This window comes from Xyrauchen texanus, chromosome 47 (assembly GCF_025860055.1).
Source record: "Xyrauchen texanus isolate HMW12.3.18 chromosome 47, RBS_HiC_50CHRs, whole genome shotgun sequence".
NCBI classification, from domain to species: domain Eukaryota; kingdom Metazoa; phylum Chordata; class Actinopteri; order Cypriniformes; family Catostomidae; genus Xyrauchen; species Xyrauchen texanus.
Genome location: NC_068322.1, coordinates 4,822,782 through 4,894,870, shown reverse-complemented (window position 1 = coordinate 4,894,870; position 72,089 = coordinate 4,822,782). Strand labels below are relative to the sequence as shown.

Below are 72,089 nucleotides of genomic sequence, written 5' to 3'. Positions count from 1 at the left end.
CTTCTAAATTCACTCCCCGAACTCCATCCTCCTCCCTCCCATTTCCAGCCCTGATTAAAAAAAAATCTATTCCCTGCACTTAAGAAAAACTATATGTTTAAGGGGGCTTTTTACAACAAATACAATTTACACTCATTGGGCAATTTTTTTTAATAACGTTTGATTTAGTCACCTTGAACAAAGCTGATTTTGTTTTAAAATAAATGTGATAATTTTAGAGATTTTCATTAGCTACATCAATTTGCAACATTTTATATATGATTAAATATTCGATCAAATTACCTAAAAATCAACCTTTAGATGTTGAATGCAATGTTTTCATGTATCCGGAAAGTTTTACAGTGTATAGGGACCAACAGGTGTATAGAAAAGTGCTGTGGTAGTTTTTGTTGCTGTTTAGTGTTTTGAGAAAAAGAAATACAAATCTAAAATACGTTTTACCCCTGGGGGCCTTTTGCCCCGTTGTACCCTCTAATTAACACTTGCCTAGCACAAAAAGTGAGTAATGAAACAGAAATACTGGCCAGCTGGCAACTTTTTTTGTAAGAACTGTCGATTGATTGCAGTTGACATCCGTAAGGGAGGTGAGCAAATCAAACAACCTTCACCTCAATAGAAAAATAAAAAATTCTTTCAAATTTGATCTGGGAGAAGAAAAACATTTCTTTTTTTTATTATCGTAACTTCAGAACTTCATGTAATGACAAAAAAAATTAACAAAAGGACTCAATGATTTTGTGACAAGTGGTGTTTCATTGCCATTGTTATGATGCTTATGTAAAAATACACTTTTATGGCCTGTAAGAAATATTTATGACTGCCTGGTACTTTTTTGCTAATTGACCAGACATTGGCAGGAGTAGCAAAGAGTTCAGTTTAAACCTTTATTTTTCAGGCCACAGTATATTAAATGTTTATTCATCTGCATGTGTGAATGCACAAATACAAATTTCACACTGATACAAAGCAAAAGAACAATTTATGCGTTAAATGTGCACATTTAAGGTCCATTACATGAATGTTGGCATAGATGATTTGCCAAAAAGTAGCCAGATTTTCCAGAATTCACCCAACATACATATAACTTGTTTCTCATTTGCATTTGAATGCAGCATTGATGTGCAGAGTGACTGTTGTCTATGTTCCTTCATTAAATATGTTAGAAAAAAGCATCCAGATTTTCCTTCCTCTTTCCGCATAGGAATCCTCACTGACCTGTTTCTACATTTCTGACAAAGACAACCCAATGACCAAAACCCAATACCAAAACTCAAAATAAACCATTCCTAAAGCAAATACACATATTCTCTATTATCCAATTTCAGAACCCCTTGAATTTGTAGACCTACTGAGGAACATGTTTGTTAGGTTCCCCATTTTGTAAGTTGCTTTGGATAAGAGTGTCTGCTATTGACTAAATGTAAATGAACTGTATAACGTAGTTAGCAGTATAACAATTTGCAACATATAAATAGCATCAAGTTCACCATCATTGAGAAAATCAAGCCAGTGCCATCATGGACATGGATTTTAATCTTAAAAGGGCTTCAATGGTGTTGCTTTGTTAAAATAAATAAAGTAAAACATAACTAGCATGTACAGTATGTGCGTAAGTTATAAATATATTATTATTATTATTATTATTACATATACATACATTTTGTAAGCATTAAACAATATATAGGTATATATTCCAAGCAGTTTATCACTTGTTAACGATTATATAAAGCGGAGACATGATTATTTAATGCTGTCAAAGTGATTTAAAGAATGCTGGAGGCATGTGAATGTTTTATATTTCCTGCTGGGACGTTTAACATGCTTGGAATCACTTGTGAATTATTGTGGTTAATTACATTTTTTGTATCTCAGTGTGAAAAGTAGTGACCTTTTGTGAATCTTTCGATGAAGTGGCATGGTGGAATTAATATTTCCTTGTGTCAAGTGTGCCTCTTTCTAATTTGGCCCTTTTTGTTTAGAGTAGATGTGGATGAAGCAGGAAGGAGACAAGGTATCTTTTTCTCAAGCAATGAAGGAGGAAGTAGGAGAGATTGTGTAAGATTATAAATTACTTCACAGCCTCACTTCAAGCTCAGACCAATCAGCTAAGAGGACGGGTGAGCAAAGAGAGAGGTTTGAAGACTGTGGATGAGTAGAAGAGGACAGTAAACCCAAAAGAAAGAGGCAGACAGAGTTAATAGCAAGAAGCACAAGATGTATAGCAGTAAGATTTGGTTTAGATTTCTTTTTGTGCTGGGAAGCTTAGTGGGTCGTGACTGTATCCCAGTTTCAGGCTCATTGGAAGCAGTAAAGGATGGGGACATCATGTTGGGAGGACTCTTTCCAATTCACCAATTCAGCGTGATTGTCAATACTTCAAGCAGTCCTGTTCAGCACGTATGCGAAAAGTGAGTCCATGCTTCAAAAAACATAATGCACACATTTGTGATGTCAAAAAAATTCAAACTGACTTGCAAAAAGGATTTTTTTTTTATAGTTTATTTGCTCAGAATTGGCCTCTATAGAAAAATATCAGCTGCCCTATCGCTATCTGAAAGAATGATAAAAGTATCCTAAATATTTAATAAAAGAACATTGAACAACTGTTGAAGATGGATGGACGTGGACTTTATTAAAGGAATATTCCAGGTTCATTTCAAATTAAGCTCAATCGACTGCATTTGTACCTCAATATAATCTTGATTTTATGCTTTTTTTTTTTAAAAGGAGGGACGAGTTTAAATAAAAATTATGTGGTAAACATCATTATGCCACAAATGCAGTCAATTGATCTTAACTTGTCTTGAACCCAGAATGTTTCTTTAATGATGGGTATTTGAATTCTGCAAAAATCCACAGAGCTTTATGCATATTTCTACTCATCCATATTTATTGCTGGCCTGTTTATTTGTTAAATCTAGACATTTGCCTCAGCACGATATCTTAAATGAGGCTTTCTTATCAAAACTCTGGTGATAAAAAGTAGTTTAAAAGTAGTTTTGGTGGCCCCTTCCAGCATATTATTGCTGACCCCACTCCTGTGCCCTCTGAAAGGTTCACTTTATCCAGAATGATACAAGTGCTAAAAATGATTGAAACAGTGGAATCCATCAACAACTCCTCCATGCTGAATAATCTCACGATTGGCTACAAGATCCTGGACACCTGTTCTGATGCGACCATTGCACTGCAGCACACTTCCTTCTTTATTGACAGACATTCTGGCAGCAGGTCCTCCATGTTTCATGGTGTTATAGGGGAGTACCATTCAGAGATTACCATGGCAGTGGGAAGGCTTCTCACCATAGAGTATATGCCGCAGGTACTCTATCTGTATTGTTTAATTCATCATTGTGTGTAATATTTTGAGTTTGTTTATAAAGAAACAGTTTGACTGTTCTGATTATGATCTTTCATGATCACAGATCAGTTATGGTTCAACAACTGGGATTTTGAAAGACAAAAAACGTTTCCCAACATTCAGGAGAACTGTGCCTGAAGACGACCACCAGGCTAACGCAATTGCGCAAATTCTGCACTTCCACAACTGGACCTGGTTTGGCATTATAAGCACAGATGGAGATTATGGCCGCTATAGTGCAGACCTCCTTGAGAATTACACCAAAGACCAAAATATCTATGCAGCATACCGCACTGTACTTCCTGATATTCTCAATAACGAAAGATTAGAGTCAAAACTCAATGAAGTTATCAAACAAATTGAGAGCACCCCAGAAGTTCAAGTCATTGTGTCTTTTGCCAAACCTGAACACATGTCCTTATTGTTCGAGAAACTCACTCCAAATGCATCTGGCCGTTTCTGGATCGCTGGGGATAGTTGGGCCACATCATTTGAAGTGCTAAATAACCGAACCCTGAAGGAGGTTGGGGCCATCCTCGGGATCACCTTTTTGTCAGGGAAAATCTCTAACTTTGAAAGCTTCCTAAAAAATCTAGATCTAAATCCTGCTTCACATCCAAACAACACCATCCTGCAGCACTTCCTCAGACAAGAGATAAACCAAAGTAAATCCCCTGAAGAAATAAGGGAAACCCTGCTGAAAAATGTATGCCCTCATTCCGTGTTTAGTGTGGGTTTGGCTGTGCAGGCCGTTGCCAGTGCTGTTAAAGGCATATGTTCTAACAAAATCTGCCATGGTGGATTAAATATTCAACCCTCAGAGGTAAGTAATTTTCTCAGTAAGTTGGTGTCAAATCAAACAAAAATTATTTGAAATTGTAAATATGTTGTCATCTTTTCAATCAGCTAGTTGAGGCCTTGAATAAATCCATGTTTACTATGGATAATGAGACATATAGATTCTGTGAATCTGGAGACATGAAGACTGGCTATGATGTCATACTTTGGGAAGAGACAAATCGAAATCCCCAAAAATTAATCAACAATGTGACACTAAATTATGTGGCCCGCTTCATCATTGAAAACGCAAATGCCACGTTCCTGACTCAACGTTATATAAGTCAGGTGGACCACATCACAGTAAGTGCCTGCTACTTTAATATTTGGTATTAACTTTTAAATTATTTTGTGAGGTAATAAATTATGAAATCTGATTCAATAAGACTTGATTGTTACAGAAATAGTTTTGAAAATGTTGTTTATTTTGTAGAGATTTCATGTAAATTTTAATGGTATTTATATAAAAATGTGTTTTGCAGAGCCGTGTGACTTCGCAGTGCTCTCCAAGTTGTCTCCCTGGGTTTAGACGGGTCTTTTTTGGTGGCAAACCCACCAGTTGCTTTAAGTGTGAGCCATGTCCACCAAACACCTTTTCAAATAAAACAGGTAAATCTTAATCCCAAGTATATGTTCACCCTACTGAAATGTAATTACATAAGAACATGAAATTTAGTACATTTTCAATTATCCCCTTTTCTCCCAATTTGGAATGCCCAATTCCCACTAATTAGTAGATCCTCATGTTGGCGTGGTTACTTACCTCAATCTGGGTGGCGGAGTACAAGTCTCCGTTGCCCCCTCTTCTGAGACAGTCAGTCCGTGCATCTTATCACGTGACTTGTTGTGCATGACACCACGGAGACTCTGCATGTGGAGGCTCGTGCTACTCTCCGCGAACCGCACAACTTACCACGCACCCCACTGAGGGCGAGAACCACTAATTGTGAACACGAGGATGTTACCCCATGTGACTCTGCCCGCCCTAGAAACCGGGCCAATTTGGTTGATTAGGAGACCTGGCTGGAGCCACTCAGCACACCCTGGATTCGAACTTGCGATTCCAGGGGTGGTAGTCAGCGTCAATACTCGCTGAGCTACACAGGCCCCCCTCAAACCTTTTTATTTATACAAAAAATGTAATATATATATTGTAAAACAATAATTAATTAATTTTCCACATTTATGTTCTATGACAAATGATGTGATAAAAATATGTTTATTGGATGTCACTTATCATTCATCCCCAGATTCAAATGAATGTGAAAAATGTTCAGAGAAACACTGGTCTCCTGAAAATGCCACCCTCTGCACTTTGCAAAAAGACGTATTCCTGTCCTGGAATGATTATTACTGTATCACCCTGCTAGTGTTTGCTTCTCTTGGTCTCCTGTTGACTCTGATTGCGATGCTTGTGTTCCTGGTGAACTGGACCACCCCAGTGGTCATTGCTGCAGGGGGGCCCATCTCCATCCTTATCTTACTGTCCCTGCTCGGGACATTTACCAGCTCAATACTGTTTGGTGGGAGACCAAAATGCATACAGTGCCAGATTGGACAGGTGCTTTTCGGCCTTAGCTTCACCCTTTGTGTGTCCTGCATCCTGGTCAAATACTTCAAGATACTGCTGGCATTCAAGCCTAATTCTGCCGTGAAACGTGTTCTGAAGAAAATGTTCTTGCCCTACTGGATCATTGGCATTTGCGTGGTGTCCCAGGGAATAATCTGTGGCCTGTGGTTGTGGAAAAGTCCGCCCCGAATCTTTGAGAATGTAGAGACACGGCCTGAACGGCTCATACAGTGCGTTGAGGGGAGCTTCCTGTTCTTTGGACTCATGCTGTCCCTGATTGGCCTTCTGGCATTGGTGTGCTTTGGGTTCGCCTTTCTAGGACGGAACCTGCCAGAATGCTACAACGAGGAAAAGTGCATCAGCTTCAGCATGCTCATCTACATCATCAGTTGGATAGTCTTTGTACCCATTTACGTGAGCAGCACTGCCTCTGTGGTCAAGTACAAAACCGCCTTGCAGATGGTGGTGATGATCATCTCTGCATATGGGATTCTCCTCTGCCACTTCATGCCCAAATGTTACATCATCTTGTTTAAGAGGAAGCACAACACCAAAGAGGCGTTCAACAGAGGCGTTCGGGAGTTCAACAAACGCTTGTTCAGAAGAGGTTTCATAGTGAATCAGAATATGTCAGGACACGAGAACACAGACAGCTCATTTACCATTGACTCTGTGATTGAAAACATATTAAATGGAACTCTTGCAAATCCCTACTCAACAGGCACTATTTCCTCGTTTCACCTCTCCATAGAAAATCTGCCGCAGGCGGTCCATGTGTCTGGAGATTCTGTATATGGATCCTCATTGACTTTTGACTCCTCAGCAAAGATGAATGTTGGAAATTTGAAAAACAACCAGACCTTGAGCGGTTCCCCAAAACCCTTCAAATGCATTAGGAACCGGCCAGCGTTGAAGAGAACCTCAAGTGTCCCATGAGATGTCCCATATTTTTGCCTTTAACCAAATATAATGTATAGTTAATGAAAACACATTATCAACAATTCTGTCTTTGCCACTGATACAGGGGTTGACGATTAGACCGGTGTTGTTTCAGGCAGGTGGCCTGAACTGCTTTCATTATCACCACTGTTCTAAATTCTTTTGTCATTGAAATCCTATTTAATCAAGCTAGAACTATCAGTTGAATAGATATATTGTAGCAGCAATGTAAACATTTTCACATGATTTTTGTGATTGCCCTGCTTTCTTAGATTGTTTTTAATATTCTTGTTATCAATATTGAGGGCATGTACTGTAACTCTTATTTAAATGTGGCATGTTTCATCACTTGTGCTCTGTCAAAATTCAGGAAAAACAATAAAGCTTTCAATGAACAAATCAGTTGTGGTGTAAATCAATGACCAACACTAATAGAGCGAGAACCGGCTTGACAATATAAATAATAGTATAATGAAGAAATAAACGAAAACACACAAACATAAACACACAGAGCAGCTGCCTGTAATTCTTTCTCTCTCAAACCGTCGTCACCGGCCGCCTTTATCCCTTGCGTGCCCCCATCAGCCTGATTGGTTACCGGGCATGTGTTGTTCCAGCCTGGCCCCACCCTCCTCTGCTCTACAATAAAATAATAACGAATTAAATATAAAATATATTAAAATAAATGAACACACACACACACACACACACACACACACACACACAAACACACAAACAGACATTATAGTACAACAGCACATTTGGGATCAGATATATAACAATCAAATAACACTGAAAGTTCAACAGTTATCATTTAAATAAACAATAAATATACATTATATACAGTACACCACAAATGTGAAATAATGTTTGTGTTTATTTTGGGGTACAATGTTTTAAGGGCTGCATTAGTAAAAGATCATTTTAATACCATAAAGATCACCAATATCTCAATCAAATACACTTTGAATTTAAAGGAATCTTCAGGGTTAAATACAAGTTAAGCTCAATCAACAGCATTTGTGGCATAATGTTGATAACAGCAAAATAATAATAATAATAATAAAAGGCAAAAATCATAGTTACAGTAAGGCACTTACAATAGAATGGGGCCTGTTTATAAATGTTAAAACACACAGTTTCATATGTAAAACCACAAAACCTAAACATTATATGTGACTTTAGTGTGATATAATCACTTACTAACCTTATCAGTGTAAAGTTATATACGTACAATATTACAACTTTATTGCCATGACAATGCACTGTAAGTGAAATCATACTACAATCATGTAGAACTCAGACTTTATCACGCTAAAATGATGTTAACATGTATAATATTTACGTCTTGCCATTACACATACTTTTGAAAAAGTGTGTATTTTAGTATGGCCTCATTCACATCCATTGTAAGTCCCTTACTGTGCATTTTTGCTTCTTAAAAAATAAACGAGGGATGAGTCAAAATAATTTTTTAATCAGCATTATGTTGAGCTTAACTTGTATTGAAACAGGAACATTTGTTTAATCAAAAAACAAGTAGGCCTATTTAACATTTCATTTCAGCTCTCTCTGCATTCTGTGGGTGAAGTATGGCAAACTGGGCTGTTAATATTCATAACATATTCGTAAAGATGTATTAATTGTATCTTGTTAAAAATTGCACAATTCAATTTGATGGAATTTTATTATGAAACTGAAATGCATCAGTCTTAGAAATAGGCTTAAATAGTATTTTTTATCACAAGGTGATTATCTTCAGGAATTAATTCAAATATCTTCAAATTACAGGAAAGTAGCTTCCTTGTTATGCACAAAGGGCTTCACAGACACTCGCCCCATACGGGCATTCATTTTCTTGATTAACCTTCTGGAAGAAGGAAACCTGTGCACTGACCTTAAAACTCCTGCTGCTTTGTCTGGAACTCCTCCTGCCACATGACAACAGTTACAAGATTATATAATCCATGTCTGTTTAGTTTTTGTTTACTCTTCCTCCTGTGGGTTTGACTTGTGTGCATTCCTAAAAAATTGTAATAATGTTATGTAGATAAGGAAGAAATTCCTTTATACTCATGATACTTTGATCAACTTAGTTTGAAGATGTCTCAGCAGTAGTGAATGATGCCTTCAAGGAAACTGAATGTTCCTGATTGAGCACTGAGTCTGTACGTTCTGCCTGGTTGCGCTTTCTTATTCCGTCAGAAAATTAATTAAATGATTATATATGACTTAATTATGCATGATTTGGCATTTCTAACAAATAAAATGTATTTTTGCACCACAATTTTGATATAGAAAAGATACTAAATTTAAACCACAACTGTCATACTTGCCTAAATCAATATTTTGGAAGTAAATCAAATGGTAACTTAACTACTAATTATGAATATGCTTTTTTAATGTTTTGTTGTGACTTTTGTTTAAAGTATTCCATTACAAAATTCAGGCCAAACAACAAGCCTTCATAAACTAACATGTTATGGAGCAATTTTTTTGGCACTTTTATATTTTGCTTTACAAGGGCCAAAACAGGGAAGTAGCTCCTCAAAAGACACCCTTTATAGTCAAATCAATCACAAGCGCAGTAAATACATTTTCCATGCTCATCCCACCACATGTGCAGTTTCAGCTTGAGCAGTGGCACCATGATAAAATGCAATAAGACATAAAACGGATGTAATGAATCTTAAAGGGACATCATTGCAATTTGACTATTGTTTAAATATACAAAAGTTAGTCTAGACTAACCTCCGGTCTCATTTCTAGTTTCAAGGATAAAACCTGCAGCAAAGAAGGATATAAGATTCATGCCAAACGGCATGTTTCGTGTGTTTACATTAGCCTAACCAAGCAAAACATCTAATTGAAGGTGTGTGTATATTTATGTGTAAGTGTGTGAAGACTTTGACTGTTCATTTGCCACTCATGCCAGTATCATGACTACGTTGATTAGAGGCAGTATTCCCCAGCTGTCAGGCTGACTGATAACAATCAAAGCCTCCATTCCCCCAATCAACACTGTTCCCTCCCCGAGCGCCGCTGCCGCAATCAGACACTGATTAGGGAACCTGTCGTCCTTCTTCAGCTTGCAGCAGGGGTTAATTTGTGCGTCAGATGGTGTCGCAGAGGGCCATGGAGAGGGGAATGAGAACGTGAGCTGGATGATATTGCACGGATATAGTCACCCTGTCAATCACCTGGGATTCACTGTAAAGGCTCAAAGACTCTCTTCATCTCTCTCTCCAACCTCCCTCACCATAATCTATTTATGCCAAATGTGAGGATGCACCAATTAAATCAGCCACTGTTTGGAAATTCTGACTGTGAATTTCCAACAACTGAACACCATCTAATTGCACGGTTGGATAAATAATAAGCCGATACCTTGAATTGCACCCTGTATAGGCCTGTCTGGCACTGACTTGCACTGCTTTTCCTGTTTATACATTTTTACTTTCATTTACATATTTTTATTTAAATGCATTGCATTTTCTTTCTTTCTAACACTGAAGTCTTAACTTAAAGTGATTCTTTAATTTCAAAAGTACTTCATTGGCATGATTGTGCTTACGTTCAATACATACATACATTTCTGCTTTTTTCAAAGCATCAATACAAATTTCTATCTCTGGAGCTTATTCAAACAACCTCTCATTGAAAATGAATACAATGATTATAATCAGGACTGTAACAAGGTATTCTGGGCCCCCTGACTCTATATTGCTCTGGGACAGATTCCTATAAAAAATACTGTTTAGAATTTGTTGTGGGGCCCATCTGGACCTAGAATCATTACCACTTTTACCCCACTATAGCTACGGCCCTGAGTATAATGATAAATAAACAAGTCTTGGCTGCACTGGAAATCAACACAATTGTAAGGTACAACAGGGTTAAAGGCTCCTCCCAGGGTAAAAGGGACTTTTGATTTTACTTCCTCTCAAAAATCTAAATAGCAACACGAACCACCACAGTACTTTCTATACACCTGTTTGTCACTGTGCACTGCAAATCATTTCCATGAAGTAAAATGTGTAAAAGTTCCATGTGTGAAATGTTTAAAGGTGGATTTTGAGGTGTTGCAGGGACTAAAGACCCCCATAAAAATAATTATAACATAAAGAATGATACAAGTTCAATACAAGTTAAGCTCAATCGAAAACATTTGTAGCATTATGTTGACTACCACAAAAATGTATTTTGACTCGCCTCTTAAAAAAACAAAAAACAAAAGCAAATATCTGCAGTGAGCCACTAACAATGGAATGAATTGGGGGCCAATCCATTAACGTTAAAATACTCTCTGTTTCAAAAGTACAGCCACAAGACATAAACAATAAGTGTGTTAACATAAATTTAGTGTAATAGAATTGCTTACTTTTTCTGTGTAAAGTTATATCCAATTTTACATCTTCATTGCCATGGCGACACATTAAACAATAAAAACCCTAAAACGACAGTAAAAGTCAATTTAAACAACTTCACAACTAAAATAATACACAAGCTTTAACAAGCATGTAAATTACAACAGTTTTAAACTGTAAAATGTACAGATTGTTCTATAAAGTTGTTTACCTTATCTATCTACATCTATATATATATATATATATATATATATATATATATATATATATATATATATATACACTATAGTTTGCTAATATGAAATCTGTGGACTGGTTAAAAAATGTGTTTTAATGACATCAACCAAAGTGTATGTAAATTTCTGACTTCAACTATATATATATATATATATATATATATATATATATATATATATACTTATACTATATATATATATATATATATATATATATATATATATATATATATATATATATATATATATATATACATACATATATATATATATATATATATATATATATATATATATATACTTATACTGTAAATATATCTTGATACACTTTGTGACAAAAACAAGAGCAAATGTTCCTTAATGGGTATATATAGCCTCATTTTACCATTTGAATATTGCATATGTGCTTCATATGAGAGTGCGAAGTTATTTAAATGTTTCAGAATAATGAACATTATAGGCCTTTTATGTCATGCAGTTGTATACACTGGGACATAACAATAATATGAGGACAGTATTAGGCTATTTTAGCAAAAATCTCACCTGTAGTAAGTCAGTCTGCACACTGGGAACTTACTACACCCATTGGAATGTGAAAATAAGGCAAATATCCAACGAATATCGAACCTAAACTAACTTTACCCCGCAGTTAACCGTAAGCCTATGTCTTCACAATGTAGGCATATGCGTCAATAGTCTTAGGAATGTATGGTTATTTACGTCATCTAATTTATATCCATGCCTTTTCAAACCGGAGCAACGTCAAATACAGCAGGTTTATGTGTAGGGCTGTATGATATAGAATATATCTGGAAGAATAAATGTTAAAGAATATAATATTAACTGAGACTAATTTTTCTGAACAACTAAACAACAGAGAACTTTATTCTGTCTCACAGTTTAAAGGAAGACGATGGTGCAAGACTGACCAATCCGAAAAAAGGCGCGTTTGTGCGAATCAAATATTTTTGACATATATTAGTAAAATCAAATTATCAAAACGTACAGGGTCCTTGAGGGTGACTTGAGCATTTAATTGTTATAATAATTGTATAATAATTATATAATAATAATAATAATTATTATTATTATTTTATATTTTGTACACGAATAATGAAATAACATGTCGTTTTTTGTTTTTCCGATTTTTAATTCCAAATTGAATATGAAACTAATGAATTATAAACGGATTATTTTCATCTTTTGTTTTATTTCCATTGCATCCGAAGTGTGATTAAGATCTATTGACAAGCAGCGGAGTGTGTAATGAGATTCTGGGCGGAGATCAGAGTCTGCGCATGTGCGGATGTGAAACTTTGCCAAGTTTACTTTCCTCAGCAGAGTCCGTCTCAATTGATGGTTCGACCGGTTTTAGAGAATCCAGAAACGGAATAAAGTCCACCGAGGTATGTTTTTGTTTCGTAACATTTTCAAAATCGATAAGAAGTCCAGAGCGCAACCGGGTCTTTCGGGTCATGCTGAAAGATTAATCAAACTAACTTTGTCCGGCCGTTAGAAGAGTCAGATGCATTATTGCGTCACCTGTCACACGCTAGTCGATTAATGTAGCATTTCATTGGCAGCTTTGTTTTCATGTGTTCGTGATAAAGTCTTGTGTCCGACCAGTGAACAAAGAGATGTAAACGGCTTTTTAGATTGTTTAGGGCCCCGTTACGACCAGAAGCTGATAGTCAGTGAAGAAAGTAAGAATTTTAAATCATGCTCAAATGTTGCCTTGATTATAGCAAATCATAACAGAACAGCCAGTTAAACACGAGCTGAATGCGTACTGCGTATGGTTATTGCAAAAACCAAAAACAAAAAAAACATTACTTATAATGAAACGTATTTTTTAAAGAGAAGTAAAGAAAAAATGTGAAGTAGAAAACAAAACGTTTCATGTGATGCAAAATGTTGCCTAAACTATGGCATAACAGGGCAGGCAGTTTGGTAGTGGTCCAGTGCTAAATGGTTAGGGCATCTGCATTATTTAGTTTTGTAAGAACACACTGAAAGTGAGAGAGAAACCTCTGTTGAAATCACTCATGTCTGCAAGATTTCAGTTGCAGATTTCACATTTTTTAAACGATCTCCTCCCAATTTGTAACTGCTGTTGAATTAGCCACGCCCCCTCATTCCAAAAACCCGCCCTCCAAAGATAATTTTGAGACCAAAATGGAGCAAAAGAGCAGCATTGTTTGTTCCTGTGACTGTCAAATTCAACAGTGGCACAATAGCGCCCTCGGCCGACAGACATTATGAATTATAGTCAAATGAGAATGAGCAAAATGATTGACAGGTGAAAAATGTCAAAGTCAATTACATTTTAGTTTGCTGTTAAAACATCAAAGTCAATAAAATTTTTGTTTGCTGTTAACAAAGGGGTGGCCGGGCAGGGGCCATCAATCAGTCTGAGGTGTAGTGTTGTCACGGTACCAAAATTTCAGTAGTCTGTACCAATACCAGTGAAATTTCACTGTACTCGATACCATTTTCGGTACCAAAGCAAAACACAAAAACAGGTCACTAAACAACACTCTTTTATTAACAAAGTTAACAAATTAACAGCTGAACTAAGAACAAAAAAATAACACTTCAAAGTTAAATATATAATTTTTGAATTATAACAAAACTGTAAAATGTATGCTTAAAGTATTTTTGAACACTTATATAAGATTTGCTTCAACTTTTACTTTAAGTTTTTACCAAGTACTAAAAAAAAAAACTAAATAAACAAGCGTACAATAGAATTCATTTTTTTTTCAAACTAATGTGCAAAGTGCGCTCATATTAATAAAGCTGCATATTGCCAATTTTCTTCATGATAAGAAATGCTCAGTGACATATATTATGATTAAATAATTTGCGAGCAGTCGCATTCTTATCTAGCTGCAATAAGTGTCCGCGCTCGAGGGATAAGCATCCCCGAGGCAGAGTCTCTCTCAGCCGGGTGCAGTTTCAATCTGTCCCTCTTAGATCGGGACATTCGCACAACTCATAGAAGAGGCACCGACCACAAAGAGAAATGCCAGTTTCTGAGTTTATAGTTATTAACATGAGCTGCTTCTGTATTATTTGAAATTTAATAAAGCTATAACACAGTAAAATAACTGCAGTTAAGATGTAACGCATGTTTCCTTTAAAGAGCTCCGGCTCCGCTTATTCCACAGCGAGAGTGCTTCTGAATTTATTTATTTATTTATTTTTAATAATTCCCTAATACTTTGGGATCTACATAAGATGAAGCTGTGAAAGTTTAGAGTGCATCTGGACTGTGATCTGTGTAATTATTCCTCTCATTCAGGCGTGAACTGCAGTGCTGCTCTCGCGCGTCATTACAGTTTAATATAATTTCATGTTATGTTAAATGAGATCAAACGACTATTAGACAATGGAAAATTTTCTCGACAATTTTTATTTTAGTTGTCGATAATGTTGACTAAACGTTTCAGCCCTAATGCAAATGATAAAATGCTTTTAAACTCACCTGCTTAATTTGCTTGAATAAATCTGGGTGTCTGTCTTTCAGGTGCTTTATTAAGTTTGATGTGTTTCCTCTTTTCGTCAGAAAATTGTGAAAGCAGCGTTTACAAATAGGTTTTTGCTGATCTATGATGTTTCCCTTTTCATCAGCCTCAAATCCAAAGAATTTCCAAACCTGGCTTTTTCCACTTTTCTTTTCGACAAGATTAAGTTGAGCCCACTGATCTATCAGTGGTCGAGACTCTGCAGCAGCAGCTACTTTGCTTGTCGTCATCTTTTGCTTGTTGTGAGCGTTCGAAAGTTCCCGACTCTGATTGGGAACCGGGTAGACTCGGTACTACGGTACCTTCAGAAATTCTGGTATCGTACTTTTTTCTTTTTTTTTTTGAGTACTGACTTGGTACCGGAGTACCGGTATACTACTGTGGTGTTTTTGCATACTTTTTGCATACTTTTCCATGAGAATAATTACTAACAGCACCTTTAACAGCCATCTGATGTTGTTTACTAGCATAAGACATCCAAAGCATCCTAAAAGTGAACTTGTAATATTCAGAATAGTACTCTGTGGGTTATCTCCTCTTTAAAAGTGAAACTGAGAAAGTTTGTTTTATGTGGTTGATTACCCACAGTCTACAGCCACCTCATTGTGACATGGCAACATTTAGCAATGCATCAATGGCACATTGATGCATTGTGAACTGTGTTTCTGTAGATTACCAGCCTGATTTCATCTTAAATATTGATTAGACATGTAAAAAAAGGGGCAGAAAAGATTAACAGACAAATAAAGCCTATTGTTTCAATTTGTGTGGCCCAAAGAAAATCACATTTTATATGATCTCGAATAAGTGTAGTGGCGTTTGTCTTCAGATGCCCTCCACGTGGTGGGGGCACCTCCCCCTGTTGGTGGATAATGGTACTGCATATGTGGACAACAGTAGCTGTTTCAGTGCCACACAGAGCACAGTACTGCAGGGGGTGGAGTTCGGAGGAATACCCCTGGTTCTGCTGCTTGACTTTATATTCTTTTTGGTAAGTTCTGAATGCATACATAACAATAGGTTACATGAAATATTGCATGGCAAGAGAGTTTGTTGTGATTTGATTAGATGATACATATACAGGGGTGTGCAATATAATTGAATGATTGTTGTATACCTGTCTGCAGATACTGCTATTGGCCTTCACTCTGATCAGAAGGAAACTGTGGGATTATGGGAGACTCGCTCTTATCGCAGAGTCTGAGGGGTATGTGACATCTGTCGCTACGGAAACATAAAATGCCTTATTATTACCATGAAAACATACAGTATCCTATTCTTTTTGTAATAGTATTACATTTTACAAATAAAACAGAAACATTTTCAGCTTTTAAGTAGCCAATAAGTGTGTATTATTTTTAAATTATTTATTTAATTTAATATTTAATAATAATATTATTATTTATGTTAGTATTTATTTGTAAATATAATGTAATATAATTTGTTTTTAAATAATGAATTAGCCAGTGCGCAGTACGTGATCTCTGACTTTATTCATCACAGGCTGAGTGACGCTAATAAACGACGTTATAGTAGAATGACGTCATCCTCAGCTGGTGAAGAACCAGAGTATGAGAGGGTGAGTTTAGGATTCATCATCATTAATATTATGTCATTATCAGCATCATCATTTTGATTTTCCTCATTTCTTGTAGGGTTGCTGTTCTTGGCTCACCTTCATCCTAAATATGGAGTGAGTACACACACACACACACTTGAAGTCTTTGTTGTGTCCTAATGTTGGTTTATAGTTTTTTACTCAAGCTCAGTATGGGGAGTTTAGAAAGTTCTAATAAAGGAAGTTGAGATATGAAACTGATGTGTTTTTATATGCGTGTGTACATACAGCGAGACGATCATCAAAGAAAGATGCGGAGTTGATGCAGTCCATTATCTGTCATTTCAGAAGCACCTGATTGCTCTGCAGTTACTCATCTGTGTGCTATCAGTGTTGTTCATACTGCCAGTCAATCTGTCCGGCAACCTGCTGGGTACCTGTCACACATTCACTCCACTATACATAGTCCTCATTGTGTTAGACATGTAGACTATTTTACATTCAATCTGTGTTTAAGTATAAATGTGTTTTGGTCTTTGCTGAAAGGAAAATTAAAGACTGACTAATTACTGTGTTCCAGGCAACAACCCCAACAATTTTGGGAGAACCACTATTGCCAATCTTAAGCAGGGGTATGCATGTGTTTATGTGTACAGTATGTCTTAAAATATAACTGTGTATGCAAGTGTCTATTTAAACTGTGATTTTGTATTATGTCTCTTCAGTGATAAACTGCTGTGGCTGCACACTGTGTTTGCCGTTCTCTATCTTATGCTGACGGTGGCGCTGCTGAGACGGCACACTTCGAAAATGAAGGGAACTAAGTGCGAGATGGTAAGCCATTTTGCAGTCTCACACACTCGCACACACATAAACTTGTGGGTTGATGTCAGTCTAACAGGTTTATTTTTCCATAGGCCAGAAAAACCCTGTTTGTGAATTCTGTTCCAACCACAGCCTGTGAAGAGAGTATAAAAACTCACTTTATGTAAGTGGGAAAACTTTTCCAAGATTTCATGCAATACATATTTTTTTAGCCATTCACTCCATCTTTTCCCTCCTCGGACTCACTCTACATTTCCACGCTATTTGTTCCATTTGAAAATCATAATGAAAGATGATCTCAGGCCATGTCAACATTAATGCATTTAAGGTTGAAACCTCAGTTTTTAGTTTGTGGTTATGGAGAGCGTTTTTAAGGGTCTCTAGTTTCGGTGGAGAAAACAACTTTACAGTGTGGATGGGAGCCGTAAACGTAGCAAAAGCAATGCATTTGAAATAAAAATCTATTTGTGTAGATGTAGTCTCAGCTTACAGTTTGTGGGTTAATCAGTGGAATTTTAAAGGCAACTAGATTTGTAAAGTTTGTCAAGACAAACTTTGATGTTGGCTTGATAAATCTTGGCCTGAAAGTTTAAATTAAACCTTGAGCTTTAAAAAATAAAGGTTTTATAGACCTTTCAACAAACAGCCAGCTAGCTAGTTAGCTAGCTAGAAATACAAGATAGAGGGGCTGCATCCAAATCCTAAGGTAGCTGCCTTGTTGCCTCGCTGGCCTATCAGTTAATGACTTAACAGACAGCGTTTGCGTGTGAAGGTACCTCTGAAAACTGGTTTCGGAGAGGTTTATATCGTTTCTAGCATACCAGTATTCATTCAGTCCAGCCGAACCACAAAAAAATAATCTAAACCAAAATCAAGAGAGTTTTGGCAATAACCAATTATGTATTAAATAACCACTTTACTAATTTCTCATTAGAAATGGAATCAAAAGTAAAAAAAAAACAAATGTACATTTATGCACAAACTGGCTGTAAACTGCCACTTTGGCCAACATTTTCTTCAGTTCAATCGCTCTGGAAACGCATGCACAGGATTGTGATTAAAGGCCTTGTGCGTGTGTGTTTGTTTACATTTAAATATTTTGAAAGTTCGAGTTTGAATGGTCTTCAATGTAACGCGGTGTCTACACCGGACATAAGCTTTCCATCAAAAGTATATCTTTCCCATTATTATCAGTGACTCTGACTGCAGTGCAAGCAACCATTGCTCACTGGGGTTATTAATACGATTATTGTTTAATTACTTATTTTTAAACATGATTAACAATCGTATTTTATCTAATTACACAATGATGATTAATCGACATTATAAACGTTACAGTTTTATCCTCTGTTTATGCCTGATCTTCTGTAAAGCTGCTTTGAAACAATGTGTGTTGTGAAAGGTGCTAAACAAATAAAATTGACTTGACTTGTTTCTAACCACATGTCATACATGTGTATCTATGTGAACTTCTATAGTTAATCCTGGATGGACTTCAAAGACTTCAGTCATTAATCTTACAGTTCATAAAAACCAAGCAAAACAAAAAACACTTTGTTTAAACACTGGAACACTTAATTTAGAAATGTAGAACTATGACTTGCATTGCACATAAATAAGTAATATTGGCATTGTATTCATGTTTAGTCCCACAGTGAGCCTGTAAAGGTTAGTTTTCTCCATTAACCAACATCTTATGGAGTTTTGTGTTTCTTGCCACAGTCGCTGTCAGCATGCTCACAGTGGTTCTAAGTACAATTATTATTTCATAATTACATTTTTATGCACAATAAATATACAATCTAACATTTAATCAAACTATACAGTGATCACTCTCAAGACTTTATAGATATTACAGTTACATTTTTTGTTAATGCACGATTTCCTGTAAAGCTGCTTTGAAACGATGTGTGTTGTGAAAAGCGCTATACAAATAAAAATGACTACTCATGAGTCTCAATCTTACAGCTGATTGGTCAGTGCAGTCTGCGCGTCATTTAGTATGTTCACTTGCCATCATGTCACATCGACGGATGCGTCTGGTGTAGACAGAGTATAAATCTATGGATTTATTCTGAGTTTGAATTGTCCATTACCAAAAACCATAGGTCCGATCAGTTAGAAAATCGTAGCAGCCTGAGTCAGAACAGGCTGAAGACCTGTACTAAGTTTGGTTAATTTTGGAAAAACCCTAAACCTTGTCTGTAGAATAACAGTATGTTCAAGCTAACATAATTACAGACAAGTCAAAGCACCAATCAGATGAAAAATTCTGATGAATCAGAATGTATTCATGAGTCATTCACATTAATTGGTCAATTGTACAGATAAATGTGCATTATAGTTTAAATAAGTACTGTATTAATACATAATGCTGTGGGTAATTTCTTCACTACTAGTGGCAGGTAATGGAATTGCAATCTAATCTCAACATGGCAATATTGGCTCAAACAATGGCTTGATTTTGGTGTGGGAATACTTGTTTTATGAGCAATGGTAGATGGGGGTTTTTTGGGAAACCTATATAAGAACAATCATCATTTTCACAATCATTAATTCGGTTAGGTGCTGCTAGTGTTGAAATTACACACTTGACCCTTATGGCGTTTACATGTCTTCATTTGTTTGCAGAGAGGCGTACCCTACGTGTAATGTGTCTGATGTTAACTTGTGTTATGATGTTGCCAAACTGATCAACCTGGACAAAAATAGGTGAATAATTTTCTCTGTTAATTTTTCCCTAATATTACATTTTAAACAATGGAGGAAATCTTGTAAATCTGCTGCTGTTAGTTTTTTTATGTTTTACATCATTTTATTGAAAACAGAAAGAGGGCCGAAAAAAACCTGGAGCATTACCGTAAGATTCTTGAGCAGCATGGCCGGCGTGAGGTCATCAATACGCGTCCTTGTAGCTATCTGTGCAGCTGCTGCCACTGTCAGAGCTGTGAAAAAGTAAGATGGATCACACCATTGGCGGTGGGAATTTGTGACCTTTTGTGTTTTTCATTTTCATAATGACATTTTGGGCTGCAAAATAACATGTGCATTTGTGTATAGGTTGATGCCATAGAATACTATAGCTCTCAGAAGGCTGCTCTGGTTGAAGAGGTAAATAACCTTAGGGAAAGTGAAAAGCTGGCTCCTCTGGGCATGGCGTTTGTCACCCTACAGAACGAATACATGGCCTCTTAGTAAGTGCTTTACAGTCAGATATAACTACACAATGTCTGTTCCAAAACCTAGTGAGCTTCCTACTTAAGAAACATTTTTAGGCATCATTAGGCAGTTCCAAAGAGTAGGAAGCAAAAATGTAAGCATATTGTGTTCATTACTGAAAAATATTGATGGAAACAGTGAGGCAGCTCACTCGGTTTTGTAATTTGCCTTTAAATGAATAGTTAACACACAAAATTTAATCACACTCATGCCATCCCAGATGTGTATGACTTTCTATCTCAGGTCTGTAGGTCCTCACAATGCAAGTGAATGGCGATCAGACCTTTTGTAGCTCCAAAAATCACATAAAGGAAACCTAAAAGTAATCCTTAAGACTCTGTGAGGAACAGAACAGCATTTAAGTCCGTTTTTACTCTAAATTTCCACTTCAACTTTCACTTTCAGATGTGAAAGTGAAACTAAACTGGCACCACATGTGACTTTCAGATGTAAAAGTGAAAATGGAGATTTCGAGTTAAAAAAGGATTAAATATTGATCTGTTTCTCACCCACACGTATTAGATCACTTCCGAAGACATGGATTTAATCACGGGAGTCTTATGGATTATTTCTATGTTTCCTTTATGTGATTTTTGGAGCTGTAAAGGTCTGATCACCATTAACTTGCATTGTATGGACCCACAGAGCTGAAATATTCTTCTAAAAATCTTTGTTTGTGTTCTGCTGAAGAAATTCACACACATCTGGGGAGGCAAGAGGGTAAGTAAATGATGAGAGAATAAAATTTTTGGGGTGAAATATCCCTTTAAGACAAACTTTTAAATTAGTCTGAACTCAGTTTGAGAGGTTCAGTTGATTATATTTCTGAAATTCATGTTCTACCTCACAGTATTCTGAAAGATTTCAATGCTCTGAACTGTGGAGGCGGGGCTAGGGGTGTGGCCGGAGAAGAAATGAGAGTAGGAATTAAGTGTGGGTGTGGCCAGGAGCCTCAACCATCCTCTAAGAGTGCAGAGCTGAGAGTACGAAGGTGGAAAGTGAATTATGCCCCTAACCCACATAATATCTACTGGTAGGTTACTTTTTTTTTTTTAGGGATGAAATCTGTATTATTACAACCTGCTTTTGTTTGGGAAGATTATTCCAGCTGATCTCCTTCAATATGTTCTGCTTTTCATATTACTGACCTCTCTTTTTCTCATTTAGGGAGAATTTGTCAGTACGCGGTTGGCGTTGGTGGTTGCGTTGTCTACTGCTGAATATTGCCCTCTTCATCCTCCTTTTCTTCCTCACAACTCCCTCCATCATCATCAGCACCATGGACAAGTTTAACGTCACCAAACCCATTCACTATCTGAACGTATGTGACCGAACACATGTTTTCATTCAGTCTACAAAACGCATATAGTGCTGCATTTATACTATATGTACAAATGGAGTAAAGTGATTATAATACTTCATATTGTGTTTTTAGAGTGCTGTTTTCAGCCAGTTCTTACCCACTCTTCTACTGTGGACCTTCTCTGCTCTGTTGCCCACCATAGTGTATTACTCTACTCTGGGAGAAGCCCACTGGACCAGGTAGACTCTCACTCACAAACACACACACTTACACTCACACACAAAATCAAACACACTCAGTAATGATTGTCTATGTGTGTGTGTAGGTCTAGTGAGAACATGAGCATGATGTACAAGCTGTACATCTTCCTGATCTTTATGGTGTTGATTTTGCCATCACTGGGCCTGACCAGGTAAGAACACACTGAAGCAGTAAGCTACAAGATGTTGTGCATTACAATGATTTTAGCACAGTTAAAGGGTGTTGATAGACTCTTTGTAGTCTTGGGTAACTAGACTTTTAACTACAGAATAAAGTGTGGTTCTCAACCTAATCTGGCCGAGAACTGCCCTCTTAAACAGGAAGAGACCATTTGACTGACATGCAAAGCAACCAACAACAGTTTTTGTTTTTATATTTTATTTGAAATAGTTTTTACCACAATAGACCAGCTTGGAATAGACAAGCGTCTAATGAACTACCGTTAAGATTGTACTTAAGCACACCGATCTTTTCCTGCCTTTCAATATAGATGTATATTTTTTGCCTTTTGATGGAAAAAATAAGAAAATAAAATGATTGTAATTTCTTAGCTTTAAATTTTTTTATTTCAGTGGGTTTATTGTAAGCAGCCACCTCTATAAACTCATGAAGTTTATTTCAATAGGCTTTTTAAAATAAGTAATTTATAATGTATAATTTATAAATTCAAATTAAATAAATAAATACATTTAAAAAATAAATAGATACGTTTTTAAAAGATACGTTAATTTGATCATCTATCGCCTAATTAATGATGTTTTAAGAAAATTAAGAAAAAGCAAGGTAAATCAAATTTGTGAGCAGAATATTTTTATTGGCTGTCATTTTCAGTCAAGCTGTAATTTTTCACAATTATGCAAAAAGTGTGAAAAAATGATTACATTTGTTTGTATTTATGATTTTAGGTGTAGGATTCACAGTGTATTTTCACTTAGGGGTGTACTCACTTTTGTTGCCAGCGGGTTAGACATTAATGGCTGTGTTGAGTTATTTTGAGGGGACAGCAAATTTACACTGTTATACAAGCTGTACACTCACTAATTTACACTAATTTGTAGCAAAGTGTAATTTCTGCAGTGTTGTCACATGAAAATATTTAATAATAAATAAAATAAAATAAAAACAGATCATGTAATCCACCACAGAATTCTATTAAACACCATATTCTTGAAATTGAATTATCTTGAAAGTGCTAAAAGTTGAAGAAACACCCAAATACAGATTATTTCTTACTCACAACTCATGCCACAGGTAAAGGTGTTTCGCCACATCAAACAGAGCACTTTAACTCACATAATTGCTCTCTTTGCCTAAGAAAGCTCCTCTGATGGTGATCTAATGTTCAGATCTGTTATCTTTTTCCCCTCAGTCTGGACGTGTTTTTCCGCTGGGTGTTTGACTCGCAGTCTGAAGGGAAGCTGAGGTTTGAGTGAGTATTTCTTCCGCTGTCGTTTTTTCCCAAACTATGTATTTCCGAAAAAAATCACTATGTTCTTTTTAAATGCTTTAAACATTTATTGACATGCACATTAAATAGATGCAACCTAATTATTGTCTCTGTCTCTCAGGTGTGTGTTTTTACCCGATCAGGGGGCGTTCTTTGTAAATTACGTGATCGCAGCAGCACTGGTGGGCTCTGGCATGGAGCTGCTGCGGTTGCCAGGGTTACTGCTTTACATTGTGCGACTGACACTTGCACACACGGCTGCTGAGAGAAAATTTGTTAAACAGGTCAGTCTGTGGCTTTAGAGCTTTCTAGATGGATTTGGAATTTTTACTTCTTAACCCAAAAGGAATTTTCCAAGTTAAACTACATCAACAGTATTTGTGGCATAATGTTGGTTACCACAAAACATATTTTCAACTTGTGTGGTGTGATGTTTATTGAGAAATTTTATTGTGATGACATTATTTACTAATCTATTCTGTGTAAAGTTATATCCAATATTACTACTTTGTTGACATGACAATGCAATGGCACAATTTTATCAAAATAAAATCAATGTTGACGTGGTTAAGGTTAGCTATACTTTTGGAAAAGTGTGTATTTTAATGTTTATGGACTGGCCCCATTCACTTCTATTGTAAGTGCTTTACTGTAAGCACAAGTTGGAAATATATTCTGTGTTAATTAAAACTATGCCACAAATGCTGTCAATTGAGCATAATTTGTATTGACCCCAGAACATTCCATTAAACTGATTAAATTCAGTTCTGTTTTAAATCTCACCTAATCTCTTTTCTTTCTGTTTAGAGTCAGGCGTATGAGTTTCAGTATGGAGCAATGTATGGATGGACTCTGTGTGTGTTCACAGTCATCATGGCATACAGCATCACCTGTCCAGTCATCGTACCCTTTGGTGTGATTATTTTTCTCAAAGCATCTTATACTGTATTTAACACTATGCAAACATTCAGACTCCTCTGAAGTCAATGTGTGTGTTTGTAGGTGTGCTGTACCTGTTTCTCAAACACCTGGTGGACAAACACAACCTGTACTTTGCTTACCTGCCTGCCCTCCTTGATCAGCAAGTTCACCTGGGAGCTGTCAATCAAGCACTGGCTGCACCAATCATATGCCTGTTCTGGCTCTACTTCTTCTCTATTCTCAGGACAGGTACCGCCCACTAATCACCGATTGGCTGAATACATCTGCTTCTCAGTCTGTGAGGTATTTTATTGGTGTTTTAAATGAATGTGTGTACAGATGAATCAAACTAAACTTTTATCTGTTCTGTTTGTTCTTTGTGTCTGTGTCTGCAGGATTCATGGCGGCCACATCTCTGTTCACATTAGTGGTTTTGTGTATAACCATCTTTATCGGTATAAGTTACACCTGCTTCGGATACTTCAAATACCTCAGCCCCCACAACTACATTGTAAGATGATGTTTGTTCCTTAACGAGAAGTGTGATGTAAATGTTGTACATTTACAAGGCCTCTTTTATATATACGTGTATGTCTGTGATGTTTATTTAGGTTAAAGAGGAAGATGAAGATGCTACATATGGTGCATCAGAAAGCTCATCTGCCTCGGTAAGTTTTTATCGAAACTGGGCAAGGTGTTATTTCTATAGTTCAATCCATCACATGTCAATTCTATATTATGTCTGACTCTCCTTATGTCTTAATCTCCGTAGGTGTATCTTCCCAAAGTGCTGAAACCAGACTCATCGTCTGAATCTACTGATAGGTGCAGCCATCGTCAAACATACGGCACGACGGACACAAGCCCGGCCTTTCTTGGCACAGAGGAAGACTGTCTAGCAACAGATATCTAACAACATAAGTCAACCCATCCACTAATTAGAAGGCATCTGATACCATCTCTGAAGGAAATAATTCTTGCCAAACTTGAGAGCAAAACAGACAACCTGGAAGGTTATGTGACAATGAGGACACTCCAAATACACTCCAATTTAATCATAAATTGCTGTGTAACTTATGGAAAGGAGCTTCTCTGGAACTAATGTGTCATGCCAAAGACACTGATTATTAAGGAGCCCCTTAGAGGACGGGGTAGGATTTTATTATTTTTTTTTATTCTGAAAATGTTTTGCATGCTCTTTCAATAGTTTGCCTTCCCTCACTGTAAATGTACCATGGTTTTACTACAGTAACTGTATTTTAACCATGATATTTCTTGTGAAACCATAGTAATATACAGGAAAATGAAAACTATGATAATAAAAAGCATAATTTTGTGGTAAAACTATAGTATTATGTATGATATGTTTACCCTTTATAGTTACTACAATAGTACTATAATAAAACCTTAGTTTATGCCAAAAAACCCCCGCCTAGAACAGTATTACTTTAGTAATACCTTGATTTACACCAAAAACTATGGTTACTACAGTCTACAATATTACTATATTAAAGCCATGGTTTCTGCCTTAAACATGGTTATTACATGGTTACTACAATATTACTATACTTAAACCATGGTAAATATATTCTGATTTGAAATAAATTTACCATGGTTTTAGTATAGTAATATTGTCATTTGTGAAGGAACGCAAACTATTGTGAGGGCACGCAAAACTTTTATCAGTAAAAACAAATCTTGCCCTGTCCTCTAAAGGGCTCCGTAGTTTTTAAACTTGCTATTCAAATTGCCAAACATTTCTACATTACAAAAGCAGCCTCACCAATGAGCATGTGCCAAGGAGTACATTCAGCTTTAGTGTATGAAAGGATCACACACTGGATAACTGTAATTTTGCTGAGGATAGAGTATTTGCTACATTTTCTATGTATTTAAACAAATTTGTATACAAATATGTTAATATATTGATTTGACAGATCTTTTTAAGCTCATTGCATAGTGGCCTTTCATTCATATTTTTTCAATCAATGTGTTTTGTGTGTGTTAATGAATAGAATTGAATTGAATGAGAGGACTCTATAGATGGCTGTTTGAACTGGTCATCAGAGGGGGGCACTGTTGCCTTTTGATTTTCTTCAGAGCAGTTCAGGCTAAAGAAGATGAGACAGGTTCTCGGATTGACTCTCAGATCAGATGATGTTGAGGAACAGGTAGAATCTTTGCGTTACTGTTGAAGAAAAAACAATGAAAAGTATATTGGATGTGGATATAAAGGGAAAGTCACTCACTCAAAGGCTGCTTGGTGTTCGGAGAAGCATGTTACCATACTACTCTTACTATATCTGCAGTGTGTAATATGTATACTGTGCACACTATGCAATGTTTCTGTTGGAATGTTTTGTATTAATATGCAGTAAGCTAGTATTCCATTCTGAACATGGCTACAGCTTGATGTAACAAAGTTTCAGTTAAACGGCTCAACAATCATTCATTGAGTCTCATAGTCTCAGATTAAGCCTCAGGTTTCCTGGTAATGGATAAATGAATGCACCCCACACACACACACACTTGACACATTTCTCATTGGACTGTGACTTGTGTTTCCAACTCATTAGTTAGGATAGAGCAAAATCTTCTTATATTAACACCATAATCAGCCACAATCTCAGCCTCAGTGACCCGCAACAAATACCCAGGATCAAGTGTCCGAACTCATTAAGAAACTGATCTGATGATTTTGTGTGTGTGTGTGTGTGTGTGTGTGTGTGTGTGTGTGTGTATGCGTGCGCAAACATACAAGAAAGTATATCATTTAGAAACTCATCAAACCAGTTCAAAGATGTTTAGGGTTTTTAAACCGACAAAATAGTGAAGATGCCATTCAGCATGTGTGGCAGCGCCATGATAAAGTGAATGTATCAAATGGTAATGGTTACTCTATTCATGTGCTATGGTATTTACATGGAACTACCAGATTTTTATTGCACATGAAATAAAAACGTTAATTTTGTGAAGATGTTTTTCCTTGTGTGCTAGCAACACGTGCTTGATTTGCAGATAGCAGATATTGTGCTTTTGTACAATGCATGAAAAAAATGACTTCAGAGGTCACATCCTGGAATTATACCTAAACTGCACGACCATATAAATAAATAAGTGTACACACCGTTTAAAGATATTTTAAAAGCTCCATTTCATTTTATGAGAGCCAGAAACAACAGCATTCACAATGATTGACACCACTATAAACCCTGTGGTGTTTTACAACTGCCACATTCTTGTATGGATTCAAGAAAAGATGCATTTGAGTCAAATAAATACATATTTTGGCGATTCTTAAAAGTAGCTAAAACGTGCTGATCGTTGGTCAAATTTCACTGATTGGAGGTAGTTTGGGGCCTCAAGTGGCAAAACTCCCAGACCAGAAAAGAATTCTGGATTGAAGTGAGTCAAGTTTAGGCAGCTGTATCAAATCCAGAAATGCTTTATTAAAACTTTATAAACAGCTGCTGAAAGCATGGAAACCGACCACTTGGACAGCGAGCAAACTTTTTAAAGAAAGTGTACAATATTGACTGGTCTCTTTGGAAATTATATAGATCATTCTCATGTTAAACACATACCATGATGAATGAGATGATTCCAGCTGGGTTTGGTCTTTCAAACTACAGGAACTAATTATTGTTGCAATTGTATGTGGTACCCCCAATGATGATTCATCTCTCCATTAACACAGACGAAGATGTTTCCACCTCTCCTCCCTTCTTTTCTATTTTCAGTAAGTCTGCTGTCTTTTTCAAAGTCATGATTGATGCCTCTGACCTCATGACCCAGAGTATGCATGACTGATCTGTATGCCAGCCAACCACAAGGCCTGATGGCACTGATTTACCCTTTAAATCCCTCCCTTTGGTCTGCAGGGATTATTCCCATGGCAACGCTGGTGGTTTGTAAGGTAGTGTTCTCAGAGGCGGTGTGATAGACCTTCACCAAGCCCTGGGAGTCCATGCCAGACGTCTTTTAAGGTTTGCAGAGTTTACGCAGGAGGAAAAAAGGAGACAGCCGGAGGACAGAGAGAATAGAATGAGAATAAAAACTGAAGAATTAGAGAAAGAATTCCCTGACTCTTTCCTAGTTATCAGACAGAACGGTGTGGGAAATCTCAGGGTGATATGGCTGCTGACATAAGATAACTGCAGCCAACAAAGCATGCCAAACAAGCTTTACACCCCCATCCACCCTGCACTCTGTAAGTCAGTAAACAGCCGAGGGAGGTACAGTATATAAAATAGGCATTCCTCTTCACTGTATAACAGCCTATATAACTGGAAGCAGCTCACTTTTCTCTCAACTCATCTCTTTTTCTTCCTCTCCTCCCCATCCTCCCCTTTCTTTCCTGTCCCAAATCTTTTCCCTATGGTCATAGCCTTGCAGAGACGTCTGCACTTTGTGAGTTATAACCAGCAGGTGTGATGTGGTTGCTGGTAATCTCCTTTGAATTTGTGTGTTTCTGTTTCCTTCTGTGTGTGTGTTAAAAATTCAGTGCCACTAACTCAACAGGGTCTTTGTGGCTAACGGTTCCTTGACAGCACTTAAGTACAGTCACTATTCACAGTAATGCAGATATTTCAGCCTGCACGCACTCACGCTCAGTGACTGTGCTGGAGTATTAAGTACATGACACCTGTAACTGATGTTGCTTGCAAGGTTTTTGGTCTCATGTGGTATGGTTATAAAAGTGCAGAAAACAGCCTATGCTCTAGAGAAGATGTATAGACCAAAAGAAAACAAAGTCACTAAATATGAAGAACTGTCGTACAACATGTTAGAAGCAAAATGGGTGAATTCATTAAACTGTATATTATTTTTTTATAAAAAGGAAATGAAGCCTGTGTTAGAACCATTAGGGTTTTTTGCATTGTGACATTATTCTCATGGCGATGCATTTTGCACATTTTAACCCAAAATCATTACTCATCATCACGGTAATGATGAATGCAAATGTGAAATCTCAATGAAATGTGATGTAAATCCAGTCCTGACAAAATAAGTACATTTATCCCCTAACCCTACCCCTAAACCTAACCCTCACAGAAATCTTTCTGCATGTTTACATTTTCAAAAAACATAATTTAGTATGATTTATAAGCTGTTTTCCTCATGGGGACCTACAAACACACACACACACACACACACACACACACACACACACACACACACACACACAGATGTGTTCACAGCAGACAGCTGACTTCTCCCATCACTGATAGTTGGTGTTAACAGCACTAGTTGACACATACAGTGTGTAAAGATCTTGGGATCACGCAGTGGCATTAGGTAGGCCAGAACATACATCCTGCCAGCTGTGTCAGATGCTTCCTTTCTCTTAATAGATTACTGTCATTAGATCTAAAAAAAAGATTATTGGGGGTCAAAAGTTTGGAATAATGTACAGATTCTGCTTTTATGGAAAGAAATTGGTACTTTTATTCACCATAGTGGCGTTCAACTGATCACAATGTATGTCAGGACATTAATAACATGAATAATATTAATATAATAACATAAAACAATTTTTCAGAACTTCTTAAACTACTTCAAAGATTACTCATCAAAAATCCTCCATGTTCAACAATGACAGCTTTGCAGATTCTCGGCATTCTAGCTGTCAGTTTGTCCAGATACTCAGGTGACATTTCACCCCACACTTCCTGTAGCACTTGCCATAGATGTGTCGGTCTTGTCGGGCACTTCTCACGCACCTTACAGTCAAGCTGATCCTACAAAAGCTCAATGGGGTTAAGATCCATAACACTCCAATTATCTATTGTCCAATGTCTGTGTTTCTTTGCCCACTCTTTTTGTTTTCTTTTTCAAAAGAGTCTTCTCTTTACTGTTGTACATGAAACTGGTGTTGAGCGGGTAGAATTCAATGAAGCTGTCAGCTGGAGGACATGTGAGGCATCTATTTCTCAAACTAGAGACTCTGATGTACTTATCCTCTTGTTTAGTTGTACATCGGGCCTCTCTCTCTCTCTCTCTCTCTCTCTCTCTCTCTATATATATATATATATATTATTTCTTTATTTCATATTTATCATTTAATATTTTAAACTGCATGGACTGGCACCTGCTGCCTCCAGCCACCGAGTCCTTGATTGCAGATGTTGCTTTTGCACCACAGGGGCGATTCACGGGTGACCTGTCCCATGAGTACGAGCACACATAGACATGCACTCAAGGAGAGGGGGATGAAGCCATTGAGGAAGAGGTCACGGTGAAAGGAAGGGCGGTGGGTTACACGGCACAGATGGGGCTATAATAAGCATGCTTTATCTCTGGAAAGAGGAAAAAAGACAAAACTTACAGTAAGGGTTCCTCCCATCCACTTTTATTTATTTGGTATTTATACATAGACTTTTGTGAAATGAAGTCTTTTAAAGTGTTTAGTGGCTTTTAGTCAATGTCTGTAAACTGTAAAATCATCTATATGCAAGTGTATTCCTAAAAGTTGATCAAATTGACTTTCAGCAGATATATGTACAAATATAAAAAAAATTCTCTTCCAGGAAAACAGACCAAAAATGTTGATGGCTCATGCTGCATTCACTCATTTTGCCCAATCAAATGCTCTCTAGAATATGAATGTCCCTCCCCTTAAGCTGCTTCTAACTAGCAATAGCAAGTTGCAAATCATGTTGTTCATGGTTGTGACATACTGTAAACTAAAGGCACCAGTCCTTCGATATGTCCCATCTGAGACTGACTTTAATATTTAGTTCTCAAAGAGTTTTTTTCCAGATATTGTGGAAAAGTGCTTTAACAGAAGAAAAAATACCCACACAAAATGAGTGATGAATGTGGTGTTTATGTTGACGTGGTAATGTTTTGATTAAAAGGAACTGTTATTATTTATTTGATTTTTATTTATTCCTGGTGAGCATTGAAGTAAATATTATAATTGGCAGGTGGCTTGTTGAATTAACTTGCTTTTCTCCTTCCGTAGGTAAAAGTAAACGAGGAGAGTCGGTTGGTCACGAGTGTGTTTCATATTGATATAGACGTATCTGTGGTGCCACGTGGTGCATTTGTCAAGAGCCCCAGAGGCAAAGTGCTTACAAACCGAAGCTTTGGAGGTACTATATGCTTACAGCCAAGATCTTTCAAGAAGTTAATTTGTGAGTTTGTGTGTGCACAATATGTATATTTGTTAGTTTGTAAGTGTATATACTTTCCATTAGAACTGAGAAGAAGCTGTGTGTATAACACTAAATTCTGTATGTTTCTATTCTGCTGATCATATGTCATCATTTCAGATGTGTGTGTGTAAAGATTATGGTCTTCATTACAGCAAGTCCCATCTTAATTCTCCAAAGACTTTAGCTTTGTTTGGAATAGCAAACTATTAAACTACTCATACTTTTTCTGCTGTATATGCTGTATTATGTGTACTTTGAAATATGCACATTTTCTGTAATGTATGCATGGAATACGAAATTAGAATTAAGATATTTTTGCACAAAACTGTTTTTTTGCTGTTTGAATGATTTATCATTGCACAATACATACAGTTACACATATACGAAGACATATATTCATGTTTTACAGGTCTACATCCCTCTGAGGCTGCAAAACGGTGCAACTACCCACACTTTCAGTTAACTTGAGCCATCCATCTTGGAAATGGCTAAAATGAACCTTGCTCTTGATTTCCTAGATCCTTTGAGTGAGGACATTCCCAAAGGTAGCAATTCTAATCTTTCATTACCATTTTGCGTGAAAAAATCCAAATTCCCCAGTCTTCTAGATGACCCTACTTCGAAAGCAGCCACCCTCCCCATCTCTGAGCACCACTCCTGAAATGGGGGGCAACTTCCATCCCCTTAAAACAACTTGTCTGGGGTTATGACACTGGTCACTGGACACTCTTTATAGAAGTTAAAGCTCTGCCGCCAGACTCTGAATTAGCAGTGAGTAATACACTGATGCCTCATGACCTTTTCCAAAATCAGTAATCACCTCTCCCAGAGTATCTGCCACTTTAGGGGGGTGTATGCTACTCCCAAAAATAGTACAGTGCAGGTGATGCAGTTGAGATCTGGGAATTCCAAAATGTTGAACCAAATTTTAAAAGGATCTCAACACTCCACTCTTACAGTATATACTATAAGAGTGGAGTGCCAAGATATTTTTTTGCTCAGCCGTCAGTTTAGGAAGTTCTAATGGTTCCACAAAGTTTCGTATCCTCATAAGTAAACGAACATGTGTAACTATAGAGATCAAAATATAATTCTTTAAAGGCATTATTAACATCAATGGCTGAGGTAAATTTTTCACCACCAGCACTGAGGGAATGGTCGAAAAAAAAAAAAAAAACTTTCTCTGTTTTCTATATCTAGCCAGATGTTTTCCTGCCTTGTCCCCTGACTCAAAGTATGACTGTCTTGCCTTGAATAGCCAAAACTCCACCTTCCACAACAAAATAGTATTGTATCTATATTTCAATCAGGTCAATTCTCTGAGGCCATCAGATGACATTTGGCACTTCAACTCTGTCTCTGCACTTTTAATATTCCCTTCTAACTCACGAGTTCTTGTGCTTTGGATTTTTTGGTGAATGAGGCATACTGTATGATCCGGCCCCTAAGAACCGCCTTAAGTGCATCCCATGCCATGCCCACAGAGGATACTGAGGATCAGTTGGTCTCCATATAAACATTGATTTCAGCCTTTAACATTCATTGGAATTCTGGATTTTGCATTTAACATTAAAGTGCCAACTATAAGATTTCCTTTTCTCCATATGGGGCAACACCTCTAAACTCACCAGGGCATGATCTGAGACTAAAAGGTTTCCAATTAAGCAATTAACAACAGATCAAATGAGGGACTTAGATAAAAAAAAAATCTATTCTAGAATTAATCTTATGGACTAATACAAATTATATATAGTCCCTACCAGATGGGTTAAAAAGTCTCCAAATATCTGTAAGACCAAGATTTTTACACATCCTGTGAAGCGTCAATGCTGCTCTAGGGTTTTTTTGGGGGTCAGTTTGGCTTCATTACGATCAAGGACTGAATCCATCAAAAGATTAAAGTCTCCTCCCAATATTATATCATGAGGGGTGCCAGCGGCTTGCAACATCCCATCAAGATCTATAAAAAAGCCCTGATCATCAATGTTAGTTGTGTAAATATTAGCCAAAATAAGACTTTGCCCCTGAATTTTTGTTAAAACAATAATGACTTTTTCTAATTTACCTTTAATCTGTTGAGACATTTGAATTGTAGATGCTTACTTATCAGTGTAATGACTCCCCTGCTCTTACATGAGCCAGCACTAAAGAAAACATGTCCACCCCATATCTTCCCAAATTTTTTAGCTTCCTGCAGAGAAAGATGCATTTCTTGAAGAAACACTATATCATATTTCTTACGCTTAAGAAGATAAATAAACTTCCTTCTTTTTATGGGGCGCACCAACTCATTCACATTCCATGTGGAGAGATATACACTCACCTAAAGGATTATTAGGAACACCTGTTCAATTTCTCATTAATGCAATTATCTAATCAACCAATCACATGGCAGTTGCTTCAATGCATTTAGGGGTGTGGTCCTGGTCAAGACAATCTCCTGAACTCCAAACTGAATGTCAGAATGGGAAAGAAAGGTGATTTAAGCAATTTTGAGCGTGGCATGGTTGTTGGTGCCAGACGGGCCGGTCTGAGTATTTCACAGTCTGCTCAGTTACTGGGATTTTCATGCACAACCATTTCTAGGGTTTACAAAGAATGGTGTGAAAAGGAAAAACATCCAGTATGCTGCAGTCCTGTGGGCTGAAAATGCCTTGTTGATGCTAGAGGTCAGAGGAGAATGGGCCGACTGATTCAAGCTGATAGAAGAGCAACTTTGCCTGAAATAACCACTCGTTACAACCGAGGTATGCAGCAAAGCATTTGTGAAGCCACAACACGCACAACCTTGAGGCGGATGGGCTACAACAGCAGAAGACCCCACCGGTACCACTCATCTCCACTACAAATAGGAAAAAGAGGCTACAATTTGCAAGAGCTCACCAAAATTGGACAGTTGAAGACTGGAAAAATGTTGCCTGCTCTGATGAGTCTCGATTTCTGTTGAGACATTCAGATGGTAGAGTCAGAATTTGGCGTAAACAGAATGAGAACATGGATCCATCATGCCTTACCATCATTACCACTGTGCAGGCTGGTGGTGGTGGTGTAATGGTGTGGGGGATGTTTTCTTGGCACACTTTAGGCCCCTTAGTGCCAATTGGGCATCGTTTAAATGCAACGGCCTACCTGCGCATTGTTTCTGACCATGTCCATCCCTTTATGGCCACCATGTACCCATCCTCTGATGGCTACTTCCAGCAGGATAATGCACCATGTCACAAAGCTCGAATCATTTCAAATTGGTTTCTTGAACATGACAATGAGTTCACTGTACTAAAATGGCCCCCACAGTCACCAGATCTCAACCCAATAGAGCATCTTTGGGATGTGGTGGAACGGGAGCTTCGTGCCCTGGATGTGCATCCCACAAATCTCCATCAACTGCAAGATGCTATCCTATCAATATGGGTCAACATTTCTAAAGAATGCTTTCAGCACCTTGTTGAATCAATGCCATGTAGAATTAAAGGCAGTTCTGAAGGCGAAAGGGGGTCAAACACAGTATTAGTATGGTGTTCCTAATAATCCTTTAGGTGAGTGTAATCTGCTCATATTAACATTTGACATTTTGACATATGAGAAAAAAAAAATTGTGTGTCAAAAACAAAATTATAAAGACCACATTCCAACATTAGTGCAACAATCAAACCCCAAACTTCCCCCTGAACCAAAAACACAGAAAAAAGAAAAACATACACATTAACCCCGCGCATGACAGCGCCAACTGGCGTCCAACCCTCTAAACTCAAATAGTCCATGTATGCCTACGAGAGCCCCCATGAAAACTTTGCCGTCGGATTGCTCAAGTCCGGTGTTTCTATAAAAATTTTGTGAGACAGAATTATACAACAGATGATAATCTCTAAAACAAACCCAAGCCATAAGCACAAAGAACAAGCAGATTCACCCACAAAAACTGTCCCGATGGAGTGTTACTCTACAAAACAAACTCCAGCCTCTAGGCGGAACCAGCACCAAAAAAAAAAAGAAAGGCGCACAGTTTCCTCGGAGAGTCAAGTGAATGTTCAGTGAGTCAATCCACTTGGCTGCAACGTGAGTACCACAAAATAACTTACTCCATTGACTTTATGAAGGACATCGCTTGCTGGGGACATGTAAATATTTTACGGCCATTCTTAGTATCTATTCGCAATTTTGCCGGGAACATCATTGCAAAAGCGACCTTCCGTTGATGTAAGTGTTTCTTACATTCACTGAATCAATTTGCAAAGTCTGGGAAAAAGAAAATGCTGTGGTTCTTCCAAGAAAGCCTTCCTTTATTTCTCACCTGTGTAACATGAGATCTTTATCCGATGATTGGGGCCTGTCTCCCTCAGCGGATCGCCGAGCCGGAACCCTGTGAGCTTGCTTGATTTCCAGCTTATCGCCTGTTATGTCGAGCAGTCTCAGAAAGAGCCCGTCCAGGAATTTCACCATATCTTGACGTTATTCCACAGGCTACGGTTCTCCAAGTCCTCCAACTTCTCCCAGACATGCTCCAAATCCACCTTGGTTGCTTGCGGATTAGCAGATAATTCCCTCTCCGATGACTCTAAATAATCAATCCATTAGTGCACTCCATAGCAATGATCGATCAACATATTACAGCAAGATCCTGTCAGCAAAGACCTTCATCAGCATTGCTGACATGTTCAACATTTCTCGCCTCAATTCCCGCACTTCTCAGGATTTTGGATTTTGAATTCTTTGACATATTGTCTTCCCAGAAGAGTTATGTAACAGAGTTTATCGGATCTCACCGGTTTATGACATCACAAGTAAAGTGCGCAGAGCTTGCCATTCACACGTCCGAACCTCGCATTGTGCCATGTGACTCCTTGCATGATGCTTAATTTTTTGTGTGGTTTTATTTCCAGGCACAATATTGTTTCTTGAACTCGCAATTACATCTTCCAACCCTCAAACCCTGTGATGAAATATTTGCACTAAAGCCCAACACCTCTTTTTCATTAGGCATTATTATTGTAATTCAAAGGTGAACAACACCTGTTAACACCACGGCACTACACACACACACACATACACAAAGATGCTGACATGCAAAATGTATTTTATAGCCAGTCCTAATAGTGGTGGGAAATAAGATGAGGGTGTAAGAATCCTAATGACAGATATGATTTGTCAGCTGTCTAGGCTAAACCAAGGGAGACATCTTTGGTGTTGTTCTGCAAACTATGATCCCATTGTTCTATTCCTTACGCTCTTTTTTAAAAATTCTTTCTGAGAAGCATTTGAGTGACTGCCATTTCTACATCAACAATAAATCAGTCTTTCCCTCTCATACATCATGGTTGCTCTCTGACAGGTTTGTCAGTTGGTATCAACTAACAAAAGGTTTTTCAGAAAAACATTATTTTGTGGTAATTCTACAAATTGGTTTGCTCGCAAGGTTCCTGAAAGCTATTCATCTAATACCTTCTAATACCAATTCATATAATAAAGCTTTGCCCATTGCTTGACCAGGCTATAGACCACATATGGATTGTTTAACATGGATTCAGCTGTAGAGTTCCTAGTGGAATATCTTGTTCTGCTGATCCTGAAATGTGTTAACCAGATGGAACCATGGAAGCATCAGTTTGAGCCTTAAAATTGACAGAAAACACAACTTTGGCTCATGAGTTTGGTCATTATCCTTGGATTTAGATGCCTCATACAGCACTCAAAACATGATTAAGACCTCTTGCTGGATGTGAACTTAAACTGTAAAGACAGACAACGAAGGAGAAGTCTGTGATCACCCATCAAAGACTACATAAATTAGAGGACAAAGAATAATGTCCTTAAAAGGAATATCGCTATCAGACACAGGTTCAGATGGGAAATGCCACTTTGTTTCTCAGTAGAGAGTTTGATGACCTGGTCACCCTACTGGAGATATGCCCAGATTTCAAGTGTTGTCAGAAAAATCTCAGCTGTTTCATTAAAGACGGTGAACTGTCCTTTTTTATTTCTCTCTCTAAGGGATGACTGCTCACCAGCCAATATCAAGCTAAGCGGATTTGTTTCATCTTTTGAGACTTAGTACTCTGAAAAAGTAGCTGGCTCAGGCCTCAGAAAGAGGGGATTTACCTGCCCTGTGTAAAACTTTGCTCTTTTTCCCCATGACCAGTCAGGTGAAAATAACACAATATGGTCTCTAGAGGTTCCAGAGGTGAACAGGTTCATCTGGATGCCTCAGGTAGAGGGTAGATTATACTGTGAAAGAGCTCCCTTAATGAGTGCTATTTACCGCCCTTTGCCTTCTCTCAGGTTTCCGTGAATGTGGCCTGGACAGGAAGAAGTGGGGAGATTTCCCAAGAACTTGGAAATGAAGAATGTGTTTTATTACCACATAAATTTGAGCCAAATATCACTGCAACAAATGAGTGGAAGCTATTCAATTTAGTGATGATGGAAGGACCCAAACTGCCAATCTGTCTACAATAGGGTCCGAAGCTAGGAATACTTGTCTCAATACTTTGGTGCATTGGGAGTCAAATTGCCATATATCATCTTTAAGTAATTCCAGTTACTGCATTGCAATGGTTCATTGTTTAGTGGTGTTTCTTCAACTTTTTGCATTTGCATGACTGAGGGGTTGATTTCTTTATGAAAACGAACATATTTCCAATTTAGTTTTAATTATATGAAGGTCACATTAAACTGACTTGGAAACTTTTACCAGGCCTTCATAATTTATGTTTGGAACTTTTCCAATGATTTTTATAAATCGAGTTTTACTGTTTTAACAGAAACAGTCTTTCAAATTAAACTATGAAAATCCATATAATCAAATTATTACACATTTAAAACTATGACAACCTAAACAAAGAGCAAAATAAGCTATTTCAACACACACTCACCTAAAGGATTATTAGGAACACCTGTTCAATTTCTCATTAATGCAATTATCTAATCAACCAATCACATGGCAGTTGCTTCAATGCATTTAGGGATGTGGTCCTGGTCAAGACAATCTCCTGAACTCCAAACTGAATGTCAGAATGGGAAAGAAAGGTGATTTAAGCAATTTTGAGCGTGGCATGGTTGTTGGTGCCAGACGGGCCGGTCTGAGTATTTCACAATCTGCTCAGTTACTGGGATTTTCACGCACAACCATTTCTAGGGTTTACAAAGAATGGTGTGAAAAGGGAAAAACATCCAGTATGCGGCAGTCCTGTGGGTGAAAATGCCTTGTTGATGCTAGAGGTCAGAGGAGAATGGGCCGACTGATTCAAGCTGATAGAAGAGCAACTTTGCCTGAAATAAGCACTCGTTACAACCGAGGTATGCAGCAAAGCATTTGTGAAGCCACAACACGCACAACCTTGAGGCGGATGGGCTACAACAGCAGAAGACCCCACCGGGTACCACTCATCTCCACTACAAATAGGAAAAAGAGGCTACAATCTGCAAGAGCTCACCAAAATTGGACAGTTGAAGACTGGAAAAATGTTGCCTGGTCTGATGAGTCTCGATTTCTGTTGAGACATTCAGATGGTAGAGTCAGAATTTGGAGTAAACAGAATGAGAACATGGATCCATCATGCCTTGTTACCACTGTGCAGGCTGCTGGTGGTGGTGTAATGGTGTGGGGATGTTTTCTTGGCACACTTTAGGCCCCTTAGTGCCAATTGGGCATCGTTTAAATGCCACGGCCTACCTGAGCATTGTTTCTGACCATGTCCATCCCTTTATGGCCACCATGTACCCATCCTCTGATGGCTACTTCCAGCAGGATAATGCACCATGTCACAAAGCTCGAATCATTTCAAATTGGTTTCTTGAACATGACAATGAGTTCACTGTACTAAAATGGCCCCCACAGTCACCAGATCTCAACCCAATAGAGCATCTTTGGGATGTGGTGGAACGGGAGCTTCGTGCCCTGGATGTGCATCCCACAAATCTCCATCAACTGCAAGATGCTATCCTATCAATATGGGCCAACATTTCTAAAGAATGCTTTCAGCACTTTGTTGAATCAATGCCACGTAGAATTAAGGCAGTTCTGAAGGCGAAAGGGGGTCAAACACAGTATTAGTATGGTGTTCCTAATAATCCTTTAGGTGAGTGTATATTGTGTAAAAATGATCCCACGGTTGTGGTGACCTTTTCACCAAACGAAACAATTTGCCTCAATACATTTTTTCCCCCCAAAGTTAGTGTACTTTTTAACCAAGTCAAAAAAGGGAAAGTAGTGTTTTAAGGAAAATCAAGAAAAATATCATTTATTTTATTGAGAATATACATTTTAGAATAATGTATTGGACCTGAATAATGTCTGAAAATGGACATTATTGTTGTTGACATTTAAACTATTAGGTTAAACCAAAGTGTCTCTAGCAAGTCAGTCCACTGTCGGCCATCTTTGGAACGCTCTAGAGAGGCTATTTCCTGTCATGTCAGTGCAGCTCCTATCTTCTTGAATGGGAAAAACAGAAATCTACAAATAGGTTGGTCAAGATTACTTTCAAAGTACATATTTCAAATAAGCAATACAATTTGACAACACTGAAATCAAAAATTGTGCTTCTTTAACTCATATTATGATACAAAACACAATTTTCCCGGCTTGTATAGCTAATGTGCATGTACATTCTCAAGTTGATTGACAGGCGATGTCTGTATCTAAACATGATTAGCTCTTTTACCTGTACTTACTTACCTGACTTACTTTCTACATCCGTTTACCATTGGGCGCTAGAGCTTCTTGGTTTGATGTTCCAATTTCTCCCATTCATTTTAATAAAAGTGGCCCATCTCTGCTAAACAGTCTCTGGTTGAACATCATTTGCAGTTGATGTTCAGAGCTAGGATTCACACACAGACCTCATTGGTATTGAGTTTTGCGGTGCTGGGTGCAAGCCAGTGCAGCAGCTGGATGCGGGGGCCACCCAGACAGAAAGACCACTGAACGGCTCTTCTTTATACACTGCTATGATAAAAGTCATCCTTAACTTAGCCAACGATGTCAACAAATGTTCTTCTCTCCAGATTTTGCTCAGCATGTCACATTATCTGAGTCTGGTTTTTGACAATGTTTCCTTTATGTTATGGCTAATAATTCACAGTCAGTTTATGTAAAGTAATTTCTCATCTCATTTTCTCTTTGATCCAGTAAATGTAGTCTGTTTCTTGTCCCAAATTGTGCTTACAGTGTGTGTTCATCCTGAAGGGTCATGGAGTCTACAGTTTGAGTGGGGAGGCACTGTGTGTGTATTACGCAGCCTACTCTGGTTGGGTCTCACCTTCTACCACATTCCCCAGACCCCACAGCATGGATACATCTACATGGGAGATGGACTTATGAATCTTGACCTGTCCTTCATGTTATAGTTGTGGTGTCTAGATGGTAACCCTCATGCTGTAAAGACATTAACCTGTTAAAAAGAGCAAAAGCTTCATCCTTTCCTGTAAACATAACTTTGTGACCTTACTGTCACTGTGATTTTCTTTCCTGTTATTTTATGTGATAAAATATAAACAAATGTCAAAATGTTTGGAGGGTTGAAAGTTGTATTGATGTTTCATCCTCAATGCAGTCACGAGAGTTTGCCTTGGTTTCTCTCCGGCTCAAACACATGCAAACTCAGAAACAGCTGCTGGTGAGGTAAACACAGCCGTTTTATTTGCACATCTGCCTTTGCGATAATATAATGTCAACATTCCTCCAAATCAGACAGTTCAATGGTTACCACAATCAGAGGGCTGCACACATGGCAAGAGTTACGTGGATCTCTGAATTTACTTCTTGATGTTTCTTTAAAAAGTTGCATGATTTCACCATTTAACCTCTCATAAGAGATGAGCAAGGAAAAGTGCAATCCAGTTTTACATATTCACTCCATGAGTCATAGATCCCATAGTCCCATCCACAAAGCATTTGTCACGGTTTTCATCGGATGAGCAGCTCTGTCCTTCATTGCTTTATGCAGAATGGCTTATCTGACATTGTTTTTTAGGGCAGGATTTCCTACAGGCATTTTATACATGCACCACTTTAGCCCTGTCTTGTAGATGGGCTTCACACAAAGTACTGTGTCAGGTACAAACTACAGACCAGAAGAGACAGTTTAAAAAAGGCCTATCGGATATGTAATCTTAATATCGGCTTTCTGAAATTAAATAGAGTGCTACTTGATGTTCATGGCACCTGAGAAAATATTGTCCCTGTTGAGAGGTGGGTTTGGCTTTGGTTTTGTTACATAGCCTTCTGGTAAATGGGGTCTATGATCTGGTAGGAGACCTGGAAAGAAATGAGAAGGAAGCAATTAAATTATCATAATTAAATCTACTAATGTGTACTTCAAAACAGATAATTAGAAACATAATTTTCATATACAACATAAACAAAATAACAGCAGAGTCTTTACATATACAGTATGACACTAGATATGATGCTCTCAAATGTATACAGATTAAGACAATGGCCAAAATTGTGGTCACTTAAAACACTCATCTATGCAAAAACCTGCATGATGGGCCATCTGCACACAAATTGCAATCTTGTTGTGTTCCTGAGTACAGAGGCCTGTTATGCAGCAGCATCTGAACGAATGAACTAACTGAGCAACAGGATGTCCTGCATTTTTATAAGAAAGAAAGAGATTCATTCATGCATTCAAATATGTTTAAAGAAAACTGGTTTCAGAATGCCTTCACAGAGGTTTACGAAATCATGCAAATTAGCATTTGGGCACATACAGTGTAGTTGTACTTGTTTTGTAGGTTCCATCTGTAGATGGGGCATGGTGTAGTGGGAGGCTGTGGTTGCACAGATGAAGGCTCTATAACACCCTCTATCTGATAAAACAGGGAAACGGAAGCATTACCACATTATTAAACAGTGAAGCTGAATGGGAAATCCAAGGCTGTAAGCACCATAGTTATTGAGGGCGATATTCATATTAATAGGGTTTTTATTGGTTGATTCCAAACTATTTCTCTCCCCCACCCCCTTGCAAACATAATATTGTACGTTCAGTAATACAAAACCTAAATCCAAAGGCTACAACATTACAACTTGCTTTCTGAAATAATCTCTATGACTTTACTACTTACAACTATCGTTTTGCCCTCCATCTTCTCCACCACTGTAACACAGAAACAACATAAACACGAATTCAAACGACATCTCCTAATGCGGATATGCAGAATGCGAGAGTCCAAAACACCAAACATAAACATAGTTACTTTTATTCAATATTTTTATTTGTATTACACTATTGATGGGTTATTATTACTACAGAAAAAAATTATATAATATATCAGCAACTGTTGCGAGATAATGTGTAAGATCATGTTTCTGACGTGAAGACGACATTGCAGTACAGGCGTCCCATCGCAACAAGATTGTCAGGATACGTCCGACTTTTCTAAATTTGGCTAATTCGTATGATATCGTTCAACTGCACTCGTTTGAATTCCTACGACTTTCACTACAGCCAATGACATCGCTGGATATCGTTTCCATCTAATACGTGACAATTACTTGCTTCTGTCACAAACAACAGCTTCCTATCATGTTTACACACTGTACTGGTTAAGTTTAGATAAGGGGTTTGGGTAAGGGGATAATATTAATAAGCATGTCCTTAATTCCTCATGTGTGGAACACGTGATTACTTCCGCATTAGACATCTGGGAATTTGCATGTCGTAAGAGTTTATGCGAACAACATCGTGGGAGACCATACGCAATAGCCAACTCGTAAATTATGTACAACTCCATGAGATCGGGCTATTTCCTGCACGTGACTGTCAGTTGTGGAGGTAAATGTAAAATCGTCATCTGAGGGCTTCAGTCAGTAACGGTTTTATGACTAATTTGGTAGTTTTTAATATATGAAAAGATAAAAGCATGAATAATGGCATTTATTTATGAGTGGTTCCATTTTTAACTTACATTGTGATTTAATTACAGATAAGCGCAGTTCCACAAAAATATACTGATTTTTTTTTGTCAAATGAAATGGACAGCTTACTGCTGAAGATGTGACGTGATGAGGTAATCAGCGACAAATAAGAATGTATTTGTATATTAGAGTTTGTAATGGTTTATTAGACACTCAAAACACAATCTTTACTTTTTCAGTTGCAACTTAATGTGAGGGGTGCTGAATTTATCTAGAAGAATCTCCCCTAGACCGGAAAACGAGCAGCTGCCACTTTCCAGTAATGTTTGACTGACAGGTGAGTCAGATAAAAAGGTGAGTCTGAATTTATGCAGTGAAATGAATGAGCACATTTTATTTTGTCACTTTGTTCGCACTTTATTGTGTTAGTTTGCAGAATTGGCTCAGAGTTTTTTTTTTTGTAAGATTGTCATCCAAAATATATTATAGCCTGAATCATTTAATTATTAAACCTTGTGAAAAATGTTCTGACTTAAACTGACCTAAAGATTATCTGACTGACAGAACAAGCAGGCAATCACATCTTCATGAAGGAATTGTTCACATGTTCACAATTTTTCACACTTGTGCCATTCCAAATCTACCATAGTAGCCTACAAATGCATCTGTGCTCATGTGTGTTCAAATATGATAATGGTGATCACGCATGAAGTGACTTCCCACTTAATTCGAAATTCCTTTAAATGTACATTTATTCATTTGGCAGACACTTTTATCCAAAGAAGGTAATTCCACCAACGTGGTATGATGAAACTGAAAGTCAGGGAAATTGTTTTGGTGCCTCTTTGTGTTGGTACAACAAGGCGACGTTCCTCAGCTGACCGCAGGCTTCTGCTGGGAGTGTAGTTCTGCATAAATGATTTTAGGTATGCTGGAGCAGACCCAGTGACTGTTCTGTATGCCAGCATCAGAGCCTTGAATTTAATACATGCATCAACCGGCAGCCAGTGGAGAGAGACAAAGAGTGGTGTAACATGCGCTCTCTTTGGTTAATTATTTCAGTGACCTGACCTGACAACTAAACACAAACGTGTCAAAGAGGGAGCTTATTTTTTAATTTTTAGATTATGTTGTGATTTTGAGGAGTACATTGACTGTCAGAGATATCTCATAGCAACCAAACTGATACATGATGCTGCAATGCTATCGTTATGATAATCAAAAGAGAGTGTAAATAACCGTGAATTGAACACCTGTCTCTGCAAAACATTTGCTAAACACGTTTTATTATCATTTAATGTAAGAACTTTGACTCGTTAATGGATGTTATTTAATAAAAGTGAATGTTTGTCACTGACTGTAAACCTCCCTGCCCAGGGTATAATTTTTCAGTGAACTATTCCTCTAATTTTTTTGCCTCGATACAGTGTATGACTTCAAGCTTATCTTATTTTCAATTAATTAAACTCTTCACAAAACTGATCTCTGAACAGTTTGGAAAGCACCGTTTCTTTCATCCTGCCTGTGATCCTACACCACAGATGTTGCACATAACAAGCTCCTGTTCATTTTCTTGACTTATTTGTTCATTGTTCATGCCCAAAAGGGTTTGAAATGGGGGGGGGTCACCAAACTAGATTGCACAGCCTTAAAGCCCAGGGCATCCCTAAAGGGTAACTAAATGAAAGAATTGAAATACAATAAAAGGATCTATAGCTTTCACTGTCATGAAACTTCACTCATAAACTTCCCTGAGGTTTCACAGATGCTCACACTACATTACTATTTCTATAAAAAATCCTAGATTCTTATACTGGAAACAATTGCATCACTGACTTTTTATTGTATTGCTTTAAATATGAATGCTTCTCATAAATCATTTATTTGAGATCGGGACAGAGCAGAAATGTAGGTAGGTTTCAGATTCATTTTTCAGTTTTGGTATGGGCCAAGACTTCCCTCTGAATTTATGAGGGCATATGGTCTGGAAATGATTTTCCTCCAGATGTTTGCTGATTTTCACAGTGTGTAAAATGTATTGATTTGTGTACTTATGGAGGGAAATAGCCTCAAATACTGTATCTGTTTTGATTGGATATGACATAAAAATCTAGTAAATAACCCTGTAAGATGTGTTGATATGCGACATATTTTTCACTTTAAGACTGAAGTAGTGTTGAGTTTCAAACACTACAATGAAGTAGTGGAGTGATGAAGTAGACAAGCTGTGAATTTCACATGCTTCATATCTAAAGCTTCAGGAACTTATCCTGACTTTATGTAGAATGGTTAAGATGCAGGTGTTTTGCCTTGGGTTTACATATTTGTATTGGGGTACTATATACTTTTCTGTCCCTCATGTAAACATGCAAATAAAAAAAGGCATTGTGAGGAAACCTGTGGAGGCTGCATTAATAAACTTGTAATATTTTTCATATGTTTTGCTCTTCTTTTATTCTGAGCCCAGTTGTGTTAGTTAAAAGTGAATCATTGGCTTTGTATTTCCAGAAATATATCTGTTTTTCCCATCTTACCAATAGCAGGTGATAAAGTAGCTGACAAATATGGTTTCACCCCTCACATAGAGAATCCTTTTTTACGAGTTAGTAGTTACGTAACAAAAACAACTTTCCATTCATGCCACCTCATTTTTAAAGGAAATGAGAATGCCCGACCAACTCTTTCACAGTCCTTGGCAAATATCTCAATAGCACTGATGGAAATGGATGTTAACAAGGTCGTCTCTTAAGTGAACAAGCAAATAAATTCACACACAAGGTTTTTGGCCTTTTAGACTGGCAACCCTTGGATCTGGTGGGCCTTTTCAATTTCTGGCACCTTCTGTAAAATTATTAGTGTGTGAATAATGGGCTCCTCTTGTAGTTTTACACAAAACCAGTCATTCAGAGAGCTCTTATGGTGTGGATGAAGCCCGTTGATTGTTATTATGTCTCTCCTTGATTTACTAATGAAAGTAAATTTGTCCCAGAAAGAGGTCAAGATGTCCTAAAAATAGAGGGAAGGGAACCCAGGCAGAGAATTTCAGCTTCACACACAAGTCATGACATCATATCTTGTGTTGGGAATGTTTGGAATACTTTTTCATGAACTTTGGAGACCTTTTATTGTGGTTGTAGTTAGTTGGTGTAATATATAAGCACGCACAATGCAAGGTGTTGATCCTATGTCGAGTTCTGGAAAAATACTTGTGTCCATAATGGTGCGTAACAGCACATTTGCATCTTCTCATTTTAGGGCTGCAATTATCGATTATTTTGATAATCGACAAATCTAATGAGTATTGGAACGATTATTCGACTATTGGGGCGATTATTGCAACGATTAATCATTAGCTCTTAACTGACTATTCAGTTTGTTTAATTCATTAAACAATTCACTGCAAAAAATCTTTTTGTTATCAAGTGTTTGTGATCTAAAAATCCTTAAAACGAGATACATTTACTTGAGAAGAATCATAAAAGATATTCAGACTAGCTTTCAGAGAATGTATCTTGAAGATGTGTATTTGTATTTAAGTCAATTTTTTCACTTATTCATATTCTGCTAGTGCAGTAAAGACCAAACATTCTTATATTCAATATATATTCTCTGAAAGCAAGTCTAAAAAATCTTATATATTGCTTCTCAGGTAAATGTATCTTGTTTTAAGGATTTTTAGGGACATTTTAATATATTAATATTTTTTCATTAATAATTAATATTATATTCAACATTCTCCAATATTTTTTTTCTTCTGCAGTAAAGCTTCTAAAGTAAATGTGTGTAAGGTGTTTTAGGTATCTGTATGGGAAAACAAACCAAAAAATACACCAAAACCCTTTTTTGTATTTTTGTATTGACTACACTCACCTTTTTGTTAACTTCGATCCATCTTTAACTTATAAAAAACAAACTCTCTCTTCTTAATAGTGCTGCGTATCCGATTTTCTTTACGATAAGATACACACCATCTGTGACACATTTATATTATTCAGCTTCATTTATATATATGATTCATTATGTTGCGAGCCATCATGTTATAATCTAGCTGCAGCAAGTGCATGTGAGAGACGAGTGTCTCTGCGCGAGAGGGTGTATCAGTCTGGAGAAATTTGACACTATAAGCGGCTCTGACTGCACAGAGAAATGGCAGTTTTGGAGTTTGTGCTTATTTACACAACCCGCTTCCTTAATATTTTAACTTTAATAAGTGATGCATTAAAGATATAATGATGTGCTTTCACCTCCCCTCAATCAGGCGCAAGCTGAAGTGCTGTTCTCGCACGTCATCATTAGCAATTCAAATTATCTCATGTTAAAGAGATCGAACAACTATTCAACCACAAAGATTTGTCGCATTTTTTTTATTGTCAACGTTGTTGATAACGTCGACCAATCGTTTCAGCCCTACCTAATTAGTATTTAGGCACATCTGGTAATACAAGTATCTTGGACTTGACCCAGAACTTGAGTGTGGTAGACAAAATTTTGGCCTAATTTTGGGATCCCAAATATGAGAACGGGCAAGCAGGGAGGTTCTAATTGGGCTTTCTTATTAGGATTTTTGCATTGTGTGTGTGTATGTGTAGGTTGAGCTACAAAAGCAGGCATTGCTTTTCCAGACTAATTCCTTTGGTCATCAGCCCTTCAGCAGTCATGTTCCCTGACAAAAGTGTTGTAGAAAATTGGCATTTAAAGTGTCTGGCCAACTTCTCATGGGCTTTGATATTCAAATCAAACATGGAGCTCCCTAAACATCCAGGAAAGCTGAGTGTGGACTGAAGGGGAGTAAATCAGATCATTTTCAGATGATGAAAGAGTTCTTCTTTTATCCCCTCAGATTCAGTGTCACAGTGAGAAGTTATGGGTGTGCACATGAGGTTAGCACCACAGAAACATGTGGGGGGTGATGAACACAACTAAACACCAAGAGCCATGTGGAGGACACAGAGTGCTGATGCAGGCAATGATCATTGGGCAATCTTCTGGAATCTTCTAAGCGAAAATTATTAACCAAGGTGTTTTTGCAGAAAAATAGGCAAAACATAAAATTGCAAATAGCTGTGCATGTATCTCCGTGCCCCCAAATCATCTGTGCTCAACACAGGTGATTTCACATTACATTTATTGCCCCGTTTGTTGCTAAGTCCAACCCAACCAATCTTTATACAGGCCTCCCATATACTCCCACAATTGCGATGACTGACAAGTGATAACCATACCAATGCTGCAGGTTGAGAAAGAAATTTGAATTTCACCAATTTAACATGTTTTGTGTTTGCTGTTTTTGAGCAAAGAGATTAACCACCCGAGACGTATTATCATTGTTTCTGCGTCTAAGCAGCTGTTGCTAAACACAGCACATGCTTTCTCAGGACTATAATGTATGGGTTACCCTGAGACCACAGTGTTGATGAGAGAAAAGACAGTGGAGAGAGACTGGGATATATGACTGAATGAACACTGACACATTGATTAAAAGACCAATGTCCAATTGGCAGTTAGATCTAATGCAAATAGAGCTCACAAAGTTCCCACAGACTTCCAGAGTATTAACTCAGTAAATGCAAGAAAAGTCTGCTGATTTCATCTGGTACTGCTAATTGGTCTGTGCTGGAATGGAGTCTGGTAAAAATGTCCCAAGCAATAATTATACTACAGATACTACAGCACAATTATTTTCATGTCGACTGTCTGACTTTGGTATTTCCCAAATTGCCCAAATTGAAAAGCCTTTGGTATTCAATTAACAAAGGGTGACATCTAAGAGCCTTTGCTGACAGAATAACTGTTCTGCAAAGATGTTGCATTATGGGAACTCAATTAAGAAATTTGAGAGTAGACTGTCATTAGTTCAATTTTTCTTAAATTAGTTTGAAACTAGACCTAAACACTCAGCAAACATACACTTTCACTACTCTAATACACTCTATAGAACCCAATATTTTGGATGCACTACACCCAAAAATGCACACAAACACATACACGAAACAAATATTAATTACATTCTGCATTACTACCCTCAACCCTTCACACACTCAAGCAGTGTCTCATCACAGACCTCATTCATCAGAAAAAGCCTTTTCAGGCACTTCCCTGCTTGTTTGAATCCAAATGGTGTGATACATGAATGATAGCATTCAGAATATCCACAGTGTGTATTCCCGGCCCCCTGTCTGATCAGAAATCTGGGTTACATCACTCTGCCAGCGACGTGAAGTTTTACCCATCTGCATCCTCTTGCTCTCTCTCTCTTTTTCTCATTCCCTTTCTTCTCCGTTCCCACACTGAAGCCAGGCGACTGGACAGGCTCTGGGTGTACGTGCAGAGTGGCAGAGGCTCCACTCAAAGAATCAGTGTGCTTTTGGAAAAGCCTCAGGATATTCAGGTCTCTCCATGTCTCCCTCTATTTCTCGCTCTGCCCAAACTCTACACATTTGCCAGCCTCTATCCTCATGTGCCCTTTTCATTCTCTCCGTTACACCCTCTAGGCACATCTTGTGGTATTTTCTTGTGTGTGTACTCCCTGCTACAGGTGCCTCCATCTCACTGGTTCAACTGAGTGTACCTGCTTCAGCCAATCACAGGCAGGCTCTTCACAAGCAACAAATCACGTGTGGGGACCTGAGATCTTCCAACCCTATATAAAGATCCAAGATGGCAGAATATAGTTTTTTCCCTTTTGGAATTGGAAACAGGTCAGGGGCCCAGCACATTTTACATCATGTAGTACTTTTTGTTTTAGACAGAGAAGGTAGACTTTAACCTTTGTGTTTTTATGCCAATTCCTGCCAAGTTTACTCCGATAATAGAGCTTTTTCACACTCGTGTATTTGAACGTGGAAGTAAACATTTGCAGGTGTAACACGGCCAGCTGGTAGAAAGCTGTGCAGTGTCTGCAAACCTCACTCCTCTGGCCACAAGAGGCACACTAGCGACTGATGTTAGAGGCTATAGTCTTTAGCCTCCTCATTAGCTCACCCACATCCCATGCCAGAGACGCTGGTTTGAATCCTGCTCGAAGTGGGTCAAGTAGGACCGGTTACAGTGGTGCCGTGACCCGGATGGGAGTGAGGTGTAAGGAGGTGAGTGTAACAGTGGCCAGCTGGAAGGTAGCTGTGCAGTGTGTGTAAACCTCACTCCCCTGGCCTCATGAGTCGCAATAGCGACTGCCGCTAGAAGCTATAGTCTTTAGCCTCCTCGTTAGCACTTCCGCCTTCCATGCCAGAGATGCTGGTTCAAATCCCGCTCGGAGCAGGTCGAGTAGGACCGGTTACACAAGGTAAACTTCAACAGCGGTGAATGAGAGTGAATTGGAGATCACCTTTATGTCATGCCCCCAGTAGTCTTGGGGTGATGAAGGGGCATAAACTAGAGCAGATTAGCTAGAGCAACCTCCTACTAAATAAACTCAGGAAGACCACGAATCATAGGGTTGAAGTGCAGTCACCAAAGTTATTGCTTGAAAATATTTATATACTTACAATGGGATCAACATGATCCAAAAAATAATCATTACAAAAAGAGAAAAAAAGAGCAAAGGGGAAATGAGCACAAGAGTGTTGACAAATCAAAGAGCCAAACAAAAACCATTAGCCAACTAGCTGAAGTCAGGGCAGTCTACCTTATTAAACAAAAACACAACAAAATAAAGTCTACCTACTCTGACTAAAACAAAAAGTATTACATGGTGCAAAATGTGCTGGGTCCCTGACCCGTTCCCAATTCAAAAATGTGTGAAAAAGTTTTTTTTAACTCAAAAAGGTCAGAAGACCTAGTCCAATAGCAAGAGAAAGCAATGTATGGAGCAGTACACAAAAAAAATCTTCGCTCCCCACATTTGATTGGTTGCCTTTGTTTGGTTGCCATTTGATCTGTGATTGGCTGAAGCTGGTACACTCAGTTGAACCAATGGAATGGAGGCACCTGTAGCAGGGAATACAAACACACAAAAGAAAATACCACAAGATACGCCTGGAGGGCGTAACACTCTCACTTCCTCTCTTTCTCATCTCTGTCCACCTCACTTAGCACCTTTCTGTTTCTCAGGCAATTATATGCATATGCTTTGCTGAAATCCTATTGCCACATTAGCGGTAATGTCATGCAAGGTCAACACAATGGCTGACAGACTCCTGAGAGGATGTGGTCCAGAAATGAAAACATTCAACCTTTTCTTTGTCTTTGACACTTTGATTTCCATGTTTGTTTGGTGTTCTTTCACTCATATTCAACTCTGCATGCATTTAGTGTCTTTGACATTATTATTTTTTCAGCAAATGGTATAAAATATTAATTTGTAACTCAGACTATTTGGTTGTGATTTAAGAAAAATAAAACTACTAATTTGTTTTGTGAAACTAGACAAACAAAGATAATAGCCCTGAGAAAACTTAAGAATTGAATGCAGCAGTCTGCAAGAAAAGTTGCAAAGACAACATCAAAGAATTTCTTTGACAATGTGTGTAGACTTGTGTGTGATCAGACTTTCTTTCAAAAGTGGTAAGTAGGCAATTGATTGCTTTATAGACATAACTGAAAACAAAGTGGAATATTCAGCTGTGCTGGCTGTGATATATCTTGCAATTTACCAATAGCAGTATGTAGTGTTTGAAAATGGAAAGCAAGAACAAATTTTGAAGGACTGCGGGAGAATTCTGTAAATTCAGGAACATGAGAAAGGATTTTGAGTGAAGATGTTAGAAAGAGGAGGTATTTGCATATTGTTTTCCCCACCATAGTTACAGCTTTTCCCACTTTTCTTACTTCCTCTCAGGCAGTTGCCATGGTACCTATAGAGGCACTCTTAAATCAGATGGCTTTAGGTCAGCTTGAGTAAAGATGAAGACACACAATCACACACATTCTTCCATTAATGTACACACATTAAAATGCATTTTTACTGTTGCACTTGCATATTAATCAACTGCACTGTAAACTAATGCTTGCTTGCAAACACACTGTCATACATTACTTTGGTAAACACACAGACAATACATTTATTTACCAACAAAAAAGTGAGAAGGTGTGTAGTTTATTATAGAAGTTTGACCCATCTAGAATAGCTGTTCTGAGGCTGAAACATCAAGTGTGGCGTATTGCAGATATCTGCCCTTTAGTTGTCCCTTTTGGACTTTGTAGCCCCTTAAACCCTGCCTTTAATATATAAATACGTTTTTGTTTTGGTCCTGGTCCTCTTGACACCCCTTTTGATAAATATGACTTTCAGAGGAAATGAGCACCTGCCATAAAGATGACATCACTGTACCCCATCACATCAGTCTTGTTCAACTGTTGAATTATTTATCTGAGCATTTGCTCATTATTAACCACTGGCTACTGGGTTCATGGCCGGGGTGCTGTCAGCAGAACATATTTTATGAACAGTGGCCACTGTTTTATTATATAACAAAATATCAAACCAAGTGCCATCTGCAAGCAAATGATTTTACACCTTTTCTCAGAACTCATTTCAATTTTCTGAGCTTTTTTGCAATTACCTTTGACCAATGGTCATTATTTTTGCAGTGGATGTACTGTATAAAGTCATTTCCCCTCAAGTATGCACAGATGTCCTAGCAAATTAACCACAGTCGTAGTTCATCACATTAAATATGGACATGTTCCACTAAGTTTGACAACAGAAAGCATCCAAAAAATACTTATATCATATACATTTAGCCTGAAAAGTATTATATTTGATCTAATACAATAACATATGTACAGTGTATGTGTGGTAACTACCAAATGACTTTTGGAGCCACTGAATGTATGACAGGAACAAAATTACTATAGCTTTTGCAGCCCAGTAACCATTTCATTTAATTTACAAAATATTGTGGAAGCCTTTATTTCTGTGCTTTAAATGTCCAATAGGGGGTAGTATAACAGTTTCAGATAAAGCTTAAGCATTGCATTGAGAAAAACTTCCCATCACTGTTTACATATCTATATGGACCAGGAGATATGGCAGATAGGAGACATTAGGACAAAAAAGTAACACTTTCTCTATAAAGCTTTTGAATAATGTCTAAATACCATTTATTCTAAATGTACTCAAAGGAGATCTAGTCCTGTAAGAATACAGAAACCATAAATTACATAAGGGGAGTTAGTGATGCTAGCCTGGAAAGCATGCGCTTAGATAAGAAATGTTCCAGCTGACGGGTTCATAAGTTAAAATACAAGATGTAAGTCTTTATTAATGCAGCATTGTCTTTGTTATCAAAATGACCTTTATTAGCCCCCAATTTATCATTCTTAATTCAACACAATGAAAAGAAAATTCTAGAAACAGCCTACAGTTTGTAAGTCTGAAGGACACTCCATTCAGTTACTCAAGGTGCTTTGTGTGTGTCTAAGGTGGAATTCTGTGAAAAACCCCTGTTCACCTCTCAGCTGCGGGTCATTCACTGCCAAAAACTTGAGACTGTCTCCTCCATCCTTGTGTAACTGTAGAGAGGGAAAGCAGGTAGTTAAGAGCTTCTTTAATCTGAAGTATATTCCAAATGAGAAGAGATGCTCTTATGAGAAAAACAAGCTACAAAATATCAGAAACCAAATCCCACCGTCTTAACGTATGGAAAAGTCACGCATTCTAGGATTTCAATGTTATTTGGACAAAAGCTTAGTATTGGTATTGGTATAAGTTTTGTTATTTTCGTGCAAGCATGCACTGAGTCTAGGCTCAAGTAGGTTTGGCGAATCTACGTGCACAATGTGCTAATGGGCTGGGTCAAGTGCAATTAAATTTTGAGGTTCTTCTCCGGTTATTGCACCATCACCTATTCTATAATCCATTCCCTGTCAAGCACAGTGATTGAATTGGCTTTCCAGGTTAGGTTATGGATCGATATCCTTATTTTTTTCTTTGTATGCGCTTCACTTTTAACACTCGATTTGCTTTAAAAATGAAATTTATTTATTGAAATACCAAAAACTTAAACCAAAAATATTTCTACAATCAAATTACATTTCAAATTACACAAAAATATAACGATAAAACATTTGTTTTATATAAATAACCACCTTCCCAAATCCAAACATTTTACCATCTCTAATTTTGCAGTGACTTGCTACAATAGTGATTGTCATGGACATCAGTTGATGATCCATTATATTTGAAATGTTTTCACATGAACTTTTTTACCACCTGCTGATGGATTCTCTGAGCAAATGCAGGCTTAGACTTTGCGCTGAGATTAGGCGTGCTACCGAAACGTCTTGGCGCAATTACCTATTTCTCTGGAAAATAGCAAATTGCACTTCGCTCCCCTTCATTAACATTCAAATACACTAACAGTTTGCATGCATACAGCCATAGATAGTGCAAACACTCCCACCCATGGCCGCTGGCACGAAAATTGCCCTAAGAATTGGTTCTGTCACAAAATTAGATAAGGCATTGTACAGGGTTGTTGCGCTGTGCCTAGCGTGGTCATGAAAATAAAGCCTGTGTTCATTTATCATGAATTGCCATCGACTGGACTAAACTACTGTATGTAAGAGTGAACGTGATGTTACATAAAGCATGACATTTGTCATCGATTAGATTGACCACAGCAGACCAAAGAGAATCCTCCAGCAATGTCAATGCATAGAAGGAATAACATATTTCTTTGTTTCACTTATCTATTCGTTTATTGCTAGAACGTTGGTTTGAAGTGTAGCTTTTTAGATACCCTGGGCCAAAGGTTTAGTATCCAACTGTTCAGTGTTTTCCTTTCAGCACTTGTGCAATTAAGTTTTTTTAATTCTGCCTTGGCTCAGAATAGGATTCTTGTTTCTACATTATCTACAGTATGTACCATGTGGGCTTTTGCCAGGCTTCTGTGGATTCTTTGGGATTTGTACATTGTGTATTTTGAGAGTTAACCTCGTGTTTTAAAATGTTTATTTTTTGCTTCGTTTGACAATGTTTTTGGTCATGTTTTGTTTGAAGCACTGAGGGAACACTGACATTGACGTGAACCCAACTGTGTTCAGTCTGTGGGGTTTGTTTAGCTGGTTTTGAGGAAGATGTACAAATGTTTGGTTTCTTCTCTTGCATGTTCCAGGTTTGCTATCCATCCAAGCGTAGCCCAGTTGAAGCAGAACATTTTCAAAAAGGACTGGAAGTTGCCAAGCTGGTTGGTATCATGCCGTCTTGTGTTTTCTTATTTGCTGTGACAAGTGGAAGCAAGCACTCTCCGTTTTACATCACTCCCTGAAAAAAAGATCATCCTTTATTCTGTGCCAGTCTGAACTTATTTTCCAGCCAGATGGAAGTAATAATTTAGTTCTGTTTGTTTTGGACAAAGATCAGTAGCAAGCATCTGTTTGAGAAAAGTTCGATTATTATTTAAGCAGAAAAGACAGACCTCTACCAAAATGCATCAAGAATTATGTCAATATTGTGATTATTACCCCTCTTACAACCCCTGCCAGTGGGTTGTAAGAGGGCCTGAATAATCAGTTTGTGAAGAAGCCAACTCATATTACATCTTTGGACTAGATTCAGTTATTCCTCGTAAAAATCCCAACCATCTCTCATGGTTTAGGTTAAGAGCACCCTCGGTTTAGAACCCTTCTGCATTCCTGTTTAAATTTCATGTTAAAATAAGCTGTTACAGAAGTTGTTTCAAGTTGTAAACATGTTGAAAAGGAGGAGGAGATGATGGTGATTGAGTGTACATAGGAGTGATTTCAGATGTTCCTCTAACCTTCATCTTTTGATCACCTCTGCACAAAATGTACCTTTGGCTCTCTGTGCATGGAAGTGGAAAGTCAATTTTTTTATTTTTTTTCAATTGTTGTTTAGCTGACCGTACCCTGGTTCACATTCACACCCTTTTGACTGCCTCTTTCTTAGATATTAGTGTTTTTGGTGGGTTGTGTAGAGGAACATAGTATTGCACTTCAAAGACTCACCTTGCCCTTCTGCATGAGATCAGCACAACCTAAAACTTTTAAGCTTCTCTCTCATCTCACATCTGCTCAAGAGACTTCCAGTATATCCCAGTGCAGTGAACGGGGGATAATTTTGATGGGTGTGAAAGACCCTAAATCTACGCTTTATAATCCTTCCATACTGTAACATAAAATACACTTTACACGAGTCTCTTTGTAAGCAGTTGATTGGACTTTTACTTTCGTCTTTATTTAAATGCTGACCTTAGGATGCATGTCACCTTTGCATGATAATCATTACATGTTTAATAAGTGCCCAACACACCACTGATGTTTGATCCTCAAGAGCAGATAAAACGTTGGATGCTTGATAGAGCACATTTGAGATTGTGCTAAAAAAGGGATGCCTCTTACTGTTGCATCTGTTTCTGTTCAGTGCTCTGTCCCAGTGCTTAGCTGAAACAAAAGAGACAGTTGTTCAGAACAGAGAAAATAGGCCTACCTTTAGACCTAACTTTGACTTTTGGTGTTATTGAGCCAGTTTACACTGAACCAAGTTGCACCTCAATCCACTTATACTCATGCTTGGTACATCTGGACTACAATCTGTGACGATATAATAATGTCATAAGCAAAGATTTGGAAAAAGTTTGGATTGTACTACGTAACTAAATTGAATAATAAGTTGAAATCAAACACAGCATTCAAGGAGTGCTACTTGGGTGTAGAATAATTCCCACTGGTGCTCTTTGGATAAGGGATATTCTGTTCAGATGCTCTAGTAGTCCAAGATTTTTTCAAAGCTAACATTTTGTGTATTGTCAGTACACATAATATAATCATATTTTCACACAAATATGGCAAAATATATCGCTACATTCTGGTTCCTGAAGTACAAATCCCATACATTTTTTCCAAAGACTAATTGATTTTCAACAATACCTTGTAAACATTTAAAGACTTAACGTGAGCTTTTGTTGTTTATCGATGGTACAGTATATGCTTCTGTTGAAGCCATCAGTCTGTGTTATTTCAACTTCACTTTTAAAAATTGTGTTTGATAGTGGAGTTCTTGGTGATAAACTACATTTCTCATTGTCCAACAGAGAAAGCTTCACCAATCAGAGAACCGCGGCCAATAAAGCCCGCAGAACTGGCCCATAAGCGACCGCCCACTAACATGACACACTTTGAACGACGTAATCGAGTTGGTCTACCTTTACCCTTAAACTACTTATATACAGTTGTGGAAAGAGAACTGATTTTTATTTACTTAAGTAAAAGTACTGCTACTGAAGAAATAATTCACATGAGTACAAGTAGAATTACTTAGAAATATTATGACTCAAGTAAGAGTAAATAAGTAGTTTGCCGAAAAACTACTCAAGTCATTACATTACAAGTTACTTTATGAACATTATTTAATATACAGTATATACGCTTCCATTTTTAGAACACAGAGACATTTTTGTTCTTGAAAAAAATGTATGCTTCCTTTTACCATGGATGCATTAAATTGATAAAAAAAAATACTATCAAAATCATTAATTGCCAATATTATTACGGTTTGAAATAATTGTTTTTAGTGATATTTATTAACATTTTTCTTTACCCGTGATGGAAAACATATACTGTGTCACCTATTCCTTACAAAAGCATTCTAAAGTGCTAATTTGGTACTCAAGAAAATTTTCTTATTATTAGAACAATTGAAAATGGTTGAGCTACCATGCGGAAAACATAATACAGTGGGGGTTTTTCCCCATTTGCTGAGGTATAAAGATCTTACAAGTTGCTTTACACTTTCAAGTCAAAAATAGCCAAAAAAAACACATTTCTACTGAAATTCTATATTCTCCTAAAGTCTAATGTTTTCGAGAAATTAAGGCTATTCTGCGCATTACTGTTTTGAAAAAATGATCTCTAACCAGGATAGAGAGGGAAGTGGTCACTGCCTTTGGCAATTGCACCGCCCACAACCACAAATCCCTGCAAAGGGTGGTGCGAACTGCCTGACACATCATCGGAGGCGAGCTTTCCTCCCTCCAGGACATCTATAACAGGTGGTGTGTGAAAATAGCTCTGAGGATCATCAGAGACTCCAGCCACCCGAGCCATGGGCTGCTCTCACTGCTACATCAGGCAGGTATCGCAGCATCAGGACCTGCACCAGCTGACTTCGTGACAGCTTCTTCGCCCAAGCAATCAGACTGTTGAACACTTTATTAGTTTCAGACTGGATTCACATTTTATACACACTGCCAACTGACTATCAACCGACAGCTGAATGACAACACAGTACTTAATTTATTTCTACTGATTACATGGAGGGGGCTGGTGGCAAACCAGCCTGAATCGGGCAGAGGAGGAAAGTGACGAGGAGGAGGGTGTGGCCGGGCTGTGATGGAGCACGGCCAGTGATGAATCAGCTGAAAAAACTTTATTAGGTCATGGCTAATAAAGTTCAATAAAAGGCATTTGAAAAGTACGAGAGAAGAAAATGATGAAGGCCTGGCAAAAAGGTTTCAAGTCAATTTTAATGTGACCTTTATATAATGAAATGAAAAAAAGTTTATATCTATTAGTTTTAATAAAAATCAATCCCTGGCACATGAAATTGCCAGAAGAAATACTCAGAAATTAAAGTTAGAGATGCAGAAATAACTTTTACAAGGCCCCAAATAATTGCTTGATAAGAGAGATTAATCTATCCAAAGCATGTAGTGTACTGGTTCCAAAGCACAGTCGTACCACTGTGAGAGACCGTTTCATTCACTGTTCTCAGAGACCCATGAAAGACAAACCATCAGTGCACACAGCTGTGCTGCACTGTCCAAATCAAGTCCAGGAGAGATTCCCTCCATTCACATGTAGTCTGCTTTTCTTGCATAAGCCTGACAGTATGTTGATTACTATAGGTCTCATATGTTAACTGGCTCCCCTACTGGGGCGAGTATGGATCTGATTAGGGGTAAGTATGTTGAATAACCAGAAGCCTCAAGAGGGGAGGATAATATAAAACAGACCCCTCTACAACACCTACAAATCAGGAAGAGATCTGTCACTGTCTCCGTGATGCTGCACAAAAATCTCTTCCTCAGCGGGAAAGCCTCACTGATTCTCAAAAGGGTGTCAGCTTGACCTACATTATTGCTAAAGACCCCTCTTTTATCTACCTGAAGTAATATCTGTATTGCCTAAGGCTCACACACGGTCTTTGTAGTAAAAGGAGGCTTTACATGCCAATATTAGGAAGTGTGTGAACTAGGATAAGTCCTGTGTACTTTATGGTTTTTTACCCCAGTCATGGCTGTGGACTATCTTTAGAGATGTCCTTGGGAAATTGTGATTGAGAGTTCTTTGGGAATCTCGTTTTTTTTCTTCCATATTTTCCCAGTATTAAGCCACTTAAAGTAAGTGCTTGATGCTTTTGGAGATCTTGCCAGTAGATACAGCCAGACCAGAATCTGTTCTAATCCCAGAGTGCACTGCAAGTTATTTTAACACTGAGTCACTGAAGATTAGGTCATAATACAGATTAAGTTTTTGAAAAGTTTGGTTTGAAATGTCTTGATAAGTAAATTACTTCATATATTTTGGCTAGAACAAGATCTTCACATTGGTGACCTTAAATCTTTTTTTATTTGACCCTAAATAGTAATCTACTTTGGATTGAGATATCTGAGGAATATGTGATAAATGCATCTAGATTCGCCAGAATGAATTCTGCTTTTATTAACATTCTAGATATTCGCATATGGATGAAAAGATTGAATGCAAACCAAGAGCAAGCCTGATTACTGTGAGAAAACAGTAAACACCAAATATGGCCTTACATTATACTTTACTTTTATTGGACACACTTGTATATTTCATATCTGTTTCACTTTATTTGCCTGTCATTACAGGTTTAGCTTGTGGGAACCTGTTTCAGTACTATGGTTGTCTTCTCTTGCATTGCATTCTGGATGGAAATTGAAACATAATGTCTCCCTATGAGACTAATCTGTTTTGCCAATATAAACCTCTGTCGGTCCACAGCAGTATCTCACAATTACCTGCGGTTAACCTGGAATCCCTTAGTGTATCTTTGATTCAACACTGAAGAGTGTCATTAAAGCTTTAATTTGAGATGACAAGTTCTTTGTTTTGAGGCCCACAGCCTCCAATGTATCTAAATAAGTCCACTTGGCTTAATTCCCATTTGATATGTCATAAGGAATCCAACCAAATTGCTAGGAGCCTTGCTAGACAGGGTTCAAATGACTTGCCAATCATAGACTGTCAACCTAGTGTGTCTTTATCGTGTAGTATTTTATTCAGTGCAGTATTTGCTTTAATTAACCAAAAGATTTTTAACATTGACTACATTCTCCTTCTAAGGCTACTCAACTTGCAGTGTTATCACCCTGTCTCAAACATATATCATTAGATGTTGAATGTTCAACCACAAGGGGACATTTTTATCCATAGATTCTGTCACCATTTTCAACTTACCCTATGCATTGGAAAAAGCTGAGCCTTCCTATATGTCCGGCTTGACACCTGGTCTGGTCAGTTTCATACAGTAAGTTTAAACAGGCTTGTAATGTCTTGTTTGGGAAGTGGACTTGGTTCTTAGTAGGATTGTGTGCACCACTGGGTCTGGAGAACAAGCCTCTGTTCTCTCGGGTCTTCCCTTTAGGAATGTCTGGCTAGAGGCTCTGTGAAGGCCTGTAATCCTAGTATCCTGGCAGTGGAACGCAGTGGAACCGCTCCAGATATTGTTAAGAAGCTTTAAAAATCCAGGCTGGAAATTCAATTACCCTTTCATTATGAGTACTCGGGTGGTCGCGTGAAGAGAAGTCAGTGAGAAATATCATATTCTGTTCCATCATTCTGAATAACAGCCTCTTTGGGGCTAGCTTTCCCAACTTTCCTTAGAATTTAATTTCCCCTACATCCATTTGCAGCATATAGCCTCTTTTTTGGTTGGTATGGTATACATTGCCTAATTGCAGAGAGCAGAAATGCTGTTTTTCACGGATATGGTTCCATATCACGGTTGTCCCATGCAATATCCAATAAGCCCTTTTTAATGTAAAAACTAATATTGTCTACTCAAATGTAATATCTGTTTATATTAAACGGATGTCTATTTGCCTATACATGTCTGCATCTTAATATGTAATGTCATGGTTTGTTACAAAATGTCTTGCCTGTTCCCTCAGGCTTGTTTGAACAGAAAACCGATGGAAGGCAATGGGAATCCTAAGTGACTGCAGTACTGTTGGACAGGATCCCTGAATTACATTATATCTATACTGTAACTACCAACTGGGACATAGAACAGGGTTCATGTTAAACTCTCAAAACAGATTTTGCTGTTCTTAATGTTGTAGTGATAATAATATCCCTGTTAGATTTCTGCACTGAAGCCAGAACAAAAAGACACTTTCCCTCCAACATTTTCTAATTTCAGCAAATTGCAAAATTGTGCACAACAACTGCATGCAAACTGCATACAAAACCTCCAGTGCCTTGCCAACTTCTTTTGTCTTCCTTGATTATATTATTTGTAAATATTTAATTATGAAAGAGGATGGCATCTTTTACATATTTGGCAAAACAAGAGCACATTTTTTTCTTTATGTTTTAAAGCAGTAGGAAGCAGAACAAAGCTCCATTATTTATCTTGCATCCAGGATGAGACCAGAGTGTTTTCTTGCCTGTGTCTTGGCTTTTTACTTGTATCGCTTAGGGACTGGCAGTTTATTTTGGAAGGAGTGTCTGAGAGAGACATACAAAGCAAAGAGGAGCAGGGTCACCCAGTCTCACCATTGTTGCATGTCTCTCAGCCCACTCCCTGTAGAAAGAGAACAGAAAATGAATGCTCTGAACATGATAATGCTGAGAAAGTGGACAGAAACCATTTTTGTTCAGCTCCTCTAGCATACCATCCTGCCTGATCTCCTATAACTTATTTGATTCATTACACGGGTCATAGCAGTTCTGAGGTGAAATGTCCACTGTGTGGCATTAAAAGCAAGTTAAATATTCTCCCAAATGGATGAGGTGTTGATGTTTAATGCTCTATCGAGATTTAAATTAACAAAACCATCCTCCCTTCCCTAAACCTTAGACCTAGAACTAACTGATAGTGTCATAAAAACAAATATGAAATGAAAAGCACCAAATATGACACTTCAATGACACTTTTTACTATTAATGACTGTTATTTTAGCCCTTCTAATATTTATTTCATTGGGAAACTGACATGATGTGCAGAACGAGCCATGTAATACTCATTTTGCATAAATGAATTTGTAGGAGTATCACCTCTGGAATTCAGACTTTGCATACATACAACTAAAAACACCAACGTGGAGATCTGAAAGCCACATAATTGACAACAATCAAAGAAACAGCTTATCATAAAGATTACATAACTCAAAACTGATTAAAGGGGAAGGTGCATTTTGTTTGCAGGGTTCAAATTATGTTCCTTTTTTATATCCGTGTTGGTGTGAAGTGAAATGTACCTTTGCTTTTTTTCTTTTTTGGACTCAACCATCTGGATTTGGTTATGAATGGAGGTGTTTCCTCTGGGCCGTTTGGCTTCCTTTCACCTCTCGCCTTTCTGAGTGTTGGAGAACTTTACTCTCTACATGGTGCAATGCTGAAACATGATGCATCCTTTGACATTTTAGGATTTATTCATGGTTTATTGCTCCACTGAGACCCCTTACACTTCACTTATCAGCTCATTTCTCCATCTGCAGTGACCTGACTCCCCCATTATCATTTAGCTAGCATAGCACTTTATGGTGATAAATACGCCATGGAGTTCATGTTTTAGAGGTGTGCTCACATGAAAGAAGCCAGTATTACTTGTTAACCTCTCAGGGATGCTGAGAGGGATGCTCAATGTGGCCACAGGTGAGTTATGGGGCAAGGAGAAAGATGCTACCTGAGGTTTCTGTCAGTCTAATATTACCTGTGTGACCTCAAGTCGTTAAGCACATCATGCCACTTTTTAGGTAGGGTGCTGCTGAAATATATACCTTAAAAAAGACACCACTGTTAATGCATTCGGACAGCTAGATGGCTGCTAGTGATAAAATATGAGAAAAGTATAAGTATTTCCAGGAAGCAGATCGTTAAACACTAAACAGATGAAAGAATTTCTATCATAACCGAGACTGTTAAAGTTCACCACTGTAAGTTTGGGGTCAGGTTCCTGTTTCAGTGCACACATGCATCTAAGTGCGTAAGAAACTCCAGAGGAACAGACTTAAACCACTTTTTCACCATTGGGCCAAATGATTCTCGTTGCAGAACCACGGGACCGATCCAGGCTCGTTGACATGTTTCCATTTTTTTCTACTGTGGTGCTTTGAAACCAAGATTAGAATGGACTGGTCCTCAAGTGGACTCCATCTTGAAACCGCATTACTAAGTATGTTTGTGCATATGATTAAAACAGCTTTGTTGCCATTTTCCCTCTTTCTCTCTCTGTCTTTTGTCTTTTGCTCTATTTCGTCCTCTTATTTCCCTAATAATTCATTAATTAAACAAAGAAATCTTCAATGTCAGTAACGTCCTTAATAAACTACACTAGCTAAGTGTTGTGCAATGCATGTCATGTGACGTAGCTGACCTGCCCTCTTTTCCCGTCTAGAATGGCACAAATTTACAAATGTTGGATTAGATGGAACATTGTAACGGGGTTCACAGGACGGGCAAGGAGGAGGCGGGAACTGGAAAGCGGGCCCCCTGGCAGACGGCAGCGCATCCCTCTTCCTTCCCGAGTTTCAGCACCAATGTAACGGGGTTCACAGGATGGGCAAGGAAGAGGCGGAAACTGGCAGAACATTAAACATAATTTTAATGACATAACTTAACTTAAAAAAACATAAACACAGCAGCCAGGTGTGTGTCTCTCTCTCTTGAACTGGCGTCCCCGGTGCCTCTTTATCCCTCTCCCGCTGATTGAGCTGATTCAGCAACGGGCATCCATCGTTACGGACCGGCCACACCCTCCTACTCATCACAAACACTCAAGGGTTTGGTAACAGGAATGGGTGTACATACAACAGACAGGCAACACTAGCAATTCAAATGTAGCTAAGCTGCCATGGTTGGATGACGTCGGTCTTATATAATGGCGTGGTCTGTGCTGATTGGGGGGGTGGTAAAGCCATGACTTCCTTTGGTGAACCAATGGGGAAGGTCTGTGGAAATGACAGTTGAGAGAGAGAGAGAGAGAGAGAGAGAGAGAGAGAGAGAAGTGGAAAAAAATTACATGCACAAACACTACATAGGCATATAACACTTGTATAGACAAAAATCTTTATCATTCTTTATCTTTTTCTGTGTCAATTGTGTCATCATGTTTGTGCTTTGGCAAAAGGAAAGAATGGTGTTTTAGTGCCAGAGTCCAGTGGTGTTATTCAGACTGCAGAAATAGCAACTACACACACACACACACACACACACACACACACACTGTATACCTCCAGACAGCAGATAGGGAGATTGTGCCAAACCTCTCAACCAAAAACACACATCCAAATGAAAATAGTGACCTAAGAGAGGCTTAAACAAACTTGCAAACATACAGTAAACACTCACTGAAATCTAAACAGACAAACTCTTATATGCACAATTCAGTTGCTAGAGAGAACAATATTGAGAGGTCTGAACACTCACACATGCTCAAAGGTTGAGCAAAGGCCTACGTTCTTTTCATCTCCAATGCTTTTACTCATTCATCTGACAAGCATAGAGCTCAGCCTAGAATCTTCTTATGCTCACACACAACTGTGGTTTAAGATGCACCGTAGGGTAGTGTCCAGACCACCACGCTCACTGTGCAGTCAGCAGTCAGGGAGACGCAAATTGTTGGTCACTAATCTGACTAAAGAGTGAATCCTAAAGCAGAAGTCAGCTTTGATCCACGACCAGAGAGATGAAAAGCTTTTAAGATAGACGACTGCTTTTACAATCTTTTTCCTGCTCTGCTTTGTGAGTCCTCCATCTTTTTACGCATTTATCACATCTTTTTTGTCACAATAACCTTGCATGTGTGAGAGATGAGTGACCGGATGGCCATGAATACAAAGAATGGGCAAACAGACGTCACTGATGTACAATTCCACATCATTTTAGCTACATTTATCACCAGCTCATCTTGTGTTCAATGCTGTCTGGTTTCCTCACTCTGTATATTTTACCCAAACAAAAACCTAATCAAATCCCAAACAAGACAACAGACAAACGATAATGGATATTCTCATTTGTGGTTTACATTAAAGGTACACTTTGAAATGTTTTCCTATAAAAACATTTTTTCATTTTATTGGGTGGTGCCTCTCATGGTTGCTGCTGTGTTAAGATCACATGATCATCCAAATACAAATGAACACTTTTTGTTGCAGAATAAGTTAAATACCCTGGCTAGTTCGAATGCTTGATATTTGGCAAACAGATATTTGTTAAAACACTCCTCATTGTTGAAAATGATACTTTTGCGATCAAAATGTTTGCATTGTACAGCCAAGGTATAGGATGATAAAGATAACCTATAAGACCCATAAACTAAACATGAACAAATATTACTTAGTGCACTTTTAAAGATGAGTCATATGTACAGTATGTATTAAAACATAAGTAAGCTCATGTTGTATAATGTTCTCTTTCTGGAACATTAAGAGATCTCACCAAGGCATTGAATGATTGCTTGTGCATACTCCTGCTTGAATAGAGAACATCAATAATATAGTAGATGTTAAGGAGTACAGCTGGGAGCAGCTTAATGGGAAATGTATCTTTCAGCGTAGTAATTAAACCAGAGAGGAATGAAAGCATAACCTTCTCACATCCATCTTCTGAACTGCCTCTCTCTCTCTCTCTCTCATTCTCTCTGTTTCTATATGGTCCTAGGAAAGAGTATTTTTCTTAAGGACTTGTATATTATCTGAGGCAACTGCTTGTGATTCTTCTGTGTGTGTTAGTTGGCTTCTCAATATGTCTCAGCACTGTGAATCACCACACAGACACGCACACTTCCTGCATGACTCCCATTCTTTCGTTCACATTACTTTTTGAAGAACAGGACTGACAAGAGATTAAAAACTTGAATTTGATATGGGGGGATGGATAACTTAGCTTAATCCAGGGCGTGCTGAGTGACTCCAGCCTGGTCTCCTAAGCAACCAAATTGGCCCAGTTGCTAGGGAGGCTAGAGTCACATGGGGTAACCTCCTTGTGGTCGCTATAATGTGTGGTTTTTGCTCTCGGTGGGACGTGTGGTGAGTTGTGCACGGATGCCGTGGAGAATAGCGGGAGCCTCCACATGCAGTCTCCGTGGTATTGCACTCAACAAGCCAACTGATAAGATACGCGGATTGACGGACTCAGACTCGGAGGCAACTGAGATTCGTCCTCCGCCACCCAGATTGAGGCGAGTCACTACACCACCACGAGGACTTGGAGCGCATTGGGAATTGGGCATTCCAAACTGGGGAGAAAAACAAACAAACAAACAAAAAACTATTTGATCTTCCTCTTTTTGTAGAAGTACATTGGTAAAGCTAAATTAACTAAATTAAGTTACACATCAGTAGACATTTTTAGTCTGAACACTCAGTGTGGAAAACCTGAGATGAAGTTTATCATCCTAAAAACAGCAAGAATTCACATATGTGTGAGGCATGATACATCCCTCCCTAGAGTGGGATCACTACTGGGATGTTTCTCGCTTGACTGAACTGCTGCACGTACTTTGAAGCTTTGTCAGTGAGACGGCACAGCTTCCTCATTCAAGAGAAGAGCTGATGTTGCAAGAGAGGATACTTGCATTTTCTTTATCTTCAGAGAAACTTGCCTAATATCATTATTCTCATATCTGTCTCACTTAAACTTGTGAATTTTGCACTCAGGGTTGTTTGGATATGGTTTGCTTTTTTCTCACTGACATTTCGGTCTTCATCTTTTTGTAATACTTATATACCCTATAATTTCACTGTAATGGATAAATGAAGTGTGTGAATTGTGTCTGCCCAGGGCTGGACTGGGCAGAGAAATCGGCCTTCGATTTTACATAGCAACCGGCCCAAAAGTTGTTGAGCGTGGGCATATCTGCATATCGCGGCGGCTCATTTTAGCTTATCGCGGCCCATTTGGCTCGTTTCACGGCCGATCCACCAGCCCGCTCGGTTCTCCCGACGGCCATTCCGCCCCTGATTGGCCCCAAAGTGCGTCGGCCCACCGGGAAAATGCCTGGTATGCAAGATTACCAGTCCAGCCCTGTGTGTGCCTGTTCTGTTGTTTCAATTATCAACATAAATTCATCACTCACACATTCAACAACACATTCTATACTCATTACGGCCACAATTTAACCTAATTTGGCTCTTTTCCAGTGATTTCGGGAATCCCTGGGTCTAGGAGCTGAACAAACCCTAATTAGAGGGTGCTAGATTAGAGCTATCTTTATTCTGAGACTTTAATTTGTTCAGGAAATTCCCTTGATCACAGAAGTGTGATCATAGTGTGGATTTATCCCCTTTTGTAGCCATTCATCATGAAAATTTTTAGTTTAAGAAATAAAACCCATTGAAATTCTGTCAAAATATGTAAATATCAAAGTTTCAGGCTGCATAAATTGCTGTGAACACAGCACAGTTTGGTGAACTCTGACCTCATATTGGGAAAAAACCTTTTATCTTCACCCAAAAATTATTTTAAGATTTACGCATTTAAATGTCACAACAAAAATCTAGTAATCTTTAATAAAAATAAACATTTGAAAACTTCATATTTTATGTTTTATTAATTTAATAAAATTGTATTTTATTTAATTTAGGCTCAAATATTTTTTTGGTCAAATGTCACAAATAAACATCAAATTTTAAAATGTTCGGTTTTATTTTGACCCCTCAGGCAATTTTGCAGTAATGCTGCAAATTTCAATTAAGAGGAGAAGTTTTCAATGTCATGGGAACCATACGTTTGAAGAGTATGTATTGACTTTTTGCATTTATCATTAATAATTGATACATTTTTATATAAGAACACCTGGGGCATGACATCATATCCATAGTCACTGTGTGGTCCAAAATCATTTTGTCTACTTAAAATGTAGCATAACAGTCCCTTTAATGTATTGCATTTATCTTTCTTTTTATTGTCTTGTGACCAGGACCAGTGGACATTGTGTCGGTAACTTTCACATGATGTTGGCATAGAACGACACCATGAACATCCCTATGATCTCTTTCTCTCTTGAAACCAAATGCCAAAGACTTCCAGCATGACAGCGTCATGACAGTGCACCTCTACAAACACAGAGTCTCATCAAAAGTCTGAGTACGTCTCAAGAGAGACAGAGAGAAACAGAAAGAGAGAGAGTTTGGAGAATGAAAAGTAAGCAAAAAGAAAGAAAACTGGAGAACAGCACAAATACAAGAGTCTTTCCAAACATATAGACTGGAAAAGTAAATGTTTGGACAGGGAAGAAAGGAAAGAGAGGTCACGACCCGCTCACTATTTACAGCTCCTCGTGGTTGCCGGGATGCAAATCTCTTAATATGCACCGTGGGTGATAATGCTTCTTTAAAGTCAGTGGTTAGTGAATGTCCAAAGCGATGGAAATGTGGAGAAAGAGGACGTGAAATAAGAGAGGTCAGACTCTCAAGATCAGAGAAAGTGTCCTAGAAGCCCCCTGCTATGGAGGAAATGAATATTTGGGTCATGACGGACATGTAGCTGAGATGGGAGATCACCTCTGACTTGCTTTCTATCGCTCTAAGAGCCAGCACTGCATGGGATGTTAAATGAGAAGGAGGAGAGTTAGTGTGTCTTTGTGCAGTACAGTATACATGTGTGTGTTTGTCTGCCATGGTTCAATGTATAGAATTCACTGTTCTCATGGTAATCCTGATAATTGCTCTTAAATGTACCATTGCAATGCACTCTAATCTCGACTATCAGCCTATTCTGACTGAAACCCATTATTGCTTCACAACTTTAAAAAAAAGCTGTCAGAGCTTTCTTATTTAAAACAGTGGTGTAGAAAGTATTGTTGTGCTCAAACAAACTTGTATTACTTCAGGTGTGTGGAGATAAAAATAAATATATTAAAAGTTACACAAGTTTTAAAAGTGTGACGTTTTGATCTTCCATTGGCCACCTGTCTTTATGTCTTATGAATTCACAGGTGAACTTGAACTTTAGTACGCTTCTTCACATGAGCTTGCGTTTCCGGTCTCCCCAATTCGTATCCGTATGAGCGGGAGTGAAACAAGAGCAAAGTGTAGTTTGGCCGTTCAGACCTAAAAGATAGTCGCAATGCAACGGATCGAACAGGACACAGAATGGGATTTACGCTTCCAGCACTCAGTCCATATCACTGTTGAGCTCCATAGGATCTAATGTCCACTGACTGCCCTGTCTTATAATTTCCTTTGCTGAGAGCTGCTAGATGTTGTTTTCTCCTCAGCGATTCTGTGATTGATTAACAAGTGTTAGTGGTCACTATAGTGCAGTCTATTGAATTAACCTGTGACATGCTGTCTGCTCAGGAGCTCAAACGTATATGCAAGGGCTGGATTTCCCAATAACGTTGCAACTTAAGCTTTAATGCTCATCTTAACTAACGTTGCTCGTTATTTTATGATGGAGTAACGCCTGTTTCCCAAACCAGCTCGTAGATTTCTCGTTATAAAGTAAAACTTAAGTGCTTAGATAAGGGAGCTGTCCAGTCCAAATTGGTGCTGATCACTTTGGCCATGGCCAGTATGTCCAGGAGTCTGTCTTCTCAACATGAAAATAAGGTGGAAATACCAACAAACATGGAAGTTGTTTGTAACCTTTTCAAGGCGTAGAAATGTATTAACTATTACAGAATTTAAATAAAGAAATAACAATGGCTTTAGTACACTGTAAACCCTAATATGTTGGCAGAAATACCAAAAAATAGGTAATCAGTTACATCAAATATTTTAAGTTAATAAATTACAAGTTTAAGTAAGCAGAACTGTCAGATTTTGATTTTGTACTACTCATGCGTGTTGATTTTTTCTTAACTTGAAATATTGAGTAAGCTAACGCATGCATTTTAATGGTACTTAATTTTAAATTTAACTCTTTGACTTAAAATCACCATGTTGGCTCAACTTAAATGTGTCAAGTAGATGGAAACCTGGCTAGCTAGTATGAGCTAAACTAGTTCAGTGAACATTAGCATGTTGAATCCATGCTAAGTGGATAAACCATGCTTTGATTAGCATTGCAATTGCTCAACAAGTATATCAATATATTGTAAAGCTATCTAATTTCGTACCTGTCCTCAGGTTGATCTCAAGCTCCACTATTCACCATAATGTTAACCCTCCAAAAACTTTAACATGACAGAAACTCTTCTAAACAACACAACAAAATATTAAACACTAACAAGTATTTCCCTTTACATTCATCTCGCATAAAGACACACTATATAACACTTCTTTTTAACATTTACTCTCCATGTCGAGTGCCATGTAAAGCATGCTGGTAAATAAAATCCCCTTCCCATTTTCAGTTAAGTTTAAGTTCATTAAACTCAAAACATTAACAATTTCAGGTTACTTAAAAAGTATATGTTTTGTGAACTCAAAAGAAAGAGAAAGTTCTAAATACTCATCAAGGTTTATTAATTTAAACTAATTTGTATGATTTAATTATTAATTATTTTGAGCATTAGTGTTAGCGATTCAGATGTATTGATGCTCAATCATAGAGGTGAATGGAAGTGACGCAATAAATGCATGTAACATAAATGCATGCAATGTAAATCATAAGGGGCTCTCACGTAGCCTAAAGTTTTATAGCTGGAAACTGAACAAATGCACACAGAACAGAATTAAAATGATGGGCATTCAGTACTGAACTACTTATAGGCCTATCTAAATATTAATAGATTGGTTAGATTCAATGCACTGGACAGTTCCTACTGAGGAACTGTGTACTTGCCATTATGCAGTATGCAATTTGTACTGCCTTGTAAAAAGACTATAGTCGAGCCTGTTTGAACCAGCCATTGGAGGAAGGAAGAAGAGAAGGAGGAAGAGATAGATGGAATCTATTATTGCACACTCTCACTTTGTACCTATCACGTCGCATGTGCAGACTGCGCAGACAATTGATTTCAATGGGATTATTTTAAAAAACTACTTTTTTATCCTCTGAAATAGTTTACACTGGCCTTCCAATTATCAACATATATTAATACAATTTATGAAATGTCCCATTGTGTTTGATCAACTATGAAAGATGCCAGAAAGTTAAGTTTAAGTTACACTTAATGGACTTAAGAGGTTTAAAGCTCTCGTTAATTTACGAATGTTTTTAGAAACTACTAAGATAACAATGCTTTTGGGAAACAGGCCTTAGAGTTTAAATACAACTTAAGTGCTACTAATGTTCTAGTGCTTCAGGAAACCCAGCAAAGGACAGAAGCTCTGGATCCCTGCACACCTTTGTGCTCTCTGTCTCTCTCTCTGTCTCTCTCTCTCTCTCTCTCTCTCTCTCTCTCTTATCAGCACATATGATTTAATTATGAGCCCTAAAAATATCACCTGCGCTGACCAGTCCTGTCCAGTCTGGTTTCCTCTATCTACACTTGTTTGTTTTTCTGATACCTTTGTCATTGCACTGCTATTTACACTTTATATTTAAAACTTGTGCAAACAAGCAAAGCTCAAGCAACCGTGGCCAAATAAACCATTCTGAGCTATATTTGAGAAACCAGGGAATGAAAGAGGGGAGAAAAAAGACAAAAAGAAG

The 72,089-nt window shown here is 37.9% G+C and overlaps 3 protein-coding genes and 1 pseudogene across 3 annotated transcripts; 3 read left to right on the top strand and 1 right to left on the bottom strand.

Annotated features, from left to right (window-relative positions):
* Positions 1-3,088: 3,088 nt before the first annotated feature.
* On the top strand, positions 3,089-6,704 carry LOC127638831 (G-protein coupled receptor family C group 6 member A-like). Its single transcript, XM_052120576.1, has 5 exons — positions 3,089-3,322; positions 3,426-4,184; positions 4,268-4,501; positions 4,681-4,807; positions 5,449-6,704. The coding sequence occupies exons 1-5, from the start codon at positions 3,089-3,091 to the stop codon at positions 6,702-6,704; spliced, it is 2,610 nt and encodes an 869-aa protein (XP_051976536.1).
* Positions 6,705-12,626: 5,922 nt separating this feature from the next.
* LOC127639068 (CSC1-like protein 1) lies at positions 12,627-26,805 on the top strand. The gene is made up of 23 exons (XM_052120907.1): positions 12,627-12,716; positions 15,667-15,828; positions 15,965-16,044; positions 16,341-16,416; positions 16,493-16,530; positions 16,686-16,828; positions 16,976-17,027; positions 17,121-17,229; positions 17,313-17,383; positions 19,852-19,932; positions 20,049-20,175; positions 20,281-20,414; positions 21,290-21,472; positions 21,607-21,760; positions 21,875-21,981; positions 22,068-22,154; positions 23,373-23,432; positions 23,572-23,734; positions 24,258-24,363; positions 24,453-24,620; positions 24,767-24,882; positions 24,983-25,039; positions 25,144-26,805. The coding sequence occupies exons 2-23, from the start codon at positions 15,667-15,669 to the stop codon at positions 25,282-25,284; spliced, it is 2,415 nt and encodes an 804-aa protein (XP_051976867.1). The 5' UTR covers positions 12,627-12,716; the 3' UTR covers positions 25,285-26,805.
* Positions 26,806-29,719: 2,914 nt separating this feature from the next.
* Positions 29,720-40,876, top strand: LOC127639081 (radial spoke head protein 9 homolog; annotated as a pseudogene).
* Positions 40,877-41,481: 605 nt separating this feature from the next.
* LOC127638830 (39S ribosomal protein S18a, mitochondrial-like) lies at positions 41,482-42,863 on the bottom strand. Its single transcript, XM_052120575.1, is given in 7 exon segments — positions 41,482-41,576; positions 41,694-41,786; positions 42,012-42,080; positions 42,083-42,122; positions 42,245-42,343; positions 42,602-42,633; positions 42,851-42,863. Coding segments are annotated over 7 exon segments (441 nt in total).
* Between the last annotated feature and the right edge of the window lie 29,226 nt (positions 42,864-72,089).

Excerpts from the sequence above, each read along its gene's own strand:
- LOC127638831 (XM_052120576.1), top strand. The coding sequence starts at position 3,089 with ATGATTGAAACAGTGGAATCCATCAACAACTCCTCCATGCTGAATAAT. Across the intron at positions 3,323-3,425 it reads CCATAGAGTATATGCCGCAG|ATCAGTTATGGTTCAACAAC; the intron begins GTACTCTATCTG and ends TCATGATCACAG. Across the intron at positions 4,185-4,267 it reads TAAATATTCAACCCTCAGAG|CTAGTTGAGGCCTTGAATAA; the intron begins GTAAGTAATTTT and ends CTTTTCAATCAG.
- LOC127639068 (XM_052120907.1), top strand. The coding sequence starts at position 15,667 with ATGCCCTCCACGTGGTGGGGGCACCTCCCCCTGTTGGTGGATAATGGT. Across the intron at positions 24,364-24,452 it reads TCCAGTCATCGTACCCTTTG|GTGTGCTGTACCTGTTTCTC; the intron begins GTGTGATTATTT and ends GTGTGTTTGTAG. Across the intron at positions 24,883-24,982 it reads TCAGCCCCCACAACTACATT|GTTAAAGAGGAAGATGAAGA; the intron begins GTAAGATGATGT and ends ATGTTTATTTAG.